The sequence below is a fragment of the Anolis sagrei genome, chromosome 6 (assembly GCF_037176765.1).
Source record: "Anolis sagrei isolate rAnoSag1 chromosome 6, rAnoSag1.mat, whole genome shotgun sequence".
NCBI classification, from domain to species: Eukaryota; Metazoa; Chordata; class Lepidosauria; order Squamata; family Dactyloidae; genus Anolis; species Anolis sagrei.
The window spans coordinates 62,394,187-62,466,275 of NC_090026.1; the positions used below are offsets into that span (position 1 = coordinate 62,394,187).

Here is a 72,089-nt window from a genome sequence, read left to right on the forward strand (position 1 = left end):
TGGCCCTCAGATAAGAGAGGAATTCCAGTTGAAGCAATAGACAGAAGGGACAGATGGAAGGGACATTGATAGATGGAACAGAAGGTAGATGGATAGAACATAGGTTGGTAGGTAGTAGTTGGAGTATGTAGATGGAGTGATTGATGGATTGAAGGATGGATGGACATACAGACAGACAAAGGGGGTTGGACTGGATGGCCTCTGGGACTTCCAACTGGTTGACCATCTGTCTGGAGGGCTTTGATGGTGTCTTCCTTTACTGCAAAATAAGGTTGGACTGGATGGCCTTTGGGGCCCCTTCCTATACCTCAAAGGGTTTCCCGCGCCCGTCCTTCTGTGCGTGGCATCAAAGGGCCCCTTCCTTCCCCAGCGATCCCTCTCCCTCCCCGGCCTCCCTCCTAGCCACTCGTTGCTGTGGCATAGCTTGGTGATATGGAAAATATTTGAAAAGTAAACAACTAAATACTTTTTAAATTAAAATACTAACAGTAAATTATTTTAAAGTTAATTAAGTATTTTTAGATTTAAATTTTGTAAAGGTAAACAATTTAATATTTTAAAATTAAAACATTAAAGTTAAATAATTTAAAATTAAATGATTATTTTAAAAACAAATTAAGTAATTACATATTTCATAATTAAACCAAATAAAATACATTAAAATAAAGTATTATGAAATGTAAATATTAAATATGTATAAATTATAATATTAAAATTAAAGGAATAATATTAAAATTAAACAACTTTATATTTTAAATTTGAAATATTAAAATAAAATAATGTAATGTAAATAATAATTTTTGAAATCAAAATATGTAAATGAAATATTTTAGTACTAAAGAATTAAATATTTTATAATGAAAATATTAAAATATGTTTAAATTAAACAAATATTTTAAACTTAAAATATCTAAATGAAGTATTCAAAAGTTAAATATTTTTAAATGAAAATAATTAAATATTTTAAAATTAAGTAAGTATTTTATAATTAACATTTTATCAAAAATATTTTGAAAGGGTTATATAAATTTATAGATATATATTGCCAATTATTACATAGCTGTATGGATTCGTTGGGCCAGTTCAATTTTTTGTAGTTCTTTGGGATAGATTTTTAGGTGTCATATCATTGACTTAAAGCCTATTAGAGTTGATATATTTATTATTTTGGATTATTATTATTATTATTATGCTATTTGCTTGGGGTGCTATATTTGTAGAATGAATGGTGTCTTCCTGTCTGGCAGAATGGGGTTGGAATTGGATGGCCATCTGTTGGGAGGGCTTGAATGGGGTCTTCCTGCCTGACATGAATAGGGGGGTTTGTATTCTGAGCCTGGGTTATCAATGGATCTGCTCTGAACTTGATTGCTTTTGCTTCCGCAGAGTTTCCTTTCTCCCAAATCCATCCCATCGGCAGTAGATTAGTCGAGTCTGGAGAGATATTTTAAAGCAGGCCTGCGGGGATGAGGGCTTTTCCTCCAGCTCCTGAACAGAGAGCCTCCTGGGAGCCTGCTGGCCATGCACGTGCACTCCTTGCCTCCCCCCCCCCCCCGCCCGCCCTGAGGCTTAAGTTGGACATCTTTCTGAGGGAGGAGGGAGGGGAAGTGTTTTTTGGTTTTTTTGTGAGTGGAGAACATAGCTTTCTTGAGATAGTGTCTAGTGTCCAAATTTGGTGTCAATTCCCCCAGTGGTTTTTAAGTTCTGATGGTATCACAAACGAACATTACATACATATACACACACACACACACACACACACACACATATAAACATTTATTAGGGCTCCACAAGAACTCTACAGCCGAAAAAGTTTGAGAACTCCTGCTTTAGAGTGTTGAAATTATATTTGTTAGCTCCCTATACATCTCTCTGTCTCATAGGAGAGAGGGCTGTAGGATTATCAGTTGCAAAAGAAGACAGAGCTTCAGCACCACAGTGCATAAAGTCTCTGAATAAGTTCATGGATAAGATTAGATTTGAACCACACACTTCATAGTTCATATCTCATGCTCTGGGACCAGTTATTGCAACACGTCTAACAGTGTGTGGTGCAAGCACTTATGATGAAAGTTCACAGGAATTTTTTTCTTTAACCCTTTTTTGTTCCTAAATAGTTACAGCTATCTTTAGAATCATAGAGATGGAAGAGACCATATGTGCAATCCAGTCCAACCCCCTGCCATACAGAAAAAGCACAATCAAAGCACCCCCAACAGATAGAATCATAGAATCAAAGAGTTGGAAGAGACCTCATGGGTCATCCAGTCCAACCCCCTGCCAAGAAGCAGGAATATTGCATTCAAATCACCCCTGACAGATGGCCATCCAGCCTCTGTTTAAAAACCTTCAAAGAGGGAACCTTCAGCACAGTTCTAGGCAGAGAGTTCCACCGCTGAACAGCTCTCATAGTCTTCCTAATGTTCAGGTGAAATATCCTTTGGTGTAATTTGAACCCATCACTCTGAGTCCTAGTTCCAGGTCAGCAGAAAACAAGCCTGCTCCCGCTTCCTTAAGTCATCCATTCAAATATTTAAACATGGTTATTGTGTCTCCACTCGACCTGCTCTTCTGCAGGCTAAACGTACCCTTCTCTTTAAATTGCGCCTCATAGGGCACAGTCTCCAGACCTTTGATCATTTAAGTTGCCTTCCTCTGGACACCTTTCAAGTGATCAATATCACTTTTGAACAGTGGGAAATATTAATAAATACTCCCAAATACAAATGTTGGTCTTGTCTACCCTTGCTAATGGTGTAACATTAGAAAATCTCGATCATTTCCTCTACCTTGGCAGCCACCTCTCCACCAAAGTCAACAACGACACCAAAATACAACACCGCCTGAGCTCTGCGAGCGCAGCATTTTTCCAAATGAAGCAGAGTGTGTTTGAGGGCCGGGACATCCGTAGGGATACCAAGGTGCTTGTTTATAGAGCTATTGTCCTCCCAACCCTGCTCTATGCCTGTGAGATGTGGACTGTCTACAGACGTCACATGCAACTCCTGGAACGATTCCATCAGCGCTGCCTCCAGAAAATCCTGCAAATCTCTTGGGAAGACAGGCAGACAAACGTCAGCGTGCTGGAAGAAGCAAAGACCACCAGCATTGAAGCGATGGTCCTCCGCCATCAACTCCTCTGGACTGGCCACGTTGTCCGGATGCTCGACCACCGTCTCCCAAAGCAGTTGCTCTACTCCAAACTCAAGAATGGAAAACGAAATGTTGGTGGACAGAAAAAGAGATTTAAAGATGGGCTCAAAGCCAACCTCAAAAACTCTGGCGTAGACACTGAGTACTGGGAAGCCCTGGCCCTTAACTGCTCCAGCTGGAGGTCAGCTGTGACCAGCAGTGCTGCAGAATTTGAAGAGGCACGAATGGAGGGTGAAAGGGAGAAGCGTGCCAAGAGGAAGGGGTGTCAAGCCAACCCCGACCGAGACCGCCTTCCACCTGGAAACCAATGCCCTCACTGCGGAAGAAGATGCAGATCAAGAATAGGGCTCCACAGCCACATACGGACCCACAAGAACACTGGAAGACAATCCTCCTCGGAAAACGAGGGATCGCCTAAGTAAGTAAGTAATTAAGATAATTCCATATTTCTATTTTTTTTTTGTTTCTATTATGTATGCATTTTTAAAAAATATATATATTTGAGAATAATTTTGCCTTTCTCATCTAGGGCATTAGAACCTGGAAAAGATGAGTAGTAAAGGATCTATTAAAACATCATTGCAAAAAAGATCTGAATTTTTGCAGATTTTTCTAGGCTACTGCTGTATTCACAATTCACAGCATTTAGATTTCTTGGATTTTAAACTATTATTTAATGTAAGCTCTGGAATTTTCAGCCAATGACATCAAATAGTTAAGAAAAAGTGAGTTAATAGTGTTCAACACAAGTAATCATGTTAAATAGTAAAATTATATTTCTTAAAAACTTAAATCCCCGTATCTTTTGGAATGTATTGTATTGCAAGATGTTGGAGTAAATTAAATTCTCCCCTACACTCTAAAGCATCAATTTCCTTATGGTAATTATCTGCTAGATTGGATCTGTCAGTAGCAGGGAAGCATGCCTGACATTATACCCTTTTTACAGAAATGATTACAAAAATTAAGACGAATGAGTAAAATTAAGGCAGGGGCTGGTAGGTCTAGAGAAAGCTCTCATAGATCACTTTATATAAGCTACCATTGTCCTGGGGATTTCAGCTTTAATAACTAGTTATATAATGAGGTGAAGGCCATTAAAGTACTGTAAAGGTAACTGATCAGAATGATAACAGCCCAAGAAATGATTTTCACTTATCTAGAACCAATTTATTATATAGAAAAATACCGCTCTAAGTGGCATGCCTGGATAGATGAGAAAGTTTTGACGGATTTTCTCCTTGGGAAAGTTTCTATAAATATGATGGGATTCTAGTTTGTCTCGTTTCATCTTCCCTTCCTGTTTAGACACTCGTTTCACAAAAGACAACAAAAGAAAGTTCATCAATAACAGCATTCAACTTCATTACTTCACTAGATAGATACGTTTTATTGATTGGCCTATTGGCCGTATCAAAACATTTAACACATAACACAATTAACACATAGTCATACATAGTCATACATACATAACTTCACTAGAAAATAATTTAGAAGCTAGGATTTCACATCATAAAAAATATGTATTTGTATATTTATTTATTTATTTCTCGTGTCAGGGCAGCCAGTCAGTTATATTACATTTCTAACAGAACAAACCAAACAAACAGTCAGAATACAAAATTTGTGAATTTGGTAGTTGATTAAATGTCCTTTGACCAGTATCTGGCCACTTGGAGTGCTTCTGGTGTTGCCGCAAGAAGGTCCTCCATTGTGCATGTGGCAGGGCTCAGGGTGCATTGCAGCAGGTGGTCAGTGGTTTGCTCTTCTCCACACTCGCATGTCATGGATTCCACTTTGTGGCCCCATTTCTCGAGGTTGGCTCTGCATCTCGTGGTGCCAGAGCGCAGTCTGTTCAGTGCCTTCCAAGTCGCCCAGTCCTCTGTGTGCCCAGGAGGGAGTCTCTCATTTGGTATCAGCCATTGGTTGAGGTTCTGGGTTTGAGCCTGCCACTTTTGGACTCTCGCTTGCTGGTGGGGTGTTCCAGCGAGTATATCGGTAGATCTTAGAAAACTATTTCTAGATTTAAGTCGTTGACGTGCTGGCTGATACCCAAACAGGGGATGAGCTGGAGATGTCTCTGCCTTGGTCCTTTCACTATTGGCTGCTTCTTCCCGGCGGATGTCAGGTGGTGCAATACTGGCTAAGCAGTGTAATTTCTCCAGTGGTGTAGGTTGCAGACACCCCGTGATAATGCGGCATGTCTCATTAAGAGCCACATCCACTGCTTTAGTGTGGTGAGATGTGTTCTACACTGGGCATGCATACTCAGCAGCAGAGTAATGTATTTGTATGAAAGACAGTCTATTTTCTAGGCAGTGTTCATTAATTAAGCCCCCCCCCCCCCTATTTAGCACCTGCAATTGCCCTGGGGGAAAATCCAGTGAAGTATATGGGCACATTGAAAAAGGTTGGGGGAAGTAAAGGAAGTAGGTGGGTCCAGCAGATTGGAGGAGGGCCAATGTGGTCCCAATCTTCAAGAAGGGAAAAAAGGATGACCCAAACAATTACTGTCCGGTCAGCCTCACGTCGATACCAGGCAAGATTCTGGAAAGGATTGTTAAGGAAGTGGTCTGCAAACACTTAGAAACAAATGCGGTCATCGATAATAGTCAACATGGATTTATCAAAAACAAGCCATGCCAGACCAATCTGATCTCTTTTTTCGATAGAGTTACAATCTGGGTAGATTTGGGGAATGCCGTGGATGTAGCGTACCTGGATTTCAGTAAGGCCTTCGACAAGGTCCCCCATGACCTTCTGGCAAGGAAAGTAGTCCAATGTGGGCTAGGCAAAACTACGGTGAGGGTAGATCAGTAATTGGTTAAATGGACGAACCCAGAGGGTCCTCACCAATGCTTCCTCTTCCTCCTGGAAAGAAGTGACAAGTGGAGTGCCACAGGGTTCCGTCCTGGGCCCGGTCCTGTTCAACATCTTTAATAATGACTTAGATGAAGGGCTAGAAGGCATGATCATCAAGTTTGTAGATGACACCAAATTGGGAGGGATAGCCAATACTCCAGAGGACAGGAGCAGGATTCAAAACGATCTTGACAGATTAGAGAGATGGGCCAAAAATAACAAAATGAAGTTCAACAGTGGCAAATGCAAGATACTCCACTTTGGCAGGAAAAACAAAATGCAAAGATACAGAATGGGGGATGCCTGGCTCTAGAGCAGTACGTGTGAAAAAGATCTCGGAGTCCTCGTGGACAACAAATTAAATATGAGCCAACAATGTGATGTGGCGGCAAAAAAAGCCAATGGGATTTTGGCCTGCATCAATAGGAGCATAGTGTCTAGATCTAAGGAAGTAATGCTACCCCTCTATTCCGCTTTGGTTAGACCACACCTGGAATATTGTGTCCAATTCTGGGCACCACAATTGAAGAGAGATATTGACAAGCTGGAATGTGTCCAGAGGAGGCCGACTAAAATGATCAAGGGTCTGGGGAACATGCCCTATGAGGAGCGGCTTAAGCAGCTGGGCATGTTTAGCCTGAAGAAGAGAAGGCTGAGAGGAGATATGATAGCCATGTATAAATATGTGAGAGGAAGCCACAGGGAGGAGGGAGCAAGCTTGTTTTCTGCTTCCCTGGAGACTAGGACGCGAAACAATGGCTTCAAACTACAAGAGAGGAGATTCCATCTGAACATGAGGAAGAACTTCCTGACTGTGAGAGCTGTCCAGCAGTGGAACTCTCTGCCCTGGAGTGTGGTGGAGGCTCCTTCTTTGGAAGCTTTTAAACAGAGGCTGGATGGCCATCTGTCAAGGGTGATTTGAATGCAATATTCCTGCTTCTTGGCAGCGAGTTGGACTGGATGGTCCATGAGGTCTCTTCCAACTCTTTGATTCTATGATTCCAGTGGAGCTCCTTGAAAAGTTGGGGGAAGTATAGGAAGTAGGTGGGTCTACACAGGGTATAAGTTTTAATGTTTGTTTTCTACTACTTTCCACTTTCCTTTCACATTTCAAATTTTATTTCTGGTATATCTCTTACTTCATTTTATTACTATTATTTTATATTTTTGCTATAGTTTCATTTTTTTTAAAATTCCCATTCCCTTTCATAGAAAAATCGCTGCAAACTCCCATTTCCCATTTTATTGTGATTTTATTGTGTTATTCTGCATAGTTTATTTTATTTTGTTGCATTATGTATTTTGCTGTGTTTAATTTTCTATTGTTTTGTATTGTGTTTGGGCTCGGCCTCATGCTAGCCACCCCGAGTCCCCATTGGCGGGGTATAAATAAAGTTTATTATTTGAAACACAACAAGATGAGTCCACAGCAAACAAGATCACGCTGCTAGCTGTTGTATTGGATCACACGTCGGACACTTCCCAAGTGTCTAGGACTGTGTGATGTATCGGCGAATAATGCGTGCAGATCCCAGTAAGGTGGCCTTCTGCAACTGGCAGATGGTAATTTTGTCAGCGCCGATTGTGCTTAAGTGCAGGCCAAGGTCTTTAGGCACTGCACCAAGTGTGCCGGTCACCACTGGGAACACCTTGACTGTCTTGGGCCAGAGTCTTTGCAGTTCGATCTTTAAATCCTCATATCGTGTCAGCTTTTCCAATTGTTTCTCTTCAGTCCTGCTGTCACCTGGGATTGCAACATTGACAATCCATACTTCGTTTTTTAACACGATTGTGAGGTCAGGAGAATTATGCTCCAAAACTCTGTCTGTCTGAATCCGAAAGAATCCGAAAGTTGGCGTGTTCATTCTCTGTAACTTTTTTCCGGTTTGTGATCCCACCAGTTTGTCGCAGGCAGATGGTGTTTGTGGCACAAGTTCCAATGAATCATCTGAGCAACGGTGTTATGCTTCTGCTTGTAGTCTGTCTGCGTGATATTCTTGCACCAGCTGAGGATGTGATCTATTATTATTATTATTATTATTATTATTATTATTATTATTATATTTCCTTTGTCACAGCAAGTTGTACCTCCTGAGGAGGTTTTGGAAGTTGCTTCCTGTCCAGACATGGTTCCTGCCTTTGATATTTCAGAACCAGGGGCAGCTCAACTCATTACACAAACTAAGCATTTGCAGTATAGTTTATTTTGCCCAGGAACACACTTGAGGCACTCTTGGGGGAAAATAGACCTTGGCATATGCAAGTTGTAGTTATTGGGATGTATAGTTCACCTACAATCAAAGAGCATTCTGAACTCCACCAATGATGGAATTGAACCAAATATGGCACACAGAACTCCCAAATATGGCACACAGAAAATATATATCAGGGATTGGTTGGGGGGGGGGGTGCCAAAAGTTGGGGGGGCCAAAATACTGTTTGCTTACCATTGAAAATTACCTAGGGCCGCCTCTGTTCAGAACCCATACTCCCCAACATGTTCACAACATCTTCTCGGTTCAGGATGGAAAGAATATTCAAAGCGGTGTATAGGAGCTCTGTGCACAAAGTAAGAGGAACAAGGGGGTTGTCATTGTGGTCTCTTCAAATTGCAAGAGAAAGATTCCACCTAAATATTAAGAAGAACTAACTAATGGGAAGAACTGTTTGGTAGTGGAATATGCTGCCTCGGAGTGTGGTGGAGTCTCCTCTGCAGGTTTTTAAGAAGTTGGATGAATAGAGGCAAAAGTGGCTGCTGTTCTCCTTGTGCAGTTGCCTTCACCTCCCTCCTGTAGCCACTGCACTAGCTTTGCGAAAAGAGAGGTGCGACAGCGTTGTGTGATCCCACTGCTTACCTTCTTCGGACACTGGCTGATTCTCAACATGTGGCTGCCACCTACTGGCCATGCAGAGGGAAGGAGAGATAGGGGTAGACTTGCCTTTACTGTCTCTGGGCAGTTCTACACAGGAAAAAAAATGCAGGTCCCAAACATGTATGTTTTATAAGTATGGGGTGCAGCCCTGTTAACCAGCTTTCCCTGATTAAATTGGATTAGCTGCAGGCTGATCCATTCACACACCAACCTCAATGGCCAGTCTAGATGGGGATTGCTACTGCCTCTGTCAGATCCCTCAATGGTTGTGCAAGGCAAGCAGGTGCCCTTATGTGGGGTCCAAACTTTCTCCTCCTTGTCCCTCAGAAAGATGTCTTTGAACATAGTGCAGCCATCAAAGATGCTAAGCATATTATACAAAATTGTGCCTGCAGAAGGAGGAAAATTGATTAACTCAGGGATCCCATGGCTGGGTCGACCGGGCAGTGGGGATATCCAGTAGGCCTGGGTAACAACGCAAAAATTTGTTTCTAAAATCGATTTGTAATTGGGGTTTTTTTTTTGTTTCGATATTTAAAATAATTACAAAATTTTCCCTTAAAAAAGTTCGGTATTTACGAAATTTCGTAAATATTTACAAAACATTTTGTAAAGATGGCGCCCTTTTTTTTCTTAAATCTTAAAATGCCACTCATGTAACTTCTGTGTATATTTAGCACTGATGGTGCCCTATAAAGAAAATGACTTTCTTCTCATGCCTAACTGGGCTTACATAATAAATTACAGTAATCCAACCTACATGGTCTTTGGATTTTCCTGACCATGCACTCCATTTCATTCACTACTGCTAGCAGCGATGGAGAAATGAGGTATGCTGAGTTCCGCTGCATATCAGAGTTTTGAAAAGTTACTGTTTGGACTAACCCTCTCGCTCGCCCCTCTCGCTCGCCGCTCGCTCGCCGCTCGCTCGCCCCTCTCGCTCGCCCTCTCGCTCGCTTGCTCAGCCGGCGCCGAGAGAGGCGAGCTCCCAGCAAGCATCGGCAGGCGGCCATCTTATGTATTTCCGAAATGGACGGAAATACAAAATTTTTTGGCGCCTGCCGGTTCGATATTTAAAAACACTTCCGGGTTCAAAAAAAAGTTTTGTAATCGTTTTGTAATTGCTAAAATTAACGAATATTTAACGAATTACAAAATTAACGAACGAAACCGCCCAGGCCTAATATCCAGCTGCCTACCCTGGATGGCGAGGCGCTACGCCCGTCGTCATTGGTAAAGAGTCTGGGAGTCCTTTTGGACCCTCTGCTGACGATGGATGCTCAGGTCTCCGCCGTTAGCAGAACCGCCTTTTTTCATCTGCGGCAGGCTAGACGGCTGGCCCCCTACTTGTCCAGGGACCAGGCCCGTAGCCAGGATTTCGTTTTCGGGGGGGGGGCTGAGTTTTGGGGGGGGCTGAGTCTGAGTGAAAGAGGGTCTACCCTAGCAAACCTTTTGTATCATTACCCCAATACCCCCTGCATATGGGATATATTGAGTATGGTGATCACATCATGATATGAATAAACATAACAGTTTAAATAATGCACCAGTAAGGCCTTTTAGCAAACCACCATGAGAATTTCGGGGGGGGGGGGGGCGCTGAAGCCCCTCAAGCTCCCCCCCCCTCCGGCTACATGCCTGCCAGGGACGACCTAGCTATGGTGATCCAGACCACAGTAATCTCAAGACTGGACTATTGTAACTCCCTCTACATTGGCCTTCCTCTCTCGGAGATCCGGAAGCTCAAGTTGGTGCAAAATGCAGCTGCTCAGCTTCTTGCGAGAGCTCCGATGAGATGCCACATAACACCAATCTTACTGCAGCTGCATTGGTTACCAATTGAGCACCGGATCACTTTCAAAGTGATGGTACTTACCTTTAAGGCCTTATATGGTCTTGGGGCCGATGTACCTGAGGGACCGCCTCACCCCCTACCAACCCCAGAGATCCCTTCGTTCTGAGGACCAAGATTTATTGGAAGTTCCCAGTTTTTAGATCTTGCCTCTAACAGCAACCAGACGCAGATCCAGGCATGTAGTCGGGGGGGGGGGAGCTTGAGGGGCTTCGCCCCCCCCCCCCCGAAATTCTCATGGTGGTTTGCAAAAAGGCCTTACTGGTGCATTATTTAAACTGTTATGTTTATTCATATCATGATCTGATCACCATACTCAATATATCCCATATGCATGGGGATATTGGGGTAATGATACAAAAGGTTTGCTAGGCTAGACCCTCTTTCACTCAGACTCAGCCCCCCCCCCCCGAAACTCACCCCCCCCCCCCCGAACCCCCCCTGAAAAAAATTCAGCCCCCCCCCCCCCCGAAACGAAATCCTGGCTACGGGCCTGCGCAGAGCCTTTACAGCAGTGGCACCATTACTCTGGAACACTCTGCCACCTGAAGTCCGTGCCTTGCAGGGCATGTAAGACATATCTGTTTCAACGGGCTTTTGATCTTTGATATTGCTGTTTTTTAAACATTGTTTTAGATTTTAGTCTGTTCTTGTAAGCCGCTCCGAGCCCAAGGGGAGTGGTGGCATATAAGTTTGAATAATAAATAAATGAAATGAATAAATGTATTATCGAAGGCTTTCATGGCTGGAATCACTAGGTTCTTGTAGGTTTTTTCGGGCTATAGGGCCATGTTCTAGAAGCATTTCTCCTGACGTTTTGCCTGCATCTATGGCAAGCATCCTCAGAGGTAGTGAGGTCTGTTGGAAATAGGAAAATGGATTTATATATCTGTGGAATGACCAGGGTGGGACAAAGAGCTCTCTGCTGAAGCTAGGTGTGAATGTTTCAGCTGACCACCTTCATTAGCATTTGAAGGCCTGGCTGAGCCTGGGAAAATGTTCTGTTGGGAGGTGTTAAGATGTGCCTGGTTGTTTCCTCTCTGCTGTTTTGCTGTAGTAATTTTAGAGTTTTTTTAATACTGATAGCCAGATTTTGTTCATTTTCATGGTCTCTTCCTTTCTGCTGAAATTGTCCACATGCTTGTGGATTTCAATGGCTTCTCTGTGTAGTCTGACATGGTGGTCATGGCCCTATAGCCTGAAAAAACCTACAAGAACCTAAAATGAATAAAGTTTGTCAGATTGCATGAATTCAGCAGTATGAATGCACTCTTAGTCCTCCTCTTCTCAGCTTTCCATTTCCTCATGTTCTTTCACAAACTAAAGAAAAGGACCATGGCCATGATGCTGTAGGTTAGTGGTTCTCAACCTGGGTCTCCAGAAGTTTTTGGCCTACAACTCCCAGGAAATCCCAGCCAGTTTACCAGCTGTTAGGATTTCTAGAAGTTGAAGGCCAAAAACATCTGGGGACCCCAGGTTGAGAACCACTGCTGTAGGTGAAACTGTTTTGTGTTTTGAAGTATTTCCACACCTCTCAATTTATATGTGTGTGTTTTACCTTTGTGTTTATGTTTTGGTCTTTGTAGTAGGTAGTTAGAATGTAGATTAGTAATTTTTACATGCACGCGCACACACACACAAATATTTTATGATTGCTGCATTTTTTTTCTCTTTCAATAAAAAATTCTTTAAAAAAGATTTACACCCTGCAGAGAATATAGCTATGTTTGTGTTGTGTAAATATCAGCTCATTTACCGTGTCAAACTATATGTAGCTAATACAATTATATGCTTTTTCACTAAAATCTAATCTGCTAATTAGCTGGAAAAATGCTTTGCTTGGGGTGACTGCTTAGTCAAATTATTTAATACTCCCTCAAGGCTAGGCTGTCAGCAAAAAAGATGAGACTAACTGCTCACGAGTTTTTTAAAATTGAAATTAAAGAAAACACTGTTGTAATTATGATGTAGTTTAGGAGTGTTTGAATATTAAAAAAACTGGAAACCTAATGTGATAAAGAAGCAAGCTGGACACAATATTTTGTTTAAAATTGAATTTGTAGGATAGTTAAAATATTAATAAAAATACAGTAGACTGTACAGATCATTATTTATTTATTTACTATATTTATATACTGCCCTTCTCAGCCCAGAGGCGACTTAGAGCGGTTCACAAATTGGCAACAATGTGATGCCTCAACAATTATAACAAGTTAAAACAATCAAGAAATTCTGTTAAAAACAATAGCATATGATTGGGTTGTTGTAGGGTTTTTTGGGCTATATGGCCATGGTCTAGAGGCATTCTCTCCTGACGTTTCACCTGCATCTATGGCAAGCATTCTCAGAGGTAGAGAGGTCTGTTGGAACTAGGAAAAAGGGTTTATATACCTGTGGAATGACCAGGGTGAGACAAAGGACTCTTGTCTGCTGGAGCTAGGTGTGAATGTTTCAACTGATCACCTTGATTAGCATATAATGGCCTGACTGTGCCTGGAGCCAACTTTTGTTGAGAGGTGATGAGATGTCCTTGTTTGTTTCCTGTCTGTTGTTGTGCTGTTGCAATTTTAGAGTTTTTTAATACTGGTAGCCAGATCAGTTGAAATATTCACACCTAGCTCCAGCGGACAAGAGTCCTTTGTCTCACCCTGGTCATGGAATCATTCCAGGAGTTGCATGTGACGTCCGTAGACAGTCCATGTCTCTCAGGCATATAGCAGGGTTGGGAGGACAAGCACCTTGGTATCCCTACGGATGTCCCGGTCCTCAAACACTCTCTGCTTCATTCGGAAAAATGCTGCGCTCGCGGAGCTCAGGTGGTGTTGTATTTCGGTGTCGATGTTGACTTTGGTGGTGAGGTAGCTGCCAAGGTAGCGGAAATGATCAACATTTTCTAATGTTACACCATTAAGCTGTATCACTGGCATTGGAGAGTAATCTTAAGCAGGCACTGGTTTCCCCTTCAAAACACCCATGCAAAACATTCCAGTTGATGGGTTGTTGTAGGTTTTTTCGGGCTATATGGCCATGGTCTAGAGCAGGGGTCCTCACACTAAGGCCCGGGGCCCGAATACGGCCCTCCAAGGCCATTTACCCGGCCCTCACTTAGGGTCAACCTAAGTCTGTAATGACTTGAAAGTACAAAACAACAACAACAATCCTATCTCATCAGCCAAAAACAGGCCCACACTTCCTACTGAAATACTAATAAATTTATATTTCCTAAATTTGTTCTTCATTTTAATTATTGTCTTGTTTTTAAGTGGTTTTTGCACTACAAATAAGATATGTGCAGTGTGCATAGGAATTCATTCATGTTTTTTTTTCAAATTATAATCCGGCCCTCCAACAGTTTGAGGGACTGTGACCTGGTCCTCTGTTTAAAAAGTTTGTGGACCCCTGGTCTAGAGGCATTCTCTCCTGACGTTTTGCCTGCATCTATGGCAAGCATCCTCAGAGGTAGTGAGGACCTCACTACCTCTGAGGATGCTTGCCATAGATGCAGGCGAAACGTCAGGAGAGAATGCCTCTAGACCATGGCCATATAGCCCAAAAAAACCTACAACAACCCAGTGATTCCGGCCATGAAAGCCTTCAACAATACATATTCCAGTTGATCCTGCTTTTTCAGTGAGCTCCAGGGACTGGGGCTGCAGCTATATAGCAAAGTAGTGGCTGCTAACTACTCCCCTAATGCACCAAGAATAACGGTAACCCTGTTGTTGTTGTTCATTCGTTCAGTCGTCTCCGACTCTTCATGACCTCATGGACCAGCCCACACCAGAGCTCCCTGTCGGCCGTCACCACCCCCAGCTCCTTCAAGGTCAGTCCAGTCACTTCAAGGATGCCATCCATCCATCTTGCCCTTGGTCGGCCCCTCTTCCTTTTGCCTTCCACTTTCCCCAGCATAATTGTCTTCTCTAGGCTTTGCTGTCTCCTCATGATGTGGCCAAAGTACTTCAACTTTGTCTCTAGTATCCTTCCCTCCAACGAGCAGTTGGGCTTTATTTCCTGGAGGATGGACTGGTTGGATCTTCTCGCAGTCCAAGGCACTCTCAGAACTTTCCTCCAACACCACAGATCAGCAATAATAATGCTGTGGTATTTTTTGTGAGGTGGGAGGGGGAGGTTGTGTTGCTTGACTGATATCGAGGTGAGGGTACCTCTCAATATTCTCTAGTTAAATGATAACTTCCTAGCAGTTCCTGGATTACTCACCATGACCTCATCCTCAGATGGACTGCTTCATTTGAAGTTGTAAAAACTTTCCCTAATAGCTTTGTTTATATTTTTTTCCCAGAAAAGTCTTCAGGCTCAGAATAAATAAATTCAAAATCATTGAATTGCATCCTCTCACCTCTTCTGTAAATTTAGCATTTTTCAAAATTCATTTTCACAGTGCCAGAACCAGAGACACCAACTCCTCCTTTACCCCTTCTTATTTTCAACTACCCATTTGTTTCTCTGTGTTGTTTATCTTCGAGACATTTCTCTTTCACTTGGTGTATTCATTATGAAATAATTCTCTGAGAAGATACAGGCCACTGATTTTTTGCAATTTGCATCATTGCATTCTTAAGTTATGTTGAAAGCTAGGCTTTTTGGTCCTCTTGCTTCAGAGTTACATTAATATTTTGTGACCTTTACAGAGTGGCAGATGAGAAACACTAAGAATGAAATAACAAACCCAGAGACACAGAGCTCATGAAATTGCGCGTTTGTGATCATAAGCCAATAGAAATCACGAGGAAAAATAATCTGCTCATTACATACTTTTAAACAAAGTTTAAACACATTACAGGCTTAACATTACAGTAACATGGTAGCTAACTATGCAGGCTTAAGGATACTGGAAGTTGAATGTCCAAAATGTAACATTTCCAAACTTTGTCAGCAATTCTTGAATGCATTAACAGTAGTCCTATTGAACTTGCAGGATTTGTTTCAGAGTAAACACGTACTGGATCTTAATGTCTAACTTGTAAAAAAAAAGTATGAATTTTCCCAGACTTTCCTAAAAGTCTATTGTAATATGAATATGTGCTATTTTTCTTTGTCGTGTCAGGAGTGACTGCAAGTCACTCCTGGTGTGAGAGAATTGGCCGTCTGCAAGGACGTTGCCCAGGGGACGCCTGGATGATTTGATGTTTTTATCATACTTGTGGGAGGCTTCTCTCATGTCCCCGCATGAGGAGCTGGAGCTGATAGAGGGAGCTCATCCGCCTCTCCCCAGATTCGAACCTGCGACCTGTCGGTCTGCAGTCCTGCCGGCACAGGGGTTTAACCCACTGCACCATCGGGGGCTCCAAATATGTGCTATGTACTGATAGTATTGGCCACATCATGAGGAGACAGCAAAGCTTAGAGAAGACAATTATGCTGGGGAAAGTGGAAGGTAAAAGGAAGAGGGGCCGACCAAGGGCAAGATGGACGGATGACATCCTTGAAGTGACTGGACTGACCTTGAAGGAGCTGGGGGTGGTGACAGCCGACAGGGAGCTCTGGCATGGGCTGGTCCATGAGGTCACAAAGAGTCGGAGACGACTGAACGAATGAACAACAACTGATAGTATTATGCTTTATGTTTCTATTAATCTGTCTAAAAACACTACACAGTATACCCAGTCTTAAAACCTTTCTTCTGTAAATAATAATAATAATAATAATAATAATCCTTTATATATACCCCACTAACATCTCCCGAAGGATTCGGGGCGGCTTACAAGAGGCCGAGGCCCAACATAACAAAAAACAACAGCATAACAATTACAACAATAAATAACTCATAAAACAAGCAGTAAACATTAAAACAATAGCAATTAACATTAGACGATAACACCGTGACACATTTAAAACTAAGGCCGGGCCAATGTAATAATTTAAAAAATTGAAAATGCTGGGCATGACAAGTGAAATGGATAGCTTTTGGAGATAGGTGCAATGTGCAGACAGATCTTAAATCTCTAATAAAGTGCAATTGGGACATGATGCTTGGAGTTTCCTATTCTGGGAAGGCACACTGGAACAACCACGTCTTCAAGCTCTTCCTAAAGACTGCCAATGTTGGGGCTTGTCTGATGTCCTTGGGGAGAGAGTTCCAGAGTCGGGGGGCCTCCACAGAGAAGGAGGGTTGACCTCTCTTAGGAGAGTGGGGAGGGGGCCATTCTGTAGTGTCACCACCAATCTTGCTTGCGATGGGGTGGTGGATTTGAGAAAAGGACCTCCCCTGAGGACCTCAAGGCCCAGGCAGGTTCGTATAGGGGGAGGCTGGTACAGACAGGAATAATAGCTCAATCATAATTGGTTCTCATTACAGGAAAGGAAATTCCACCTTAACATTAGGAAAAAAAATGAGAGCTGTTCAACAGTGGAACTCTCTGCCTTGAAGTATGGTGGAAGCTCCTTCTTTAGAGGCATTTAAACAGAGCGGGGTGGCCATCTGTTGGAGATGCTTTCATTATGCTTTTCCTATGTGGCAAGGGCTTGGACTAGATGACCCGTGTGGTCTCTTTCAATTATATGATTCTGATGTTTTACTCTAGAAATGATAAGCATAGAAGAAATGGGGTGCCATTAATAATGAGGAAATATGTAGCAAAAGCTGTCGGGCAATGCAATTATTATTATTATTATTTAGAACTATTATATACCGGTCTTCTCGACCTCCGCAGAGGGACTCAGTCTGGTTCACAACAAAAGATTCATAAACAGTAGTTTAAAACATCACATCCCATGATACACTAACACATTAAAATAGAGTCATATAATTACATAAGACCAAGTCGTCAGAATGAAATCACAATTCATCGCCATCCATCCGTGTGGTCAGGAGTTATTGACTCACTCATCAAATGCTAAATTTCAGAGCCAAGTTTTCACCAGTTTTCTAAAAGTCAGGAGAGAAGGGGCAGTTCTAATCTCCAGTGGGAGAGAGTTCCAGAGCCGAGGGGCCATCACCAAGAAGGCCCTGTCCCTCGTCCCCACCAGATGCAATTGCGAGGGTGGTGGGACCGAGAGCAGGGCCCCTCCAGAAGATCTTAACAACCTTGATGGTTCATAGTTGAGAATCCATTTGGACAGGTAAACTGGGCCAGAGTCGTTTAGGGATTTATAGGACAACACCGGCACTTTGAATTGTGCTTGGAAGCTAATTGGCAGCCAGTGGAGCTGGCGCAACAGAGGAGTAGTATGCTCCCTGTACCCCGCTCCTGTTAATTCCTCGCCTGTGGAATTCACTTCCTGGGGAAATTAGGTCATTGACATCCCTCCTCTCTTTCAGAAGGATACTAAAAACGTTGAACATTAGATTGATTTTATTGATTGTGATATATAACTTGATTGTTTTAATTGTTTTATAATTGTTATTGATACATGTTTTATTTTATTGTTTGTTGTTGGCATCTATTTGTGCCTTTTGTAAGCCGCCCTGAGTCCCCCCTCGGGGGTTGAGAAGGGCGGGGTAGAAATGTGCGAAATAAATAAATAAATAAATAGTAATCTGGCTGCTGCTCGTTGGACTAATTGCAGCTTCCGGGCAGTCTTCAGAGGCAACCCCACGGAGAGAGCGTTGCAGTAGTCTATACGGGATGTAACCAGAGCGTGGACCACCATGGCCAAGTCAGACTTCCCAAGGTACGGGCGCAGCTGGTGCACAAGTTTTAATTGTGCAAAAGCTCCCCTGACCACCGCCGAGACCTGGGGTTCCAGGTTCAGTGGCCAAGCACCGGTTCAGGACTTGAACAGCCTCCTTAGTAGCAGGTGGAAAGGAGTAACAGAGTTGGACATAATCTGTGTACAGATGACACCGAACCCCGAAACTCCGGATGATCTCTCCCAACGGCTTCATGTATATGTTAAACAACATAGGGGACAGTACTGAACCCTGCGGGACTCCACAGTACAATGGCCGTGGGGTCGAGCAGGAGTTCCCTAGCAACACCTTCTGGGAACGACCCTTGAGGAAGGACTGGAGCCACTGCAAGGCAGTACCCCCGGGCCCATTCCCGCGAGGCGTTCCAGAAGAATATCGTGATCGACGGTATCAAAGGCCGATGAGAGGTCCAGCAGAACCAACAGGTGTTGGTCCAGTTCCGGCAGTTCCCGGCAAAGATCATCCACTAAGGCAACCAAGGCTGTCTCAGTACCATGTCCCGGCCTAAAGCCAGACTGCGTCAGATCCAGATAATCCGTGTCTAACAAGAAATCCTGGAGTTGCGAGGCCACCACACGTTCCAGGACTTTGCCCAAATAGGGAAGATTGGAAACTGGCCAATAGTTGACAAATTGGGTGGGGTCCAGTGATGGCTTTTCAACAGCGGTTTTATAACAACTTGTTTTAAGCTGGCTGGAATGTTGCCTTCCCTAAGGGAGGCATTAACCACCACCTTTACCCACCCTGCCAAACCCCCTCTGGCTTCCTTTACCAGCCAGGGTGGGCAGGGGTCTAGGATGCATGTGGTGGGCCTTGCCTCCCCAAGAATCCTGTCAACATCCTCGAATTGAACAGATTGAAACAAATCCATCAAAACTGGACAAGCAGGTGCTTTTAGTTGCTGGGATTTACAGTTCACCTACAATCAAAGAGCATTCAGAACCCCACCAATGTTAGAATTAGGCCAAGCTTCCCACACAGAACCCCCATGACCACCAGAAAATACTGTATTTTCCGTGGTCTTTGGTGACCCCTCTGACATCCCCTCATGACCCCTCCAGGGGTCCCGACCCCCAGGTTGAGAAACACTGTCTTGGAGGATTCTCAGATTCCCATTGGGCTCAGCTGCCAAAGGACACCTACAAAAAAGGATATTTGATCTAAATCTCACTTTCCTGCATGTATTTCGAAGGTGTACTCTTGAACTGAAATAACCAAATCTGGTCAGTAGTGAAATTAAAACATCTATGATTTTCTCTTTTGGAGAAGAATAAGAATGGAACATGATACAGATAAGTTTTCAGCAATCACACAGTGGGCACAAGGTTAATAACATCTAAGAGAAATATCAGCAAAAGACTAAAAGCAGAAGACTTACATCTAGTGTTAAAAAGGTGCCTTTTACAATGAGGCTGGGGGATAGCAAGCTCTGTGACAATGGGGGGGGGGGTGTGCTTATAAGAAAGAAGCAGTTAAGAAGCAGTTAAGATTCATCGCTGAGCCTGGAACCCCAGGTCTCAGCGGTGGCCGGGAGACCTTTTGCACAGTTTAAACTCGTGCGCCAGCTGCGCCCGTACCTTGAGAAGTCGGATCTGGCTACAGTGGTCCACGCTCTTGTCGCACCCCGAATAGATTACTGCAACACGCTCTACGTGAGGTTGCCTTTGAAGACTGTTCGGAAATTGCAATTAGTCCAACGGGCGGAAGCTAGATTACTCACCGGAGCGTCATACAGGGAGCATACCACCCCCCTGCTGTGCCAACTCCACTGGCTGCCAATCCAATTCCGAGCACAATTTAAAGTGCTGGTCTTGACCTATAAAACCCTATACGGCTCTGGTCCAGCATACCCGTCCGAACGTACCTCCTTCTACATCCCACCTCGGAGTTTAGGATCGTCTGGGGAGGCCCTGCTCTCAGCCCCGCCTTTGTGTCAAACACGCTTGGCGGGGATGAGAGACGGGGCCTTCTCGGTGGTGGCCCCCCACCTGTGGAATTTGCTCCCCGGGGAAATTAGGTCATCATCATCCCTCCTCACCTTTAGAAAAAAAGGTTAAAATGTGGCTGTGGGACCAGGCCTTTGGGCAATCAGGTTAAAAGACAATTGATAATGTTGACTATGGCATGGAAGAGGATTTGGATAAGTTAAGTGGAGTAATCATTAGTAGATGGCTAGGTAAACAGCCACCAGAGGGGCAATAGCTAATCAGAGTGTAAGTATGCTGTTTTAATCTTTATTTATTAATGTTCATGTTTAATTGTTATATTTGTTAGTCTGTATTTTATGATGCGGCATTGAATTATTGCCAATTGTAAGCCGCCCTGAGTCCCCCCAGGGGTTGAGAAGGGCGGGGTAAAAATGTTCGAAATAAATAAATAAATAAATAAATAAGAAAAGGTGATTTTGCAACTATGGAATCTGTGAAGGGTCTATATAGTGTTAACCGAGTGAAGTGGCAATTGACATTTTTATGGTGTAAGACTCACATCTAGTGGACAGGAGAAGAGCCAACACCTTTTACCTTCCAACACATTTTCCCTTTTTCTTTCCCATTGAAAGGAATGATAAATCTATAACAAGAACGTAATCAGCATAAGGGATTAAATGTTTTACCACTTTTTAGTTTGGGTATCAATTAAAAAGCCCTTCTCGTTTTCATTGTATTTTTTTATTTTAACAAGTATTCCTATTATTGGAATGCACAATTAATGGAAAGATTTAAAATGGATAAAAAGATGTATTTATTTATTTATTTACTGTATTTGTATACCGCCTTTCTCGGCCCGAAGGCAACTCAAGGTGGTCAACAGGGCAAAAATCAATGCTAAAATGTCTTAAATACAATTAAAAACATAACATATAATTAAAAACCAAACAAATCAATCTATATAAATGAAAATGTAATGTTTGTTTGTGGGATTAACATAACTGAAAAACCACTGGACGAAATGCCGCCAAATTTGGCCACAAGACACCTACTAACCCAAGGAGTGACCATCACTCAAAAAAAATTGATTTTGTCATTTGGGAGTTGTAGTTGCTGGGATTTATAGTTAATCTAACATCAAAGAGCATTCTGAACTCCACCAATGATGGAATTGAACCACACATGGCACACAGGACTCCCATGACCAACAGAAAACAGTAGAAGGGTTTGGTGGGCATTGATGTTGGGTTTGGGAGTTGTAATACACCTACATCCAGAGAGCACTGTGGACTCAAACAATGATGGATCTGCACCAAACTTGGCAGGAATATTCCATATGCCCAAATATGAACACAGATGGAGTTTGGGGAAAATAGACCTTGGCATTTGGGAGTTGTAGATACTGGGATTTATAGATCATTCTGAACCCCACGAACGATAGAATTGGGGCAAACTTCCCACACAGAACCCCCATAACCAACAGAAAATACTTAAGGCCTTCCAGTCCAACTCTTTTCACCAGGGCAAGAAAACATAATCAAAGCCCTCCTGATCAAGAGCCATCCAGCCATAGATATAGATAGATAGATATGATTCACACACAGAGAGATATAGTATCATAGATTTGAAAGGGACCCCTAAAGAATTATATGTTGCATATTCCAGAGTAGGCAAACCAGGCAATCTCTACAACAAAACTGACAAAGAAACAACTAAAAATACTGTTTACCCACAAGCATAAAGACATTACATATATTAGAAAGCAACACTTTCTCATTAATTTATTTTCCAGATCATCAGACTGGGCCACAGCAACGCATGGCAGTGGACAGCTAGTAAAATACAAATTCATAGTGTCTCCTTGTTAAAAACATTGTCCGGACTCATTGTATAGTCGTTCCATTTTCCTAAGTCAGTTACTCTGCATTTGCAAATACTTGTTCAAAAAGCCACGTCTTGACTTTTTTCCAGAATGTTAAAAGGGAGGTGGCCGATCTAATATCTATAGGGAGGGTGTTCCACAGCTGAGGGGCCACCACCGAGAAGGCCCTGTCTCTCGTCTCCACCAAACGTACTTGTGACAAAGGTGGTAATGAGAGCAGGGCCTCCCCAGACGATCTTAAGGTCCTCTGTTTCTGCAACCTATCGTGCACAGATCTTCCAATAGCCAAGCAAAGCAATAATGTGACCCACACGTTCTTCTGAAATGCCGATTATGCTTGAAAATTCTCTCTGAGTGATATGAATCAATCTGTCAGCCTTTTGCTTGTGAAACTCGGTGGTTGCTGTCACAGGACGTTGAACACTTTGGTTGTCATGCAAGTGAGATGTTCCCATCTTAACATCTTTAAACTTACCCAATGACGCACAGTACTTACATCAACACAATCACCATAAACAGCTTGCATTCTCTGATGAATCTCCTTTGGGGTGATACCTTCTGCTGTCAAGAATTCAACGACTGCATGTTGTTTAAGTCGCATTGACTGTCTGTGCAGAGTTCCATACTTTGCACTTTAACAACATAACCGTTTAATGCTAAGGCTTCCCGCCAAAATGAAACTGTAGAGGAGAGTCTACTGAACAATCCAGTACCTGCCGCATACCAGTACTGCCATCTGTTGAGGAGTTACGAAGGTGGAGGCATTACTTTTCATTCAACCCTCATATTCTTGCCAGAGGAAGTTAATAGCTATAATTGCAGCAAGTGGAAGTTAGTGGCCCTCTTGTAAGAGAAGGTCCAGCACCTTGTGGGCCAGGTAACTACACTACAAGGGAAGAAGACTTTGTCCTGGATGCAGCAGAGCAGGAGAATCACAAAGAGGATCCCTCTGCAGAGGAGATCATGCCCCAAACAGTAGACACTGGAGTCATGTTACACATAGGAGTAGAGGCACCAGGAATCACTCTGTTTGGAACTACAGAATTGATTCAAAGTTTGCTCCAGAATAAGTGATGGTGCAGAACTAGAAGTGCAACAAAGGGCTCTTCCACACAGCCATATAACCCAGAATATCAAGGCAGAAAATTCCACAATATCTGCTTTGAAATGGATTATCTGAGTTCACACTGCAATATAATTCCAGTTCAAAGCAGAAAATGTGGGATTTTATTCAGCTGTGTGGAAGAGGCCAAAGCCGGTCTGAAGCACAAGAGATGGCTCTGCCAATCCTCCAAAAAGATGAGTGGTGGTGGTAGGGGAGTCCCTGCTGAGCGGTATGGAAGAAGTGGTTCGTTGACATGACAGAATGCCTGGAGGAGTTTACTGTCTCCCTGGAGCAAAAATCCCAGATGCAGCAGAAATGCTGACAAGCCCAATGATACTGCAAGGGATAGCTGTTAGGAGATCACATGTGATTCTGAAGCTATAGACAGGAAGTCAAAGGGCCTTGATGTCCAAGTCATAATTTTATTTCTCCTTTCAGTTCAAGAGTGCAGCTTATGAGGCTCATGACTGGACTGTAGTAAAAGAGGAATATAACCTATTTCTGAAAAAACAGGCCAAACAAGAAAGGATAGCGAGTCGCATTGCATATCAAACTGTTCAGCAGTTGAATGTGCTGCCTCAGAGTGTGATAATGTCTTCTTCTCTAATGGATTTTAAGCAGAGGCTGAATGGCCATCTGTCAGGGGTGCTTTGATTGTGTATTCCTGCATTGGCAGGGGATTGAACTGGATTACCATTCTGATCTCTTCCATGATTCTATGATGTATGAAGCAAAAAGATGTATTTCCCAATTTTTAAAATAAAGCATTTATTTATGATTTTTTCTTGTTTCTCATTATCTGTTAAACACTGCAGTTGGGCCACCACAGGACAGGATTTTTTTTTCAAATTGTAATTCTCTCTTTTTGCTTGTTATTAAAAGAATTTTGAGGTTGAATTGGTGTAATGATCTGCGAGAGCGGCCCAAGATGTGGAAATTCGGTTGGTTGCCCATGCGTAGCTAGAATCCTGGAATTAGAAGAAAAGAAAATTATCTTTTTTATGTGGATATGAATTTCAGGCTCCAGAGTATCATTACTACTTATGATATCTTGAAAGAAACCTGTGCCATGGTTCTGATAAAAATGGGTAACACCTTCAAAGCTGCAATTTTGATAAGGAATCTCTCTTTGACAGAGAGTTACTTGGGGATTCATCTTGGAAATCATCTATCGGACAGATGGCAAGCTATTCAACCTCAGCAGACTGAAAGCCAAAACCAAGGTTACAACAACATCTGTTATAGAACTCCAGTATGCTGATGACAATGTCGTCTGTGCGCATTCAGAAGAAGATCTACAAGCCACTCTAAACACCTTTGCAGAAGCATACGAGAAGCTCGGCTTGTCATTGAACATTGAAAAAACCAAGGTGCTTTTCCAGCAGGCACCAGCCAACCCCTCTCCAATGCCAGTGATACGGCTTAATGGTGTAACATTAGAAAATGTTGATCATTTCCGCTACCTTGGCAGCCACCTCTCCACCAAAATCAACATCGACACCGAAATACAACACCGCCTGAGCTCTGCAAGCGCAGCATTTGTCCGAATGAAGCAGAGAGTGTTTGAGGACCGGGACATCCGTAGGGATACCAAGGTGCTTGTTTATAAAGCTATTGTCCTCCCAACCCTGCTATATGCCTGCGAAACGTGGACTGTCTACAGACATCACATGCAACTCCTGGAACGATTCCATCAGCGCTGCCTCTGGAAAATCCTGCAAATCTCTTGGGAAGACAAGCAGACAAACGTCAGCGTGCTGGAAGAAGCAAAGACCACCAGCATTGAAGCGATGGTCCTCCGCCACCAACTCCGCTGGACCGGCCATGTTGTCCGGATGCCCGACCACCGTCTCCCAAAGCAGCTGCTCTACTCCGAACTCAAGAACGGAAAACAGAATGTTGGAGGACAGGAAAAGAGATTTAAAGATGGGCTCAAAGCCGACCTTAAAAACTCTGGCATAGACACTGAGAACTGGGAAGCCCTGGCCCTTGACCGCTCCAGCTGGAGGTCAGCTGTGACCAGCAGTGCTGCAGAATTTGAGGAGGCACGAGTGGAGGGTGAAAAAGAGAAACGTGCCAAGAGGAAGGCGCGTCAGGCCAACCCCGGCCAAGACCGCCTTCCACCTGGAAACCAATGCCCTCACTGCGGAAGAAGAGGCAGAGCAAGAATAGGGCTCCACAGCCACATACGGACCCACAAGAATATTGGAAGACAATCATCCTCGGAAAGCGAGGGATCGCCTAAGTAAGTAAGTACTTGGGGATTTCGACATGTGAGGAAAGATTCATTCCCCTCTCCAAATGCCATGGCCTCGCCCTGATCAATTCCATGGAGGGAATAAAAGAGTGGTACACATGATATTAAACAAATGTAAAAGGATTTGAGATAGAATTAAAATTTCAAAGGCAAATACAAAGTAAAACCACAAACAAGTAGTAGTATCAAAAATCATGAAAATATAAACAGTATGTGGTGGTTTAATCCCCATTTTTAATGAAGCAAGGAAAAAATTATGCTTAATAGTTACATTATAGTTACATTGCTTAATTTGCTGCAATACCTTTGAAGAAAAATCCAAATTATGATTATTTCTTTAAGGAATAATTAAGTAATGTGTCTCACACTTACCCATACATTCGTGAAACTGCTGATGGTGATGTTGGTGGAAGATTAGAATTTGCTGGTTGGGTGGCTAACCAATGAACCTTGCCAGCATATCCAAAGGTGTTTGGATTGCTAAGGGGAAAAGTTGGAAGAAGAAGGGGAATTGATTAAATGGGCTCGGGTTTAAAATAATGTGTTCTCGAGAGCTGTAATTAAAGAGAAAAAAAACCCCGCTGCCTTATTTTTGCTCACAGGCAGTGGGTATATGGAGTGGTAAGTAAAAGATTTAGGCTAGAGATGTACTGAATGTGTGCAGCCCAAAATCATTGGATTATTTTCTTAGTGCAAATCAAAACAATTCTATAATTTGCAGGGAACTCTGGCTATCGGGTTTTTTTGTTTTTTGTGGGGGGGGGGGTTTGTTTGTTTTTTTGCTTCCTTGACTTTTTTAATTTCATTTTCTTACATATTCACTACAAATTAAAAGTAAAAAACAAACACAGACACTAAAATAAGAAATAAAGCAAAAAGATTTGATAAATAACAGCCCCCAGATATTCCCACCTGTGCCGTCGCACCTGGGGCTATAGAGAAAGAGGCATGGACGAGACTGCTTTCCCCAGGGGATTGCTTCTTGCCCTCCTTTAGGGAAACTGGAACTCCCAAGGACCAGAACACAGCAAGTGACTCGAAATGGTGTTTATTGTTAACAGTTCTCTTTCTTTCTTAGGCACAAACTTGATGTTTCAAAAGGGAAAACCACTTTATAAACTTTAAAGCCCAGGGTCCTAGGAGTAATAAGCTGAGAAGCTTTTCCTGTTCCCTCTCTCTCAATGGCTATGGATGCCGGAGCAAACCACAACCCCAGTTCAGTGGCCTAAATTGAAGGACAAGACCTTCCTATGGTGCCAAAGAACTGGAATGAAGGCGCCTGAGGTCTTCACAATTTCATTCAGGAGGTCTGAACATAAAGAATAAGACTCAGGGGTCAAAACCTAAGAACTGGTAGTAAAAAATGCCTGGACCAGGGGCTTTGGGCCAAGCTTTTGGACACATCCATTCAATGAGTCTTTTTCTGAGGTAAAAAAGGTGAGGGAGAAACCTTCCCTTTTTCCCTTGGAAGGGGCGGAGCCTAAACAACTGAACTGGGGAAACAAACCAATTGGTGCACAACAACAATAAATTGACAGCTATAGTAACCAATGAAATTTAACTATACATGTACAAGGTAGACAGAAATAAAATGGCAGTTTAAAATCCTGCAACTAACAGTTCTAAATATATGTGGCGCCACATGGGCCGTCACACCACCCCTTTGCTTCCCCCACATCCCTACCAACTCAAACTAACATCTAAAACTCTACCCCATTCCTTTGAAAAATAGAAAATTTTAAAAAAAACATTAAAAACACAATTCATTCTTCTCTCCGCAAACAAAGACAAACTTGCTTGACTGAATTGCACTTCAGTGTCTGCTAAATATAAACCAATAGATTTAAAATCAATACATAACCTTGAATAATATTCATATCACAACAATTTTAAAATAGGATTAAAACAAACATGATCGTCGTTTTTGTAATACTTTAAGGCAATCCTCATTGTTCAATTTCTCTACCTTCACTCATTCATAAAGTGGATGGTATACAAAAGAAGCCTAAATATTTTAGGAAGTACATACAGGTTGAGGAAACAAGGTGGGATTTATTTCTTTGTAAATCCTTAGGTTCAGAGGACATCTAGTGGTGTACATCATATATGCACAATAATGATCCTTACTCTTATTCTACAGTAATAATTATTCTTAGTTTTAGTCTTATATTTATTTGCATCCCTCTCTGTTGACTGAGAGGAGCTAACAACATTTTAAAAAGTGCAATTTAAATTTCACAAATAAAAACATTTAATTTTTTTTCAAAATTGTTAAGATAATCAAATACCCCAAAAAGTTCGACAACACTTTAAGAAAAAAAAAAAAAAGGGCAGATGAACTATCAAAAGAGCATAAAAAATAGGAAGCAAGAACACAAAGTTTATTCTGCTTTAGCATATTTTAAACGGATCTCCTATGAGTTGAGGGTACTGTTCCATTTTTCAGGCAGAGGCCACTAGGGGGCACTAGAGAGAGAAGGATATTCCATTTTACAGGAGGGAGTTGAAGAGTGACAACCATTACCCCCATTTTCACTGGCTATTCCTCCTCCCCACTTCCCAAATCATAAAAGAGGATTGTTCCCTGACAGGGAAATGGGTGGGGGGGAATAACAAGAAAACAAGGGGAAATAATTTTATGCCCTCAACCCACCCTCCATGCCTGTAAAATTGACCATCCTTCTCTTTCTAGTGCCACCTTGTGGCCTCTGCCAGGATAATAGTACTTAGATTTTTTTTGTCGTGTCAGGAGCTACTTGAGAAACTGCAAGTCGCTTCTGGTGTGAGAGAATTGGCCGTCTGCAAGGACGTTGCCCAGGGGACGCCCGGATGATTTTGATGTTTTTATCATCCTTGTGGGAGGCTTCTCTCATGTCCCTGCATGAGGAGCTGGAGCTGATAGAGGGAGCTCATCCGCCTCTCCCCGGATTCGAACCTGCGACCTGTCGGTCTTCAGACCTGCTGGCACAGGGCTTTAACCTACTGTGCCACCGAGTTGAGTAATAAAAATACAAACTTATTATCTAAGAACTATTATCCTGGTGGAGGCCACAAGGTGGCACTAGAGAGAGAATGGTGGTCAATTTTACAGGCATGAGGTTGGGTTGAGGGCATAAAATTATTTCCCCTTGTTTTCTTGTTATTCCCCCCACCCATTTCCCTGTCAGGGAACAACCTAAAATGTCCCTTGTTTAACCAATATTTCTATGTCTGGTCTCGTTATTTCATGGTTGATCATGAAAAAAGGAAGACAAATAATATAGATATCCAGGGCCCTGAATTTGCAAAATATGAGTTGCACTTGGATGCCTCTCATTTTTGGGGTCACCTTAAACTGAAGCTGACACCACATAACACTAGGTGTCAGCTTCACTAGGATGCGGAACAATGGCTTCAAACTACAAGAGAGGAGATTCCATCTGAACATGAGGAAGAACTTCCTGACTGTGAGAGCCGTTCAGCAGTGGAACTCTCTGCCCCGGAGTGTGGTGGAGGCTCCTTCTTTGGAATCTTTTAAACAGAGGCTGGATGGCCATCTGTCAGGGGTGATTTGAATGCAATATTCCTCCTTCTTGGCAGGAATGAGATCTCTTCCAACTCTTTGATTCTATGATTCTATGATTCTATGAACACATTCCATTTGTAACCAAAATATAAACATATTTAAAAGTAAACTGAATTAAAATAGTAACATTGTAATTATTGTGAATGGTTCATACTTTTCAGTTTTACTAAATATATTTTCATGTGCAAATTAAATTATCTATAACTGGTTTTATGTTCCTAATAAACTTACACATTCACTCAGCCTCAGAAGAAGGCAAAGATAAACCGCATTTGAATAAATGTTGTCAAAACAACATAAGGATCACCTTATGATTGCTGTAGTTGAGAACCGATGTGATGGCACAATATTTTTTAAAACAAAATAAAATGATTAATACATTTGTAAAGGATACTAAAATTACTATTTCTTTTAGATTTCATGAAAGATAAAAAGCACACACACAACTTTTTCCCTATAGCTTTCTTATGACTTTGGGTATTTTTGGTCACAAGGCAGCATGACTTGTGACCAAAGCTCTATTTGAATGAAGCTCTATTTGACGAAAGCTGAAGTAGCAATCGTTGGATTAAGAAAGAAACAGAAATGTACATACTAGGAAGATTTCACATAACGTGGCTTGGCACATCGAACTCTGCTGTGCATCCTTACTTCTACATATGGGTTGTCTAGGTCTTCTATGTTCTCAGCACCAACACAGCCTCTATTTGGAAGAAAGATGGGGGAAATGTGATCTATAAATAATGTATAACACAGATGCTGAGGCCACTGAAGCAAACTCCAAGTTTTGCATTATTTATTTAAAAGGTGCTCAAGAATATACATAGCTGAGCTGCCCTCAGTGCAGTCACATCCCAAGGTGAACAAAAAGACCAGTCATTGTTTGAAGCATATATAAAAAAACGATGACATCATGAAGTCTGCTAAATTGACAGTCTCGATTTTGCAGTTTGAAGCAGAAAAAAATTATCAAGCCATTGTTGGGTCACAAACTATGCAAAGAGCAAATAAAGTGCAGGTTTCCACACAATTTTTGCTGGCTTTTGTAACCAGTTTTTTAAATCACTGATCCTACATCCAGTCATGTGCTTTGTGATATTCAAAAGGATATTCATAAGTTGCTGCCATGGTTGGCATTCCAATCACTCCTTGCTCAACCAATCAAATTTTAGTTTATACCAATTTTTTACACAGGTTGAAACATGCCGGTACTTCTTGTAGTCTTTTAGGCTTCCCGCCAAATGGAACTGTAGAGGAGAGTCTACTGAACAAGCCAGTACTTGCCACACACCAGTACTGCCATCTGTGGAGGAGTTACGAAGGTGGAGGCATTACTTTTCATTCAACCCTTGCACCTATGTTTTTAACCAACATTTATTTTGAACAGTTTTTAACCGTTGTAAATTTTACCCATTTTTGTGTTTAATCAACCGGATGTTGTTAATCTCATTAACATGCATACCTTGTACACCTATGGTGCAATAAGGGTCTTTGGACCATAATAAAACATTGTTGCTGTTGTCTATACCAGCAGTATAAAAAAGATAATAAAATGCTTTTTTAAATGGAACTTTAACCATGAAACAGGATAGGCTACACTTCCAAATGAAGGAATGAGGTAGCTTATGGTGGCGGTATAGAGGAGCTGACTAGCACTTCGTTGCCATGGACCGACCACTACCTGATCAGATTTAGACTCACTGCACCCACTAACCTCTGCAGGGGTGGAAGACCCATTAAGATGGTCCACCCCAGGAGGCTTATGGATCTGGAGGGTTTCCTGACGGCTCTTGGGGAGTTTCCCGCCACCTCGGTAAGTGATTCTGTCGATGCTCTGATCACTCTCTGGAATGGGGGGATGGCCAGGACAATAGATACGATTGCTCCAGAATGTCCCCTCTCAAGTAGCTGAGCTAAACCATCTCCTTGGTTCAATGAAGAGGGAACTAGAGAGCGTGTGGCATTGGGATCTGAGCAAGCCAAATCGAACACGGTTTTTGGCCTTTCCAAGGGGTATATGCCGCGGCAATAAAGGCCACAAAGAAATCTTTCTTTGTGGCCAATATTGCATCCGCTAAGAACCGTCCGGCAGAGTTGTTTTGAGTTATACACAAGCTTGATTGGATGTACAAGCAGCGGCACAAAACTTAGCAATATTAGATTTTTTACACTTAAATCAGAAAAAGAAAAGGAAGCGAAAAGAAAAGGAGGAGCTTGGAAAATTAACTAAAGCAGCTTCGATCAAGATTTTCCTAATATCATGGTAAAAAAGACAGTGAAGAAAAAGAACATGAGTCACTATTTGACTTCCCAGAACCACAAGTGTATGTGAGATCAGAAACAGGAGTTTTCCAGGAGCTTACCTTCTGTACAGGTGAGATCTCACTGAAACACATCAACTTAAATCTCTGTAAGTACTTATAGATACTAGACCTCTTCACACAGTCTCTGGCCCTGTTCTGTTTCGCTGGCAGGTGCCAGCAGAATGGTAGATGCCCTGCCTCCTTCCCCCATCACATGGTGGGGCAGGACAAGGCGCGTTGGTACCCTGTTCCTGTCCCCATCAGATGGAGGAAAGGGCAAAAAAAAATTACAGGTAGCTCTGTCAGAGCTACCCCAAACACACTTACTTTTCCATAGTTGCCGAGGAAGCATCTTGTAATGCTTCCTCAGCACTTGGAGGCTAAATGGAGAGGGCCTGGCCAGCGTCATGTGATGGTGCTCGGCAGGACCTGTCCCCAAAGTGCTTCAAAGAGGCAAAATGCCTCAATGTGATAAGAAAGTGAGAACGGTTCTTCACAGGATCCATTTATAATACCATATAATGTAGTCTGCAGTTAAACTGCATTATAAGAGTCTACTCTGAGCATATAATGAAGTTTCAAAGACCTCAAAATTGGTTCAAGACTGGGATGATAGCCACAGTATCCACCAACTGTGGATTGGAACTGGACCAAGGAACTGCAGCATCCGTAGCTAGACAGCTTACAGAAAAAGTGTTTTCTTTTTTTTAATCAGTCTGCTGAGACGTGTAACAGTAAGTCACAACAGGATCAAGTATGTGTGTGTGTGTTAAAGAAAACCTTATGCTGTTAATCATTATGTGCAGCTGCTAATGTAGGTCAATTAGTAAGTTTGGACCACATCCGGTGGGGTATAGTTGTATGGTTTTTAGAATACAATTCAGTTTTTGCTCTGAGGAACCTTTGCTCAGGCATTTTGCTCAATCATTTCTACTGCTCTCTCATTTGGATGAAGATGAAAAATAAGTATTGCTTACAAAGATTATGTAAGTTTGTTGCACCATTTGTAACATTGCAAGTTTGTGTTTTAACTCTGCTGATAAGAGTAAAGTTTTTCTGTTCTTTTTCCTCTTGCCTGGGTGCAATGTTATTATGTCTTCTGCATTGGACTTGACTGAAATACGCTTAGCGCAACAACATGCACTGGTGCACTGCAGACAATCAGAATATATCCCAGTTTTTAGTCTAGCATTGATTAATAATGGATTATTAATTTGCCCAAGATCATGTTAATATTTGACATCTAAGATACTTATGAGTTGCTCTAGCTGTCTCAAAATGCAATAAGATAAGACACTCAGAAGAAAATAGATTGTACTGTAACTTTTAAAGGATTCATGTTGATGTCTATCCTGGTGTACAGAAATGTAGCAAGACTTTCATTATTTCTATCTATCAAGAAATTGACCCATTTTTTTCTCAGCAGAAACACAGCTGGGCTTCAGTTGCATCTGTCCCTTCAGAAAAGAAACAGAAGTGACTAGGCTGTGTTTCTGTCCAAGAAATAAAACAGAAGTCTATGTTCTTTCTGGGTGAACAGAAACAACTGAAGCCTGAGTGCGATTTTGTCCACCAGGAAAGGACACTAAGTGCTTTCTCTAGGGAAGGAAACACAGCTGGACTTCCATTGTTTCCCTCCACAGAGGAAAGAGATGGCTTCCCACCAAACTTGGCATCCAGGAATGGGTTGCAGGGAGTTTAGAACAGTCAGCCTGGCCCTCATCTGTCCTCTCCTTCACCCATGGAGAAGAGCTTCAGTATAACTGAAATCAAATAACACCATCCTGTGGCCTACCATGATTAAGTCTGTGAGCAAATTATGCTGGAACTCTTCCTCAAAGCAAAGATGACTAAAATGAGATTGTTTTACTTTGGGCATGTTAAGAAAAGAAATGACTCATTAGAAAAGATAACAATGCTTGGTAAGCAGAAGGTAATAGGAAAGGAGGAAGTTGGCATTACAGATAGATAGTCCCAGTGATGGCTCTGAGTTTGCAAGGTCGGAAAAGGAAATTGCTGACCAGGGATCTTGGAGGTATCATTTGCAGGTAGTCATAAGTAAAAATTGACTTAATTGCAATGAATAACAACATTCATTTGCACATTTTTAAAGTCCAAAGAAATGTTATTCCGGTAGCATTTTGGCATGATGAATTTGCCCTCAATATTGTATTGAAATGGCAGGGAGAAGGTTTGAGGAAAAGAGACAAAAGAAAGTTCCTGAGGTCTGTAAAAACATGGTTTATTCTCGGTTGGCACCAACCAGAAAGGGACCCTGTTGGTATTCCAGAAATCGGGGTGATGAACAAAGGAATTGCCTTGGTTTATAAACCCTTTAAAATAATATGCATGCATCATACAAGTATCACAATGTGTATCACAAAATTCCACTTTTACATTGTCTTCAATAGCATATTTTAACTTCAACACCTTTAATCTCCCATTAAGCACCTTTATCTAAAGAGCTGCTATTATTTATTTATTTATTTATTTATTTACTTTGCTTGTATACCGCAGTTTCTCAGCCCGTAGGCGACTCAACGCGGTTCACAACAAGAGCAAAAGACATCCAACAACATACAATATTAAAACCATTAACAGTATAAAATACAAACTAATGTATAACAACACATTAACGTCTCGTAACTAAAATCGTGATCCAATTCGTCATTCATAATTCCGTTTCCTATATTCATCGTGTTCATTGCACTATTTATCCGAACGCCTGTTCAAACAGCTAGGTTTTTAGTTTTCTTCGAAACACCATTAGCAAAGGGGCTGATCTAATGTCCATGGGAAGGGCGCTCCACAGCCAAGGGGCCACCACAGAGAAGGCCCTGTCCCTCGTCCCCGCCAGCCGTGCCTGTGATGCAGGCGGGATCGAGAGCAGGGCCTCCCCAGAAGATCTTAGAGTCCTGGTGGGTTCATAGGCAGAGATACGTTCGGATAGGTAACTTGGGCCCATCCTGTAACCCATAGTGCCAGAGTGTCTACTGGCAGCAAGAGATTCCATCCATCTTGAGATAAGTCCTCCCTGATACCAAGAAGCCTCTTGATGACCAGGCTTCATCATTAATCTTATGATAAGCCCTGCTTGGTACGAAATGGAAGAGTCTCTGATATTTGCCAGAAGCCTTAAACATTCTGTTCCTAGACCCTGGCCTCTTTCTGGCTTCTTTGTGGCATCTAATTTGCAGCTTTTAAGAGGAGAATATTTTCCCAGGTGAAGTGAAGTTCATGCATACATATGCCTTTGTGATTTCATATATATTTTCTAATTCCTATTTCCAATATGGTTACATCCAATATTATGTATTTTCATCATGCCTTCATCAGTATTTGCATGGTGGATGAACTTTCTATATTTTCTGTTTCCAATTAAGCACTGAATTAGATTTCTATATTGGCCATCTGTTTATAGTAGGCTTCTGCAATCCAGGTAATCTGCGATCTGTTTTGGTGTCCCGGATTTCGGTGGGGGTCTTGACCCGTTTTTCAGAAGCCTCCTGAATTGAGGAGGACAGAAACCCATTTCGGTCCAAGAAGCCAAAACATTCATTTTCTGTCCAGCCCATTGGGGGGGGGGGGGGCTTCCCAGGCTTCCTTTCCAGTCATTTTAGACATTGTTTGTCCTTATATCCTTCATTAAGACCTGGATTAAAAGCATCAGAGTTAGGATACCACTCTTTCTGCAATCCTTTCCCTTCTGTCTGTAGAGGAGACTAGGTTTAATACTTAGTTAAAGCTGTTTCTAGTCTAGAGGAGACAGGTGTTGCAGGATCGTACACCGCACTCTCTCTCTCTCTGCAGCACACAGCTTCCGAAGCCATTTTAAGGAGGCTTCCCCTCTTCCCAGGGAAGAAAGAGTGATCAACCTAGAGCTATTCTTCCATGGGCTTCCTTTAAAAAGCCCTCTCCTTTATCTGGATTTACAGGTTGCTGACTGCTGAAGACCCCTCGCACTTTTCCTTCTAGCACCTGCTTCCCTCCCGCACTCCACTTGTAACCAAAGGCAGTTGGTTTTCAACAGCCACTGTTCTGTTGTGTCCAAAAAAAACATGGATACTGAGACCTTGCCATTAAGGCCATCCGGACAAGCCAGACCACCCAGATTAGTAAAAGGAAACTGGGCAAATAGAATCCGTGCACAAGCCTAATCTATAGTCATCTGATCTATTGCCTGAAGAATGTGGTGTGTAATGAAAAAACAGCTGGCCATATCAAATTCAGTAAGTCACTCTCCTGCTTTGTGTCTGTACATTTCCCTGTACAATCTGCTTCTGTACATTTTCCTGTTTATATTACATTACACAAATTGTAGTAGAAAAATAACCTTTTCAATGTATTGTTGAAGACTTTCATGGGTGGAATCAATAGGTTGTTGTAGGTTTTTCAGGCTATATGGCCATGTTCTAGAAGCATTCTCTCCTGATGTTTCACCTGCATCTATGGCACGCATCCTCAGAGATTGTGAGGTCTCACAACCTCTGAGGATGCTTGCCATAGAAGCAGGCGAAACGTCAGGAGATAATGCTTCTAGAACATGGCCATATAGCCCGAAAAACCTACAGCAACCAAACCTTTTCAAGCTTTGTACAGCCTGAAAAACCCATAACAACCTAATAATTCCACCCATGAAAGCCTTCAAAAATACCTTGAAAAGGTTAATTTTCTACTACAATTTGCGAAATGTAATATAAACAGGAAATGAAATTTCCTACTTAACATAAGATATATATTTTTTTTCTTACTTACGTGTATAAAGGAAGTTGCTGAGTTCGAGAACTTGGGCTAACACTGTTAAAATAAATTAAATACACAATTAATTAACTTGCAAGATAAATAAACCAAATGAAATAAATCAAAAGTCAAATAAATGAACTATTTTTATGAAAATAAAATCTCTATGTCATGTTAGGAAAATTCAGAGGGCACAACTTTACATTACCAAGCACATATATTTATTTTAGGGTAAATAGTGATCATGGGCCTTCCAATCCAATTTGGTACCTTGGTGGCAACAGAAGGGTGTCAGGACTCGGTTTCCTGGCCTTGGAGATTGGCGCAAAAAACCGGATTCCTGACATGGAGAATTGATAAGGGTTTGCAGCTGGTGGCCTTGGGAGGGGCAGTTGGCGGTTTTGGCGGGGAATATTGAGCGGGATCCTTGGTCGGCGGGAAGAGAGGATTCGAATGTGGGGGAGGGTATATAAGGGTTGACTTGCGTCTGTATGCCAATCCTGGCTTTCATTGTGTATATGCATCCAGTAGTAAAAGTTTCCTGATTGATTACGGATTGGCGTCCTGTGTCCTTTCTGGGAGCGGCTGCTGTGAGCTTACATTAAGCCAGGATTCTTCGGTGCCATCCCACGGCTGTGGTGAGGTACCCCTATGCAACAGGAGGAAGATCCAACGGAGGGGGGAGAACCAGCCTCCCCTTTCGAGAATGCGGAAGAGGAGCTGGAGAGAGTGAATGCCTTGGCTTCATCGACTGCGTACGCCCAGCCCAACGGAGTCACACAGAGGCGAGTGAAGGGGGCAGGGGCAGCAACGAGAGAAAGCAGCGGGCTAGAGTTTCCCTCCCCGCAGAGGTTGGATTCCCTGGAGGAAAAGATGGCATCAATGGAGACCACCCTCGCGATGATGTCAAAGGTGATGGAGCGGCTGGCCCCCCTGTTAGAGGAACCACCACCCCGAGGGGAATCGATGTGGAGCGCGGGGGAGAGGAGTGACCGGGGACCCGGGGCACGTCCTAAAGCGCAGACGAGTTGGAGGGCTGCTGCGGAGAGCGATGAGGAGGAGGAACGACCCCGGGGACTGGCGTCCCAGCAGACGTTCCTGGTGCCCCCGGCCGGAGCCGGGCGCGGCACAGGGCGTCAGGAATTGCCCCCGGAGCAGCGAGGGCTCCAGGGAGGGCCACCGCGAGCGGAGAACCGGGAGAGGCAGCCCCTTCTATACCAACCTAGGAGGGAGGAGCTGAGGATCGAGTTCGGAGGAGAAGCCGGGAACCTCGCATACTTCCTGACTATGGTGAGGGGATATCTAGAAGATAACGCCCTTACCTTCGGGTCAGAGGCAAGCAGGGTGCGAGCAGTGGGCGCAGCACTGAGAGGGGGAGCAGCGGAGTGGTACGTCCAGCTCCACGCCAGGCACGACCCATGTTTGGGATCTACAAGGCGATTCCTGGCTGCGATGGAGGCGTGCTTCAGGGATCCGCTCGAGAGGGTCCGGGCGAGGGAAAAGCTGCAGACGATAACCCAAGGACATCGCTCCGTGTCCGAGTACGTGGAGGAATTCCGGTTGAGGGCAGAGAAGGTGCCAGAGTGGTCCAATACCACCAAGGTCCAGATATTCAAAGAGGGCCTGCGGAAAGAAATCTTGACCTGGGCACTCCATCGTGACGATCCGGAGGAGATAGGTGGATGGATTGAGCTGGCCGGCCGCATCGAGACAACCTTGGCACAGGTCAAGAGGCATCAAGGAGCGGCGCCGCAGCAGACGAGAGCAAAGGAGGAGAGGCGGAGGACGGAGAGAGGCACGGTCGGGAAAGCCCCAACCGGAGGACCCAAGGAGCAGAGGGGCTGCTGTTATGTATGCGGTCGCCTTGGCCATCGGGCTGCCGAATGTCGGCAAAGGAAAGGGGGAGAGTCCCATTTCCCAAAGTTCAAACCGGCTGCAGGGAAGAGAGCGGAGGAGAGCCCCCCTTCTAAGGCCCCAGTGGGAGATCTGGTGAGTCACAGTCCAGGAATGCTGGTGTTCCCGATCAGGCTAGAAGGGGAGGGGAAGTGGGCCAGCTGCAAAGCCCTCATGGATTGCGGCTGCTCCAGAAACATTATGACCCCAGAATTAGCGGACGAACTGAAATGTGAGAAAACCCCCTTGCAGAGCCCCATAGCATTCTCGCAGCTAGATGGATCAGTGGCGGCTGGAGCCCCAGCGCGATTTGAAGTGGGGGAAGTGAGATGTAAGGTGGGGAGCTGGGAAGGCAGCATAACCTTTGTAGTATCCCCTATGGCTACTTACAATGTAATACTGGGGATGCCATGGTTAAAGGAAGCCAACCCACAAATCAATTGGAGGGAAGGCAGCATGACATTCCAGAGCGAAGAAGGGGGGAAGTTTTGCAAGGGGATAGAAGGCACGGCAGGCAGAGTGCAGGAAATTCCCCCTGAGTACAGAGACTTCGAGGATGTCTTTGACGAAAAGGAAGCAGATCAGCTTCCCCCTCCTAGGAGGGTCGAAGTAAAGATTGAACTCAATGAGGATGCTAAGTTGCCCAGGAGTAGATTGTACCCCATGTCGGTCAAGGAGTTGGAGGAACTGAGGAAATATATTGATAAAAACTTGGCCCGAGGGTTTATAAGGCCCTCCGAATCACCCTTGGGAGCCCCAGTGCTGTTTAGGTACAAAAAGGACGGCTCGTTGAGACTGTGCGTGGACTATAGGGGGCTGAATGCAGTGAGCACCACCAACAACTACCCCATGCCACTGACTAAGGACTTACTATCGAGACTGTCAGAAGCAAGGGTGTTCACGAAAATTGACTTGATCGAAGCTTATCATAAGCTGCGCATAAGGCCCGAGGACAGTTGGAAAACGGCGTTCACCTGCGCGCTCGGCCATTTTGAATTCTCCGTTTGTCCCTTCGGTTTAAAGGGCTCTGGATCAGCATTTATGCAAATGATTAATGAGGTGTTACACCCACTATTGTATCGTGGGGTGTTTTGCTTTGTGGATGATGTAATTGTGTTTACCCGTGATAGACGATCTCATGTCAAATTGGTGAGAGAGGTGCTCCAGAAATTGAGGGAGGCAAAACTGTTTGCAAAGCTGCCAAAATGTGAGTTCAATAAAGAACAGATAGACTTCCTAGGATACCGAATCTCCAAGGGAGGGATAGCAATGGATCCAGCAAAGGTGGAGGATGTCAGGGGGTGGAGCCCTCCCCAAACGCGCAAACAGTTGCAATCATTCCTCGGGTTTGCAAATTTCTACCGGGGTTTCATAAAGGACTTTGCTCAAGTAACATTGCCCCTAACTGAACTGCTAAAAACAAAGGGAAAGGGGGAAACGGTGAAGGTACGATCCCCGGGAGCAAAGCTAAATTGGTCAACAGAGTGCCAAGGGGCTTTTGAAGAACTGAAACGCAGATTCACTGAGGAACCAGTATTGATCCACCCCGATTTGACCAACCCGTTCGTAATCCATTGTGACGCATCGGATTGGGCTTACGGGGCGGCTCTGATGCAAAGGGACCCAGAAGGGAGGTTGAGACCCTGCGGGTTCATTTCAAAAAAGTTCAGCGAAACTGAACGGAACTGGCCAGTGTGGGAGAAGGAGGCTCTGTCAGTGGTGAAGGCTCTAGAAACGTGGAGGCACCTATTAGAGGGAAGCGGCATCCCCTTTGAGGTGTGGACCGACCATAAAAACTTACAATACCTCACTTCACCCAGGCAGTTGTCAGCAAAGCAAATAAGATGGGCCCAGTATTTCAGCAGATTTGATTTTAAGCTGCGGTTCCAAAAGGGAAAACAAAATGTAATCGCAGACACATTGTCAAGAATACCGGAGGATGGAGGGAGGGGGCGAGGCCCAAAGGGGAGCATATTCTCAGAACAGCAGTGGGGCATGGCAGTGCAAACCCGAGCACAAACGGAGCGCAGCCAAAGACTGGTGGGGGTTGAGAGCAAGGACGGGGGATGGGAGGAGGAGATAAGGCAAGCATGCAGGGAGGATAAGTGGCTGGAAAGGAATAAGGAAAAGGTGGAATGGAAGGATGGATTGGGATTTGTGCACAGGAAGTTATACATCCCAGGCAACCTGAGGGAAAAAATGATGGTCAGGTGCCATGGCAACAAGGGAGCGGGGCACTGGGGAGTAACAAAAACCTTGAAAATGTTGGCACGTCAGTGTTGGTGGCCCGGCATGAGGGGTGACACCAAAATGTATGTATCCCAATGTAGTGCGTGTGCACAAAATAAGGCAACCACACAAAAGCCGACGGGGTTGTTGCAAAAGGTGGCAGAACCCTCAAAACCATGGAGGGTGATTGCTATGGACTTTGTGGGCGAACTCCCAATTAGCCGAGGTCAACGTTACATATGGACGGTGATGGATCTGTTCTCAAAGCAAGCGCATTTCATAGCGCTGCCTAAATTGCCATCTGCAGAGAAATTGGCTGAGTTGTTTATCAAACATATCTACCGGTTACATGGTTGCCCGGACCAGGTGATTAGTGATCGAGGGGTGCAATTCACGGCCCGGTTCTGGGAAGGATTCATGCAGTTGATGGGGGTGGAAAGGACCCTGAGTTCGGCGTCCCATCCCATGACCAATGGGGGGGTCGAGCGCACACAACAGACCTTGGGAATGTTCCTAAGAACATACACAAACCAATGCCAAACCGATTGGGCCGATCTACTTCCGTTTGCAGAAATTGCGTACAATGGAGCCTGTCACGCGTCCACAGGGAAATCCCTCTTTGAGGTAGTATACGGCATGGAAGTAACCCCTTTACCCAAACTGCCGAGTTGGGGGGAAGAACTGGAGGGAAAGGAAGGATGTCCAGACAGAATGAAAGCGAACTGGGAGGGAGTGGCAAAATCACTACGAGAGGCCCAACAAAAATATAAGTTGTTTGCAGATTGAAAAAGGAGGGAAGGTGACAAATTGGAAGAAGGGGATTTAGTGTGGCTGAGCACAAAAAACCTTAAGCTAAATACCCCCTCCCGGAAGTTGTCTCCCAAATACATCGGTCCTTTTAGGATTTCTGACAAAATAAATGAAGTGACATATACCTTGAAACTACCTAAGGTATTGGGGAAAATACACCCAACGTTTCATTGTAGTTTGTTGAAAAAATACCAAGGTCCGCTAGACAAAGAAGGAACATGATGGTGATGTATGTTTCCCTTCCAGGAAGAAGAAGAGGTGGAGGGGGACGTTATGTCAGGACTCGGTTTCCTGGCCTTGGAGATTGGCGCAAAAAACCGGATTCCTGACATGGAGAATTGATAAGGGTTTGCAGCTGGTGGCCTTGGGAGGGGCAGTTGGCGGTTTTGGCGGGGAATATTGAGCGGGATCCTTGGTCGGCGGGAAGAGAGGATTCGAATGTGGGGGAGGGTATATAAGGGTTGACTTGCGTCTGTATGCCAATCCTGGCTTTCATTGTGTATATGCATCCAGTAGTAAAAGTTTCCTGATTGATTACGGATTGGCGTCCTGTGTCCTTTCTGGGAGCGGCTGCTGTGAGCTTACAGAAGGGTCTTTGGCCCTTTTTCTTCTCCTGCAGAGATCCAAATCAAGGACTGTGCAGTTACTGTATGCATTTGAGGAAAGATCTTAATGGTTCCTGATCTAACCTAGCACAGTTGAAATCTCATTTCTCATAAGAGGACAAGTTGCACCCTTTGCTGAAGGTGGAAGAATACAGCAAGGACTGATGAGAAGACAGCTCATTAATTATTCTCTTGGAAGTTAACTACACTACGTCTATGTGTTGAGATGCTTCAATTTATCAGAGAACACGAGATTTCCCCCAACAGAACAGAGGGGAAATTGATCTTACAGAACAAGGAGGAAGAACTTGTCAAGGAAAATGAAGAAGTCCGAAGAGTCATATACAGAAGGGATTCAGAATTGTTACAATTAAGCATCAGTGAAGATTTTCAAGCAAGAAACTAGCAACAAGAAATACTACATGCCAGGAAAGGAGTCAATATAACTGCAAACTGCAACAAGAAGTTACAATAAGAAGGGCTGGTTGCTAGGGGGCTGATTGCTCTGGGATGTAGAAGCACCTATGTGCCAGTTTGAGAAGATGACTTGAGAAGTGCATCCAGGATGTCATCGACAACTTGCCAAAAATCAATTTAATTAGATTTTTATTTGAGAAGAGAAAATACAGTTATATAGACATATACTATACATTTCCTTCTCTTTTATTTACATTCACCCCTGTGCTCCCCTTCTTAAAGTCCCACCAAAAAATCAGTTCTTCATTTGGAGGTAAATTCCCATCTTCTTTTTCCAATAATTTTTCTATAAATTTTCTCCAGATACTTTCAAAGTCATTTTTTTTACATAATCCCTTCTTTACTTTTAAGTTTGATGTTAGCTTATCGTTCAGTGCCATTTTCCAGACTTCTTTATACCATTCATTAATCTGTATTTTTATTGCCCCTTTCCAATATTTTGCAATTAATAGTCGAGCTGCTGTTAAAAGTTAAAACCTGGCTTTTTGAGCAAGCTTTCCCAAATGCAGTGTAGCACACAAACTCTGATCCTCAGAATGACTGAACAATGCGATTGGATAATGATTTTAGTAATAAGATGTGGAGGATCTATATTTTTACTGTTTTATTATTTATTGAATTTTACTTATGTTAAATGTTTTAATTTTTATTATGTTATTGCAGGTATCGAATTGTGCCATTTGTAAACCGCCCTGAGTTGCCTTTGGGCGTCTTCAGGAGGAGTGTAACCCCATCCAACATAGGCTGTAACCCTATGCCCTGTTTGGCCTTACGACTGACCAGGAGTACCTCTGTCTTGTCTGGATTCAATTTCAATTTGTTAGCCCTCATCCAGATCTTTACAGCAGCCAAGCACCGATCCCTACTATCTACCCAGTGATGGTGATCAAATCTCAATATCTATGTTTCATTTTCCATCCGATATCACAGATAGATCTAAATGGGAACAAAGAGATACCACAGTTCAGAGGTTCTCTAAATGAAGACTGGTAACAAAACTAAAAGCAGTATTAAGTAGCCTGGTTGAAAGTTGGAAGAAATGACTGAAATGTGGCATGAAAAAAGGAAGCAAGGGGGGAACAGTAGAAAACAATAGGTACTGAAAAAGTTAAATTAAATTTAAGCAAACGTTATTCTTCAAATAATAATAAAGGATGTATTTTCTAGAAATACGCTTATGGGAACCCACATGCTCAGAAAATATAAAACAAAACTTGTTATTTTTCACAATTGTTTCACTAAGAGAAGCTTGAAATCTGCTAAACCATCTCCTATGAGGAACAGCTTGGGGAGCAGGATGGCCGAGTTTAGATATTTGAAAGGATGTCACATTGAAGAGGGAGCAGGCATGATTTCTGTTACTCCAAAGTCTTAAACATTAGAAAGAAATTCTAATGACGGATGACAGAAAAGAGGAGGACTAGCCCTACCAGATTTCCAAAACTATTACGATGCGGCTGCCCTATGCTGGTTAAGGGATTGGACTACTCTAGAGAAAAGGAAATTACTGGCTCTGGAAGGATTCGATTTAGTCCAGGTGTGGCATGGATATCTCTGGAGAGGAAAGGCAAAAAAGGAAAGAAACTTTAGAAAATCACTATATAAGAGTTGTGCTAAGTCAAACTTGGGACAGATATAAAGAAAGATTATATGAAAAGGCACCATTATGGTTTTCACCCAACAAGGCTAATCATCTAAGAGAACTACCTCGGGAAAATGGTTATCATATAAACAATTCATAAAGGTAAATACACAAGGAGTGACGCTTAAATCGCAGGAAGAACTAAAATCACTGGACCCAACGATTTCTTGGTTTCAATACCACCAGATTAGAGAGAATTTTAATATAGATAATAAATTAGGCTTTGAAACAAAAGAAAGATTCTGGGATAAGATAATAAAGGTTGATACAAAGTTAATAAGTAGACTTTACAAACAATTACTAATATGGTACACGGAACCAGAACAGGTAAAGGAAAATATGATAGAGTGGTCTAGAGATATAAATCGATCAATATCCATGTCAGAGTGGGAAGACATATGGTATAAGAAACTGAAATATACCTACGCAGTGGAATTGAAGGAAAATTGGTACAAATTATTTTATAGATGGTACCTAACACCAGAAATACTATCAAAGATCCATAGGGGTAAAGTTAAAGGGAAATGTTGGAAATGTGAGAAAGATATGGGTAACTTTATCCAAATGTGGTGGAAATGTAAGAAGGTTAAGAATTTTTGGTACCAAATATGTAAAAAGATGGAGGTAATTCTACAGATAAAAATTGAATTAAAGCTGGAGGTCTTCTTGTTAGGAATCATGGACTTTAAAATGGATATAAATATAGATAAGCTTTTTTTCTACATGACAACTGCAGCAAGGATTGATTATCTTAGCCAGAGTATGGAAGACCAAGGAAATTCCCACAATGGAACAGTGGACACTGAAATTCTGGATGTTTTGAACATGGATAGACTTACCCAAAGAATCACACAAAACAATGGAGGTTACCAAAAAACGGATTGGACAAATTTTTTGGACTTTATTAAAAAAAAGAAAACAAAGAGATTTATATTAGTAAATTATAAAAAAAACTCAAAGGAAATACCAATAAGAAACCAGAGACAAAAATATAATAATAACTAAAACATATTGAAATGAGAAGATTTTCAACTTGGGATGACCTGGAAGTTTATTCACTTTCCTTGCTCGTTTTTTGTTTCTGTTTTTGTTTTTTGTTTGTTTGTTGTTTTTTGTTTCTTTGTGTCCACCCCCCCCCCCTCTTGTGTATTCTTCTCTACGTGTCTTTTTCTTCTATTGACTTTCTGACTTTCCTTAATGGATTGTTCCCACTCTTTATGTAAACCAACGGGGGGGAAAAATAGGCCATGTATCAGTTCTTTGTTTTAAGCTCCAACTCTTGAGGAGCAATCTGTTATTCTCATATATATATATATATATATATATATATATATATATGAAAGCAATTCCTGATAGTAAGATATATTCAGCATATACTTTGTCTCATGGTGTGGTGGAATACGCTTCTTTGAAGGTTTTTAAACATAGACTGGATGACCATCTATTGGAAGTGCTCTGATTGTGTATTCATGTATAGCAAGAGGTTGGTCTCTTCCAGTTCTACAATTCTATGATTTATTATGTGAACCATGAAAAGAAAATAAATATTTTGAAATTATAAAATTATAAAAATCAACGCAACTTACAAATCAATTGGTCGGTGTGGTACTATGAAGGGTCTTCTTTGAAATCTGCCCCAGAGGTCTCCAACAACCTAAAACAACAATTATATTGAGAGAGAATAATCAATTTTATATATGGGATTAATAATAACACCAATAAAATATGGATACTGGGTGACCAGAGTATAGGGAATATGGCCCAGCTTGGTCCAGAAATGATTTCTGAAATAATGGTAATAATAATTACTTCCATAGTTCTTCCAATATAAAAACTTTTTTTTTCATATTGTTTTTCTTTTATAGAAGCCCTAAGCAAGTCCAAAAACAGGAAACTGATCAAGATTCTACACACAATTATGTTAGTGGAATGTGTTTGGGTCAAAATATGTGTAATCCATGAGAAAATTGAAGCATTACAATATTCATTTTTAATACAAATTCAAACATACGAACAAAGAAAAAACATCACAACACAAAATGAAATTAAACCTACCACAAAAACATTTCTCATTATAGGCAAAAGTAACATACCTTTAACTATAACCTACAACAGGGGTCCACAACTTTTTAAACAGAAGGCCAGGTCACAGTCCCTCAAACTGTTGGAGGACCGGATTATAATTTGAAAAAAACATGAATGAATTCCTATGCACACTGCACATATCTTATTTGTAGTACAAAAAACACTTTAAAACAATACAATAATTAAAATGAAGAACAATTTTAACAAATATAAACTTATTAGTATTTCAATGGGAAGTGTGGGCCTGCTTTTGGCTGATGAGATAGGATTGTTGTTGTTGTGTACTTTCAAGTCGTTTCAGACTTAGGTTGACCCTGAGTGAGGGCTGGGTAAATGACCTTGGAGGGCCGTATTTGGCCCCCGGGCTTTGGTTTGAGGACCCCTTACCTACAACCAATATATATATTGGCCAAATACAGCCCTCCAAGGTCATTTACCCGGCCCTTGCTCAGGGCCGGGTATATATATTCACATACATACATACATACATATTCTAAACAAACACCAACTAAATGAATCTATTAGCTAAATGAATCTATTATCACTCATTACCTGCTGATTTTGACTTCTTATTTTTTGATCCCTTCAAGCATCACTTTATTTCTACCTTTCTATTTTTAATAACACTCTTCTATATCAGAAAAACAATGGTTGAAAATTGTCCCCATCTTTGCTATATAAAACTAATAAATATGTCCCAGTCTTTCTTGAATTTAGTTAAGGATCCATCCTTAATCAACATTGTCAATTCATCCATCTCTGCTAGTTCACGTATTTTCAACAGGCAATATTTTTGCATTGGTGTATCTCAGGGGTCCTCAAACTTTTTAAACAGGGGCCAGGTCACAGTCTCTCAAACTGTTGGAGGGACGGATTATAATTTGAAAAAAATATTTGTAGTGCAAAAAACACTTAAAAACAACATCCTCATCCTGAATTAGGCTGTTCATCTGGACTAGTATTATGTATTCTGTGTATTAGCAGAAATGGTTTGAAGTCTCTAGTAGACATTATGCCAGGTCTTTTTCATGAAAGATGCAGGGAATTAATTCTGGTGTTTTCCTGCATACAAAGTTTGTGTTCTTCACTGTGACAATGTATTAACAATTGCCTTCACACAGGGACTGTGGTGCAGCTGGCTGGGAGTCAGCTGCATTAAGATCACTACTGACCGAAAGGTCATGAGTTCGAAGCCAGCCCAGGTCAGAGTGAGCATCCGACCAATTTGTGTAGCTTGCTGTCAACCTTTGCAGCCCGAAAGACAGTTGCACCTGTCAAGTAGGAAATTTAGGTACTGCTTATGCGGGGAGGCAAATTTAACTAATTTACGAGGCCATAAAAATCTCCAGCAAGCATGCAAAGAATGAGGAAGTACTTCATCAGTGTCACAAATGGTTGGTGAAGGGACAGCTCCCCTCGTGGCCAGAATACCCTCAAAAAAAGCTGGAATGTTAAATTGCCTCTGTGTCTGTCTATATGTGTTGTGTGTCTATGGCACTGAATGTTTGCCATGTATATGTACATTGTAATCCGTCCTGAGTCCCCTGTGGGGTGAGAAGGGTGGAATATAAATTCTGTAAATAAATAAAATAAAACAATTGTAATAAAGTCAGCTTACTTGGCTTATTTCTTCAGTTGGTTCATACCGTTTCAGTGCAGCATTCTGGGAGACACCATCATCCTTTAATTCTTGTACTGAACCTGGAGGCTTGATTTTTGGCAGTAATATTATGTCCCAGGGAATGTCCTCATATCCTCTTTGAAGTAGGAATAAGAAATTGAAAAGCAATTACTGCAGCTGATTATTATAGCCAATTGCAGTTAAATAATTTACACAGCTTTCTTCCAGAGATTTACAGAAGAGAACTTGTAATGCCAGCTCATATGTGTTTGAGTACTCATACAAGAGGGGGGAAAGGGAAAGGTTTTTGTATCTTTATTTTCAAGAAAAGAAAAAGAAATATGTGTAATACAAGTCACCATTTATGCAAATAAATAAACAAGAGTTATTTTCATGTATTGCAAAGGAAGAGAAATATCAAATATTTGTGACAGTGAACATCGGCAGGAATAGAAGCAGGACATGGAAGCTGGCTTTATTTATCAGAAATAGAAGCTAACCTTTGAGTTGTTGAGGTATACATATACTTCCGAGCTTTCTCATCTCTGCAGGTTTCAGAAGAAGGATCTTTTAACTTAATTAAATACAATACAATATTAACAGCATGCAAGATAATGCAGAAGATTGTTTTCTAAACTATAGTTTCTCAAGTACACATTTAGGTACTGTTCCCTTTTCCAGGCAGACTCCAAAGGGGGGCCTAGACAGAGAAGAATAGTCCATTTTATGGGGGGGGGGAGTTAAAGAAGGAAACAATTTTCCTCATTTTAACTGATTATTCCTTTCCCCTTTCTCCCCCATATCATAAACTAAGGTTGTTTTGACGATGGTAACATGGGTGTGTGGGGGGAATAACAAGAACAGGGGGAAATTGTTTAACTCCTTCAACCCCCTTCCCCCCATAACATTGTGTCGCACTTTATCTCACAATTCAGCAGCAGATCAGTTGCACAACTTCAGCGCTTTCCAGTAGCTTCTTCCTGCACAATATTTTCAGTCAACTGCTCCCACAAACTGCAATCACTCTGGAACTCTTTACAGGCACTTGAGCACATGCCCAGCCATTGTCAGTTTTACTATTGTTTTCCCCTCCAATCTAGATGACACTACAAACTTACCACAGCACACGGTTATATCTTGTCTTAGCAGACAGGTTCCTTTAATAAATTACACAGAGCCTTCGGCAAACAGCATCACCGCACAAGGAGAGGAATATACACTGTACATGACTTCCTTATATACAATTCTGTACATTTACATATAGCAATCACTGATTGGTTCCCAACTCATTAACTTAACTCAGACCCAGGATTACATCATTCACAATCACCTGGACCAGGCCAGAACACATTCCCCAAATGATTCCCTATATACAGTTAATGCATGACTCGGCATTTCCAATATAAGCCTATTAGCAGTGCATGACTCAGCTATATTACATTACAATACATTGTAAAACCTGACACATTGACTATCCTGCTCTGTCTAGCACTCTCTTGTGACCTCCACCCGGATAATAGAACAGTACCCACATTTACCAGGTAAACTTTCCCATGATGTTCAGATTATTGAGTGGGTTGAGAACATTAGATAAATCTTCTTGTTCTCTGGATTCTAGTAACTCTACAATAGGGCTTGCTTCACAAGATTTAGTCAAGAGGTTTGACATGGCTTTCCTCTATAGCTGAGAAAAAGTGCTTTCTTGACAAGAACACATTAAGGAGGGGCTATTGTAATTAATAATATGTTAAAGTAATCTTAGCAATTAAAGGGGAGGGGAAGTAACTGGAATGCAGACTTCACATGATGACAAAGAGATAGGGAGTGGAAAATCTACTTCCATTTACAAGGTCTCTAATTCCATTTAAATGGAACTTACATGAACACAAAATAAAAACACTTGCAAAAGAAAATGGATAGAAAATTAAAGGTATTATCTGTAAATACAAACAGCTTATCCTCGATTTTAAAGAGATATATGAGGGGTATTTTTTAAGTAAGATCCGTTTTGTTGTAGACACTAGTAGTTCGCGCGCATACCGCAACGAGTGCATGCGTCGTGTACCGGCATGCCTCGGGAACAACTGTGCTCAGTTTCCGCTCTGTAGCTAACCTGTACGGTTCTGTTCTGTGCTTTAAAAATGTTTAAGACTATCAACTCACCAGCCGCATGTGAGGTTTGCTCAGTGATACGGTTTTTGTCAGCAAGGACCTGCCTGTTGCAGAAATTCATCGACAGATTTGTGAAGTGTACGGTGATACTGTTATGAGTGAAAGCAAAGTGCGTAAGTGGGTATGACAATTAAAAGATGGCCGTGACAACGTCCATAATGAGGACCGTTCTGGTCACCCTTCTTTGATTACAGACGATTTGGTGGCTTCAGCAGGCAGCAAGTTTTTATGAAGAGGGTATTTTAAAATTGGTTCAGAGGTATGATAAGTGTTTGAACAAACTTGGCAACTATGTCGAAAAATAGAGTGAAGTATGTACTTTCTGAAAATAAATTTACTTTTTTGAAGTAAACTTTCGTTGTGTACTTATGTTCCAACGGACCTTACTTAAAAAATATCCCTTGTACAATACAAATTACAGTAAAATAAACGTCACAACTAAGCATATAAATACAATAAGCAATCTACACAAAGCATAAGAAGAAGAAGAAGAAGAAGAAGAAGAAGAAGAAGAAGAAAGTAATAAACAACATAATGACAGTGAGCGGGCCACATGTACAATAAAATGGTTTAAAAACTCAGGGTGAGATAAAAGGAGCAGATTATTTGCATGGGGGAACTCATAGAGAAACAGTGTAATAAACATACCTTCGTACAAGGCGGCGGGAGGGGGTACTCCTAGGTCAAAATGTTGAGGGGGGCAATAGCTAAAGCTTGTGTGGCTGCTCTCCAAAAGCGCAGAGGCATAGCAAGGTCTTGAGATTCTTTTTAAAGGTTTCTAAGGTAAGGGCTTTCCTAATCTCACAGGGTAATGAGTTCCAGAGTCGGAGAGCCACAGAGGAGAAGGCTCTCTCGCTTGGCGAGCCTGAGAAACTGGCAAGGGCGAAAGGAGGGCCTCTCCCGAAGATCGAAGAGCTTGGGCTGGTTCATGGAGAGAGATATGGTCACGAAGGTAGGCGGGTCCCAAAGCGTTTTTGAGTACAAAAGATAAGAAATAGCTGCCTGCACTCATTCTTTTAATTAACCAGTCCCACTTAGGGACCTTCCACACAGTCATATAACCCCGAATATCAAGGCACAATATCTGCTTTGAACTGGATGATCTTAGTCCACACTGCCATATAATCCAATTCAATGTGGATTTTATACAGTTGTGTGAAAGGGACCATAGCTTCATTAAGTTGTATTTAATGAGGGTTCCAACAGCATTAGACTACCTTTTTACTGCCAGCAAAAAAGAAAGAATTGGAGACTGATCCTGGGAAGTACATATGATTTACAGGCAGAAGAAGAAATGGATCTTCTTTTATAGAGTATCAGTTATGTCGTATTTTATTATTTTATGATTATCCTGATTTTTTAGAAAGCAACAAACATAGCAACTATTATACAGGCTTCCAAAGTTGAGGGACATAGACACTTAAAAATGTATGTAGGAATTCAGCATTCTAAATCCAATAATGACCTCTGATTTGCTCTACTGCATACAGCTTTTTCACAACTTCCTTTGACTTTTAATGTTGTAATATTTCACTGAATAAAGTAGGAATTGAAATTACTAATGAAATTTATGAAAGAACATATGTGAGGTATGACATTTGATTGCATTTTTAAAATTCAGCATCCAAAAATACATTCAAATATTTATAATATTGAAAAATATTTTAAATACTTCTAGGTTACCTTTTTCAGCATTAACTTTAAATATTATTTCACTAACTCTTGACTTGCATTTACAACATCGTTTAATTATTTTAAAGTCAATTATTGGTCTGACAACCAGACATTTACAGTAACACCACTTTCTAAATACATTCAAGGTTTATATAAACAGCAGAATCAATATCAGTAAACAATATCAGTAAAATTACCTTAACATCCGGGTCTACACAAAAGGCAAATCTATGACTTGAGAAACTGTCTTTTGTTTTAGGCTGAACAGGTATAGCTTTTCCTGGACTTGTACTTCCTGAAAGAAAGTGTTGAACGTTTTGTGATGTATATATTGCAGCACTCAGATTTTAAATAAATTTACAGCTCTATATGTTATGTACAAGTGAAAGAATTGTATAACTATGATAATAAGTAAGCCTTTGAAAGCAGTAGGGATTCCTCCTAACTTACACAAAGTGCTTTTAGTAATATTGCTAGTCATTCATCAGATTTGTAGTTTTGTGAATCTACATGAAGTATTCTGTTCTAAAATCTGTTTGAAGCTTGAAATTTCCTAATCATATAAAAATAATATCTGGTATCAATGTATTGTCAAAGGCTTTCATGGCTGGAATCACTGGGTTGCTGTAGATTTGTTTCGGGCTATATGGCCATGCTCTAGAGGCATTCTCTCCTGACATTTTGCCTGCATCTATGGCAAGCATCCTCAGAGGTTGTGAGGTCTGTTGGAACTAGGAAAATTGGATTTATATATCTGGGGAATGACCAGGATGGGACAAAGAACTCTTGTCTGTTGGAGCTAGGTGTGAATGTTTCAACTGACCACCTTGATTAGGATTTGGTGGCCTAGCAGTAAAAACTGTGAATCCTATGAACAGAAAGATGGAGTAGCCATGGGGAGCCCTCTCAGCCCAGTCATAGCAAATTTCTACATGGAACACTTTCAAAAACAAGCCCTGGAAACAGCAACAAAAAAGTCCACGATATGGTTCAGTTATGTGGATGACACTTTCACCATTTGGAGCCATGGAGAAGAAGAACTAAACAGGTTCCTGGACCATCTTAACAGCATCCACCCTAACATCCAATTCACCATGGAAAAAGAAAATGAAGGAAAACTGCCTATTTCTAGATGTCCTAGTCATCCACAAACCAGATCAACAATTGGGTCACACAGTTTACAGAAAACCCACACACAGAGACAGATATCTACATAAAAACTCCAACCATCACCCAAGTAAAAAAGGAAGCACCATTAAAGCCTTGGCAGATCATGCATGGTGTTGGAGGAAAGTTCTGAGAGTGCCTTGGACCACAAGAAGATCCAACCAGTTCATCCTCCAGGAAATAAACCCCGACTGCTCATTGGAGGGAAGGATACTACAGACAAAGTTGAAGTACTTTGTCCACATCATGAGGAGACAGCAAAACCTAGAGAAGACAATTATGCTGGGGAAAGTGGAAGGTAAAAGGAAGAGGGGTCGACCAAGGGCAAGATGGATGGATGGCATCCTTGAAGTGACTGGACTGACCTTGAAGGAGCTGGGGGTGGTGACGGCCGACAGGGATCTCTGGCGTGGGCTGGTCCATGAGGTCACGAAGAGTTGGAGACGACTGAACGAATGAACAACAACAGACCATGCAAAAAGAATCTGCGATCCCCACCTCCTCCAAGATGAACTGAACCACCTAAACTGGGCTCTACAGGCCAATGGATATTCCACCTCAGACATCAGAAGAGCTGCAAGACCGAGAACAAGCCACGAATTCAAGGGAAAGGGACTTCAGAACCTTTCTCAAAGCAAATGAATACGTTCTCCTGTTGTTTTCTCTGAACTCACTCCGATTTGTCTATATTATTCTTAAAATAAGGTACACAGAAATGTGTGCGGGGTGGGGAGTGGGGGGGGGTAGTTCAGTTTACTGGGATTCATTTGGGGGAGTTTTCCTTTTACTAAGGATTTATTTAGTGAGTGACTTGACCAAGGTGCTGAAATTGAAAAAAAATCCTAAAAATCAGTAGATGTGCGAATCTTTCTGAAATTTTGGAGGAATTATGCCCTCGTTATGTCATGTAATTGTAGATAAATTCAAGGGAATAGCCCTTGTAGGGTTTTTTTTTTAAAAAAAGTTATTAATAAAATTTCCCAAAAAGCAGTGGATGAGTGAAACGGTCTGAAACTTGGGGAGCTACATGTGTCTTATAAGTGTAGCAAGCTTCATTCTGATAGCCATAAAAATGATGGAGAAACAAGCCCTGGAAGTGTTCCCATTAGCACAAATGGGCAAATTAATTAAACAAAATATTAACAAAGTTTGGTGTTTTTAATTTGAAACTAAATGGGCCTCTCAAGGTAATTTAGAAACACTTCTGAAACAAAACAGGGGGCTTACTAAATTAATATTCTGAAACAAAACAGAGTTTTTGGCATTTTGCACACCTCCACTAATTATATAGTGTCGATATATCCATTGAGTCATCTTTTTTCTTTGTGGTTTTCATGATTTGGGAAGAGCCAGTCAGCATGTGGTGTGTATGTGCGTGGCTCTTTCTAGTACCCAGAATTGAAATGTACCACTCTTTGGTTTGCCATATTTAGGCATGGTTTACAAGGCATTCTGGGTTTACCTGTCTTCCCTCTTGCTTGTCTTGGTTGGGGATTTAGAATTGATTATTGATGCATGCTCATAGAATTGTAATTACTTTGGAATGTGTTGTACTCCAGAGCTGGAAACAGGGCCCTCTTGTCATTAATACAACACACCTTGGTTTAGGAAAAATACAATCCTTTTTATTGAATGATGACTATAAGATAGATTGAAGTCCAAAGGTAAAAAAGCCAAAATGAAACAGCAAACAGCAATGTCCAGAAAGCTTGCAGAAAATCCAAAGCAGTAAAGTCCAAACAACTCTCAGTAGAAATCCATGAACAGATTAGCCCCAGCTAATTTTCACTTAAAGCCAGAAATTCCCTTAGAGACCAGATCACTGGAAACTGGAAAATCCAGGAGGTTTGTACTTGATACTAAATGATGCTTGGTCTGAGGGAATCCCCCTCACAGGCACTCTTAAATCCCAAAAACCGATTCTGGCTAACTCTAATCTTTGGTTTCAGTTGTTGGATTCTCTCAGACCTACATAAACACTGAGCCTCCCTGTGGTTCTGGCTTATCTCCAAGCTGCAACTGTTATCATTGACCCGACCAGGTGTCAAGTTATCTTGCAAGATCGGGCCAGGAGGAAAAGGGAGTGAATTTTCTTCTCTCGGTCTGACAGAAACTTTCTCATGAGAACTTGGCTTTTCCCTTGAAGCCTCTAAATCAAAGCCTGTAGGACTTTTACTGCTCAAAGTGTCTCCATCTTGAGCCTCATCCTCACTGATCACTTCAGCCACACTATCCAAACTTGGCCCAACAACATTAGCATCAACATTGGCATCAGCATTAGGCAATACAATCAGAGATTCAGGCTCAGGTTCACACACAGGCTGAGTCCCAACAGCATGTACCATTGTCAGGACTTTGGGCAATATGGCATTGGTGCAAAATTCAGCCTTGGAGAAACTGGGCACTGAACCCATCATTCCTAGAGGGAGGGGCCTTAGGGAATTTTCCACGATGACATCCACTTGGGGAAAGACCTGCTTTCACTCCCTGGTGGCAGAAAACTACACAATCTCTGTGCTCCCAGGGGAATTATTTGTTGTCATCTCTGTTGCTGCCTCCTGCTTTGGGTCAGGAGGCAAGTGCATCAAACACTTGACTGCTGTTTTTGGACTCAATGGATGTTTCTGTCATGCCAAGCCAACTTACAGAGCTCTAAGTATATTAAAATTTGGGTTTGTTTTCTTTCAACTGTTCAGGGCCAATCTCAATAAGAGCTACATTGACCTTGCCACCACTAGACCTGCAATCCAGCTTACATGCCAGAAATATGGTTGAACAGAAACATCTTTGCTCACTCGTAATGGAATTGCAGTTACACAATATTTTGCAAAAGATGTAGTTTATCCTTTTAAAACAAATCTTATTTAAGTATGGCACTTGTATTGAAATTTCATTTTTAGTTATTCCACTGGAAAATATAGCAGTAACAACCATAATGCAATTTACCTCCAATTTTGGCCCTTAAAGAAATATCTGGGACTGCTCTGCTGTTCCATCGTTGATTCTGACTTATGTTTTCTAATAGAAATGATGTTCTTCTCTTAGTAATCCGGTCTCTCTGGTGGGGGATACATGTCTCCTGAGGTGGTTGCACATCTTTGCCACTACTCTGTAGTTCAATGTATTTTCTAGATGGGATTTGTTGATCTGCTTCAGCTTCAGCTGCTGGGCTTAAAAGTCCTGAGAAAGAGCTAATTACTGGCTCATCTTCCCGGTGTGGAGCTAAGATGTAGCTTTCATCTTCAGGTGGTATAAAAGGATTGGATTTAAGAAAAGAACTGCTGCACTTCTCAGTAAAACTGGGAAACAAATGTCTGTCTTCAGGACCCCTCACAAAAGGCATATACATTTTCTGTAGCAGACGTTCATACTGATGTTGGGGCATTTTGTGAAGTGAATCAGAGTGAAGATTTGAGTGGTTAAAAGGACTGAAGTGCCTTGTAGTGACATGAGAAGCCATCACTATAGTTGTTTCCAATTAGAAGTAAAGCCTTTAGTTATTTTCTGATAGTATCCAGCAGCTCTCGTTAAAACAGATTTTTCCGTGAAAAGCACCAGAACACAACTTCATGAACGTTTAAAAACAATAACTGCAAGAAAATAGCAAACCACGAGTATAATGAAGTTGCTAAAAGAGCAAAGAGTTTCTTTGTTGCTTAGTGACAACAGAACATGAGCACACAATGAAACTTTTCGTACTTCATAGTGACCTGGATCTAGGAGATCTGTTTGATCTGTGAATGAAATAATCCTTTTATCTACTTGTCACATAAATCAAGTATTTTTCAATCTTTTCTAGTACAGTATTTAATTTAACTTACATTTAAAACGATAGTTTAAAATAAATAATCTTTATATACCATTGTTTTGCCTTTCCAATTTTTGCTTCAGTGTGTCGTAGAGGCTCCTTCTTTGGAGGCTTTTAAGCAGAGGCTAGGTAAAGGTAGTCCCCTGACATTAAGTCCAGTCATGTCTGACTTTGGGGTGTGGTGCTCATCTCCATTTCTAAGCCGAAGAGCCAGCGTTGTCCGTAGACACCTCCAAGGTCATGTGGCCGGCATGACTGCATGGAGCACCGTTACCTTCCCACCAGAGCGGTACCTATTGATCTACTGCCATTTGCATGTTTTCAAACTGCTAGGTTGGCAGAAGCTAGGGCTGATAGCGGAAGCTCACGCCGCTCCCCGGAATCGAACCTGCGACCTTTCGATCAACAAGCTCAGCAGCTCAGTGCTTTAACCCACTGCGCCCCCGGGGGCTCTCGACCATCTATTAGGGGTGCTTTAATTGTGCTTTGCATGTATGGTGGAGGGTTGGACTGGATGACCCATGTGGCCTCTTCCAATTTAAGGATTCTGTTATTCCAATTCTAGGATTCCTCAACTGCAGAAAGAAGAAACAAAAGGTGCTGGTGTTAGGATTTCACTTCTCAGGGGTGTAGAGAGGAATGTCAGCTGGATAAGAACAAATAATAAAAAGTATGTGGTCTTCCTTGTGTCCGTATCCAGGATTTTACTGACACATTGCTGAAGCTCACCAGGAACGCAGAGCAGTACTTCTTTCTTCTGATTCATATGGGCACCAACGACAGTATTTTCCAATTTCCTTGTCTCCTGTGCTATACTAATAATATAATATACTAGCTGTGCCCTGCCACGCGTTGCTGTGGCCTATAGTAAAACTTATCAAAGTTGAGGTAGATATCTGGACTATTATGAAAGAGAAGTACCTACCTATTCCTTCCCCCTTTTCCTCCCCCTTTCTCTCCTTTCTTCTCTACCTCTTTCTTTCTTTCCTTCTTTCACTACTTGGTTTCATCCTTCTCTCTTTCCTTCATTCCCTCCCCCTTTCTTCCTTTGCCTTTCTTCCCTCCCTGTTTGCTTCCTTCTTTCTCTTTTTATTTCCTTTTATTTCACCACCATCATAACAATAACAACAATGCAATGCATTGCCTCTGGGACCTGACACCTCTCCCATTCCCCCTAAAAGGGTCTAGTAGGAATAATAGCATAATAATAATAATAATAATAATAATAGAAATAACAACCTTTACCCGCCACGTGTTGCTGTGGCCAACCTTCCCTCTTTCTCTCCTTCTTTCCCTCCTTCCTTCCTTCCTTCCTTCCCTCCCATCTTTCCTTCTCCTCTTCCTTCTCTATCTCTTTCCTTCCTTCCCCCTTTTCCTTTCTCTTCTGGTCTCTTTTCTTCCTTCTCTCTTTCCTTCTTTCCTTCCCTCCCTCTTTTTCTACATCTTCCCCCTTCCTTCACTCCCTCTTTCCTTCCTTCATTTCCTTTTTTCTTTCCTTCTCTCCTTCCTTCCTTCCCCCTTTTTCTTTGTCTTCTGGTCTCTTTTCTTCCTTCTCTCTTTCCTTCTTTCCTTCCCTCCCTCTTTCTCTACATCTTCCCCCTTCCTTCACTCCCTCTTTCCTTCCTTCATTCCCTTTTTTCTTTCCTTCTCTCCTTCCTTCTTTCCCCTTTTTTCTTTCCCTCCCTCTGTCTCTCATTTCTTCCTTCTCTACCTCTTTCCTTCCTTCCCCCTTTTTCTTTCTCTTCTGCTGTCTCTCTTTTCTTTCCTTCCATATTTCCTTTGATTTCCTTTTCTTCTTCCTTCTTTCTCTAACTTTCCTTCCTTACCCCTTTATCTCCCTTTCTCTTTCTTCCTTTTTTCCTTCCTTCCTGTCTTTCCTGGATTTTGACAGGGCGGGAAGGGGCGGGGTGGGGTTTGGAGGTGGCGTGAAGTAAAAGGAGGTAAGATTGGGGCAGGCGAGTGATGGAGTGTGAGGTTGTGTGTGTGTGTGCGGCAGCAGGGGGAGTGATGGAGCGTGGGGTTGCGTGTGTGTGTGCGGCAGCGGGGGGGAGTAGGGTTGCGTGTGTGTGTGTGGCGGTGGGGAGAGTGATGGAGCATGGGGTTGCGTGTGTGTGTGTGGCAGCGGGGAGGAGTGGGGTTGCGCGTGTGTGTGTGGCGGTGGGGGTGATGGAGCGTGGGGTTGCGTGTGTGCGTGCGGCAGGGGGGGTGTGTGCGGGAAGCAGCGCGGCAGGGCTTGGAGTGGGCATGGCTTCCGCAGAGGGAACTGTGTGCGCGCGCCAGGGAACTTGCGGCTGGGCACCAATGCGCATGCTCAGTTGTTTTGCCGTTTTGTGAGTGTGTTGTGTTGTTTTTCATTTTTAGTAGATATGTTTGTACCTTATGGGTTGTGTTATGGGCATGGGAATTTTGGTTAAGTTTCGTTGGGGGGTTTGTGATTTTTGTTGTTTTGCCGTTTTGTGAGTGTGTTGTTGTGTTGTTTTTCATTTTGAGTAGATATGTTTGTACCTTGTGGGTTGTGTTATGGGCATGGCAATTTTGGTTAAGTTTCGTTGGGTTTTTTTTTAGTTTTGTTGTTTTGCCGTTTTGTGAGTGTGTTGTTGTGTTGTTTTTCATTTTGAGTAGATATGTTTGTACCTTGTGGGTTGTGTTATGGGCATGGCAATTTTGGTTAAGTTTCGTTGGGTTTTTTTGAGTTTTGTTGTTTTGCCGTTTTGTGAGTGTGTTGTTGTGTTGTTTTTCATTTTGAGTAGATATGTTTGTACCTTGTGGGTTGTGTTATGGGCATGGCAATTTTGGTTAAGTTTTGTTGGGGTTTTTTGAGTTTTTTGTTTTGCCGTTTTGTGAGTGTGTTGTTGTGTTGTTTTTCATTTTGAGTAGATATGTTTGTACCTTGTGGGTTGTGTTATGGGCATGGCAATTTTGGTACAGTTTCGTTGGGGGGTTGTGGAGTTTTGCTATCCGGTTGAACCAACCTAACAGATTTATATATATAGATTGTATATACATATATTTATAATATTATAATGTAATACAATATAATACTAATAATAATGACATTATAATTATATATTTCATATTACACATAATATTACTAATAATATTACAATATAATGTATTGTCGAAGGCTTTCATGGCGGAATCACTGGGTTGTTTTAGGTTTTTCCAGGCTATATGGCTATGTTCTAGAGGCATTTTTTCCTGACATTTTTCCTGCATCTATGGCAAGCATCCTCAGAGGTAGTGAGGTCTGTTGGAAGTAGGAAAATGGGTTTATATATCTGTGGAATGACCAGGGTGGGACAAAGGACTTTTGTCTGCCGGAGCTAGGTGTGAATGTTTCAACTGACCACCTTGATTTGCACTTAATGCTTGGAAGTGCCTGGGGGGAATCTTTTGTTGAGAGTGATTTGATGTGCCTGATTGTTTACTCTCTGTTGTTTTGCTGTTGTAATTTTTGAGTTTTTTAATACTGGTAGCCAGATTTTGTTCATAGAAGCTATTGAAATCCACAACATGTGGACAATTTCAACAGAAAGGAAGAAACCATGAAAATGAACAAAATCTGGCTACCAGTATTAAAAAAACACCTAGCTCCAGCAGACAAAAGTCCTTTGTCCCACCCTGGTCATTCCACAGATATATAAACCCATTTTCCTACTTCCAACAGACCTCACTACCTCTGAAGATGCTTGCCATAGATGCAGGCAAAACGTCAGGAAAAAAATGCCTCTAGAACATGGCCATATAGCCCAGAAAAACCTACAACAAGTTACAATATAATGGTATAGTACAATATAGTATATAATACTGATATTGTACTATGCTAATAATATAATATATTTTATGTATATATATCTTGTAATCTGCTCTGAGTCCCCTTCGGGGTGAGAAGGGTGACATATAAATGTCATAAATAAATAAACTCTAGGATTCTATTATTGTTTCTTACAGCGGGGGGTGGGACTGAATGGCTCTTGATCTACACTGATCATGTAATGCACTTCAAAACTAGAATCAATCTGTGATGGTCAGAAAACTCCCACAAAAGCGTATGAAGGAAACCTCTTAACATGCATCAGTGGTCTTCCATTCATGTAATCACCACCTGGACCTTGATCTGGTTCAAGAATTTCCTATATAATCATCTGCATAGCAAAACCACTTTCTTCAATACTAGTTTGAAACTCTATTAGATGGTTAGTGTAGATGTACCCTATGTCTATAATATTACACCACTATTTTAAATATTATGAAAGTATGCCTTTCATGGAAGAAATGTTGAGAAACATACTATTTGGCCACTGCACGTGATAATCATAGAATCATAGAATCATAGAGTTGGAAGAGACCTCATGGGACATCCAGTCCAACCCCTGGCCAAGAAGCAGGAAAACTGCATTCAAAGCACCTCCGACAGATGGCCACCCAGCCTCTGTTTAAAAGCTTCCAAAGAAGGAGCCTCCACCATGCTCTGGGGCAGAGAGTTCCACTGCTGAACGGCTCTCACAGTCAGGAAGTTCTTCCTAATGTTCAGATGAAATCTCCTTTCTTGTAGTTTGAAGCCATTGTTCCGTGTCCTAGTCTCCAGGGCAGCAGAAAACAAGTTTGCTCCCTCCTCCCTATGACTTCCTCATATGAACTTCACTGCATGAGCACTTCCTGTAATACATGTATGGTATGTGATGATATTAAGATTTCATGAAGTATCTGCACACAGGTGCTTTAATAAATATCACAATTGAGGGAAAAGATCTGACCGAGTATGGGACACAGAGTGTAAGCATAGAGCATAATATGAATACTGTTTATCAGATATATGTTATATGGGAGTACAGAAGAAGCCTGCTTGCACCTAGAATGAGAAGCTGTTGGGATATTGGGAGGGGAAAGATGCAGAGAAATGGGAGGAAATGTCATTTCCCAGGGAAGAGAGTGAGAACACAGTGATGTAATGTTACATCACAGTAACATTAGGTAAAGGTAAAGGTCCAGTCATGTCTGACTCTGGGGTGTGGTGCTCATCTCCATTTCTAAGACGAAGAGCCAGCGTTGTCCGTAGACACCTCCAAGGTCATGTGGCCGGCATGACTGCATGGAGCGCCGTTACCCTCCCGCCGGAGCAGTACCTATTGATCTACTCACATTTGCATGTTTTCGAACTGCTAGGTTGGCAGAAGCTAGGGCTGACAGCGGAAGCTCACGCCGCTCCCCGGAATCGAACCTGCGACCTTTCGATCAACAAACTCAGCAGCTCAGTGCTTTAACCCACTGCGCCACCGGGGGCTCCCACAGTAACATTACAGGCAGGCAAAAAGTAACAATAACCTAATGTTGGTCAATGAATACCACACACAGAGGCGGCTCAAGGCAATACGCAAATTAAGCTTTTGCGTAGAGCGCGCATCTCGGGGGGCGCTCTTGCGTCGCCCCTGTCCCAAAAAACACCCAGAGGCAGCTCTCTCTCTCTCTCTCCTTTCCTCACAAGTGAGCATGTGCACGCACATTGTCTTCCTCTCCTCTTCTCCTCGCAGGCCAAGGGAGACAATGCTGGTGTGCGTCCCTCTCCCAGCGTTAGGAAGTGCATGGAGAATGAGGAGCGATGCAGGGCGCGCACTTCCTAACGCCCGGAGAGGAACGCGCACTGGAGTTGCCGGGGGCACCAAAATTCTGTTTGCTTACCCCTGAAAATTATCTGGGGCCGTTGCTGACCACACATGTCACTTTTGAAATGTAGTCCCTTTATAAATTAGGTAAATGTGATTAACTGCTCAGTCCTGACAACAACTAACATGTAGTTTACTTTTGCTGTATAGGCCAATAAAGTTATCAATTGCTTGCAGATGAGACTCTGATTTGGAACACAGGCTAGAAAGCACTCCACATGCCACACAGAAGTCACTTCTATGACACGTGAATTCTGTTCTGCACAAAGCACCTATTAATGAATAATGAGAATTAATAAGTACATTGTAACTCCGTGGTGTTCTTTTGTAATTTCACAGTTGTCAGCTCCTGTTCATTATGCATAATTAGGCTATGAAACCACAATGAGCAACTCACTATGAGCCTGATTTACCTCTTAAAAATATTAACCAGCTTCCACAAAAGAAATACCTGTTGTGAAGTCCACTTGATTTTCATCTAGATTAATGCTTTACAAACATTTCATGTTGGTGATACACTTTTTAGACATGCATCACTTCTCAATAGAGTAATTCAGTTTTGCTACCAAACTGGAGGTTAAACAACCCCCTTATAAGAGATAACAGATGCATACATAAATTGTAATAATGAAAGTAGGGATCAGGTGGCATCTTCCAAATAATAATAATAAAAGATAAAAAGGTAGAACACCATGGTGCAGGGGTGGCAGGCAGTGGGCCATAGACTTATTGACGGGCTGCCAGGATGGGCAGTAGTAGATCAGGTGGTCATCGTATATGAAGTGGCCCATTCCGGTCCATTTCAGTTCGCTGACCCCCAGAATGTTTATCTTTAGTCTTGACATCTTACCAATAACAACATCCAGTTTGTCCTGGCTCACAGATCTTACATTCCAAGTTCCTATGGTGTGTTGATCTTTAGAGCATCGGATTCGTCATTCACCTCCAGCACATTTGGCCGCTAGCCTTCCTTTCGCCTTTGAGTTAGATGCGTCATCACATCTGGGGCTAGTTGAACTTATCCTCTGCTCCTGCCCAGTAGCATTTTGGCCATCTTCCGACCTGGGAGTCCCGTCTTCCAATGGTATACCAACATATCTCTAGTTGTACTGGTCAATTTAGTTTTCTTGGCAAGAACACTGGGGTGGTTTGCCATTGCCTTCCCCAAGGATCACGCTTGGTCTGACCTCTCTGCCACAACCGTCTCGTCTTGGGTGGCCCTTCACAGTTTCGCTCATGACATCATTGAGGTGCTCAAGCTCCAGGGCTACGAAAAGGCGGCGATCCTTTGCTGGATGCATGCCATAGGCCAGTAAATATGGAAAACACAAGAATGGCCATCAGACTGGAAAAAATCAACTTATATCCCCATACCAAAAAAGGGAAATGCGAAAGACAGCTCAAACTTTCATACAGTGGCACTTATTTCTCATGCCAGTAAGGCAATGCTCAAGATCCTGCAAGGAAGACTCCAGCAATACATGGAGAGTTGCCAGATGTACCGTACAAGCTGGGTTTAGAAAAGACAGAGGAACGAGAGACCAAATTGTCAATATCCGCTGGATAATGGAGAAAGGCAGGGAATTTCAGAAAAACATCTGTTTCTGTTTTATTGACTATTCTAAAGCCTTTGACTGTGTGGATCATAACAAATTGTGGCAAGTTCTTGGTGGTATGGGGATACCAAATCACCTTATCTCTCTCCTGAGGAATCTGTATAAGGGCCAAGTAGCAACAGTAAGAACTGACCATGGAACAACAGACTGGTTCAAGATTGGGAAAGGCGTATGGCAGGGTTGTATACTCTCACCTAACCTATTCAACTTGTATGCAGAATATATTATGTGATGTGTGGGGCTTGACGAATGCAAGGCTGGGGTGAAAATTGCTGGAAGAAACATTTACAACCTTAAATATGCAGATGACACCACTTTGATGGCCAAAAGCAAGGAGGAGCTGAGGAGCCTTCTAATCAAGGTGAAAGAAGAAAGCGCAAAAGCTGGGTTCCAGCTAAACATAAAAAAAAAATGGCAACAAGAATGATTGACAACCGGGAAATAGAGGGAGAAAAGGTGGAGGCAGTGACAGACTTTGTATTTGTAGGTGCAAAGATTACTGCAGACGCAGAATGCAGCCAGGAAATCAGGAGACGCTTACTTCATGGGAGGAGAGCAATTACCAATCTCGATAAAATAGTGAAGAGTAGAGACATCACACTGGCAACAAAGATCCGCATAGTTAAAGCAATGGTATTCCCCATAGTCACCTATGGATGTGAGAGCTGGACCATAGGGAAGGCTGAGTGAAGGAAGATAAATGCTTTTGAACTGTGGTGTTGGAGGAGGGTTCTGAAAGTGCCTTGGACTGCAGGAAGATCCAAGCAGTCCATACTTTAGGAAATAAAGCCCGACTGCTCATTGGAGGGAAGGAAAGTAGAGACAAAGATGAAGTAGGTTCTTGTGGGTTTTTTCGGGCTATAGAGCCATGTTCTAGAGGCATTTCTCCTGACGTTTCGCCTGCATCTATGGCAAGCATCCTCAGAGGTTGAGAAGACCTTCTCAACCTCTGAGGATGCTTGCCATAGATGCAGGCGAAACGTCAGGAGAAATGCCTCTAGAACATGGCTCTATAGCCCGAAAAAACCCACAAGAACCTAGTGATTCCAGCCATGAAAGCCTTCGACAATACAAAGATGAAGTACTTTGGCCACATCATGAGAAGAAAGGAAAGCTTAGAGAAGACAGTTATGCTGGGGAAAATGGAAGGAAAAAGGAAGAGAGACTGACCAAGGGCAAGATGGATGGATGGCATCCTTGAAGTGATTGGATTGATTTTGAAGGAGCCGGAAGTGTGACGGCCAACAAGGAGCTCTGGCATGGGTTGGTCTATGAGATCACAAAGAGTAGGAAACGACTGAACGAATGAACAACAAACCAGGATGGGCAAAGGTGGGCCAAAAGCTCCTTCTAATTTCCTACATTAAAACTCCCCTGTTTTGAGTCTGGTGTCGATTAGTATGGTGTGTAAACGTGTGCAATTGGTACAGCTTATCTCACACATAATCAAAGGCTTCTCCTTACATTTGCAGGGCAAACAAACACATCGCAGTCAACACACTAAGATCATGACAGTATGGAAAATCGAAAATGTGATGAATAAATGCAATTAAAAGGTAGAAGATTATTAACACACCTCAAACTGAAAAAAGCTACATAATCGCTGACTTGATCAAAGGAACAAGCAGAGGCATCAAGCTTTCAGGCTTGATGAGGAATCTTTGTTCATAGCACTAAATAAAAGGTGGCAAGACAGCAAAATACAGCCATAATTTTCTTCTCTTTGATCATGTGGAAACTATACAAATAAAAATTAGTTAAATTGTTCTTCTATTACACTGATTGTGCCTATTTTTCCCTTTCAGGCTTAAAGCCTGCTTTTATTTTTTCATTTAATATTTCTCTATCAATAATTTTGAACATCAAACTTAATATTTAAATTGCAGGAAGCTATAGATGACAGCATACTTAAATTTTTTTGTAACAATCCTATTCTACTTGAGAGTAAATTTTTAAAAATGGAAAGTCTTGTTTTATTATGCTCAGCCCAAAAGTTGAGGTGACTATGGCCCCTTCCACACAGCTAAATAAAATCCCATATTTTCTGCTTTGAACTGGAATATATGGCAGTGTAGACTCAGGTAACTCAGTTCAAAGCATTGACCTATCTTCCAGAGTTTTAAAATTTTATCTTTGAATTTGGCCCTGCCCAGTGTGATCATTTGTGTTTTAATGTTTGATTTTATATTGTTGTGTTGCTTATTTACATTGGTTTTGTATCTTATGTTATTTTATTTTCTGATTTTTTGTTGTGTTTTTGTGTTATATTGGATTTACTGTATTGATGGGCGTGGCGTCATGTAAGCCACCCCGCGCCCTCTTGGGGAAATGGAGGAGGGGTATAAATAAAGTACTATTATTATTATTATTATTATTATTATTATTATTATTAGATATTGTGGGATTTTCTGTCTTGGTATTCTGGGTTATATGGCTGTGTGGAAGGGCCCTATGAAATAAATTAAAGGTGCTGGTTATATTGCCAAGTTGCTTGCCTAAGGCCTCATCTATACTACCATATAATCCAGTTTCTGAATCCAGTTTACCTTTGAACTGGATTATATGGAAGTAGAGTCAAGCCAAAAAAAACTCTATGGGCCCTTTCCACACAGCCATATAATGCAGGGTTTTCTGAGTCCACGCTGCCATATATTTCAGTTCAAAGCCGAAAATGTGGGATTGTATTTAGCTATGTGGAAGGAGCCTATGAAATGCATGGGTTTGCCTTAAGATGACAGGTGACCTGCACATACCCCTTTGATGGACTGTCACCTTGTCATGGTGAAGGGGCTTGAGTGTTCCAATGAACTGGAGTTGTGTACTCCCAGGAGTGGCCGCGGGGGAGGTTCCAGACCAAGCACAGTCTGAAGACCCAAAGACCTCAACAACGGAGCAGGAGGAGGATAACATGGTACATGTTACAACGGCTGTGAAGGCAGAAGAAGGCTGCAACAGATTGAGAAGCCACGGTCATCTTGTTAAACTATGCCACCCATGGAATCTCACTCTGTGAAGACTGTGTGTTGATCAGTTGTGCACTGACCTCCACACATTAAAAAACTTCATGCACAGGTGTCTTCCAAGAAAAATAAAAACACACCAACCAAAGTCCCATGGCGATCAGCGAGTGGCAACAGGGGCAGGACTGTGAAATCTGGAAGCCCCTAGTCACAGACTGGTACATGGGCGGTGACACAGTGTCTCTGGCATAGACACTGAGAACTGGGAAGCCCGGGCCCTTGAGCACTCCAACTGGAGGTCAGCTGTGACCAGCAGTGCTGTAGAATTTGAAGAGGCATGAATGCAGGGCGAAAGAGAGAAACATGCCAAGAGGAAGGCACGTCATGCCAACCCCGACCGGGGCTGCCTTCCTCACTGCGGGAAAAGATGCAGATCAAGAATAGGGCTCCACAGTCACCTACGGACCCACCGCCAGTTCACTGATCCTGGAAGACTATCCTACTCGGACAACGAGGGATTGCCTGAATAAGTCCGCACAAAATCAACAATATCTGATTTGAACTGGGTTATCCAAGGCCCCTTCCACAGATCTGTATAAAGTCCCAGATTATACAGGGTGAGGAAGCATAACTTCCTTTTTTAAAATGCGCGCCATTCAGTCTGTTGAAGACGTAGCGGAGCGATAGTGGTCTTGTTCAAGAGGCAGGAGTATAAAGTTTTGTCCTGACACAGTTCAGTCGCCATCATGCGTTGGAACAGTGAGGAGTGTGCTTTTGCCATTGAGGCCTACTTTTCAAGCGGATTTGGAGTGGCCAGCCCGCTCTTCAGATTTGGCCCCTTGTGATTTTTTTCTATGGTTTTTTTTTTAAATCCCGTGTTTATGTGAACCGTCCAAGGACCCTACAAGATTTGAAGACCAACATCTAGGAAGGAATTGCCAACATAACGCCTGCTATGCTGGCAAGAGTAATGACAAATGCCAGAAATAGGTTTACTCAGTGTATGGAGAATGGGGGACGTCACCTACCTAATTTGATCTTCAAAACTATGTAAAACAAAACTTTAGGTATGCGCCTACATTATATATCTAAAAGAAATTCTGATTCATACAATTGGTTTTATTAAGTTTTGAAAAAAGGAAGTTATGCTGCCTCACCCTGTATTGTTTCCCTGTTACGCCATCTTTACAAAGTTCTGGAGAGACTTATTTTGCATAGAATTATGAAAAAACATAGATTTCACAGCAAGCTGGCTTCAGGAAAGGCAAAAGCTGCACATTGCAAGTGCTGAACCTGACTCAGCACATAGAAGATGGCTTTGAAAGGCAGCAGATCACAGGAGCTGTCCTCATAGACCTGTCAGCAGCTTATGATACAGTAGGCCACCGCCTCCTCCTAAGAAAAATATATAATATCACAAAGGACTGCCATCTCACCCGCCTCATAGGAAACCTGCTACAAAACAGGAGCTTCTTTGTTGAGTTCCGGGGCCAGAGAAGCAGATGGCGGAAACAGAAGAACGGCCTGCCTCAGGGGACCGTGCTCGCTCCATCAATGTTCAACATTTACACAAATGACCAGCCACTGCCAGAAGGGACAGAGAGTTTCATCTATGCTGATGATCGTGCCATTACCGCTCAAGCAGGGAGCTTTGAGATAGTTGAACAGAAGCTCTCCAAAGCTCTAGGTGCTCTTACTGCCTATTACAGGGAAAACCAGCTGATCCCTAACCCATCTAAAACACAGACATGTGCCTTTCACCTTAAGAACAGACAAGCATCCCGAGCTCTGAGGATTACCTGGGAAGGAATCCCACTGGAGCATTGCAGCACATCCAAATACCTGTCACTCTGGACCATGCTCTGACCTACAAGAAGCACTGCCTGAATATCAAGCAAAAAGTGGGTGCTAGAAACAATATCATACGAAAGCTGACTGGCACAACCTGGGGATCACAACCAGACACAGTGAAGACATCTGCCCTTGCACTATGCTACTCTGCTGCTGAGTATGCATGCCCAGTGTGGAACACATCTCACCACACTAAAACAGGGGATGTGGCTCTTAATGAGACATGCCGCATTATCATGGGGTGTCTGTGCCCTACACCACTGGAGAAATTACACTGTCTAGCCGGTATTGCACCACCTGAGATCCGCCAGGAAGTAGCAACCAATAGTGAAAGGACCAAGACAGTGACATCTCCAGCTCCCTTGTTTGGGCATCAGCCAACATGTCAATGACATAAATCAAGAAATAGTTTTCTAAGATCTACAGTGACACTGGCTGGAACACCTCAGCAAGCGAGAGTCCAAAAGTGGCAGTCTCAAACCCAGAACCTCAACCAATGGCTGATACCAAATGAGAGACTCCCCCCTGGGCACACAGAAGACTGGGCAACTTGGAAGGCACTGAACAGACTGTGCTTGGGTACCACAAGATGCAGAGCCAACCTCAAGAAATGGGGCTACAAAGTGGAATCCACGACATGCGAGTGTGGAGAAGAGCAAACCACTGACCACCTGCTGCAATGCAACCTGAGCCCTGCCACATGCACAATGGTGGACCTTCTTGCCGCAATACCAGAAGCACTCCACGTGGCCAGATACTGGTCAAAGGACATTTAATCAACTACCAAGTTTGCAAACTTTGTGGGGTTTTTTAATCTGTTTGTTTGTTTTGTTCTGTTAGAAATGTAATACAATGATCTGGTTGCCCCTGACACGATGAATAAATAAATACCCTGTGTGTAGGTACAGCTGTACCAGGAGCTCCAATTTTGTTTGTTTTGCATTGAATGTTTGTTGTAGTCCTAAGTTTCAGGGACTCTGCAGATAAGTGGCTTCCTTTGGCTGCAATCATAGGGCAAGCCACCTGTCAATTAGGAGCCCCCGTTGGCACAGTGGGTTAAACCCCTGTGCCGGCAGGACTGAAGACCGATAGGTCGCAGGTTCGAATCTGGGGAGAAGAGGATGAGCTCCCTCTATCAGCTCCAGCTCTTCATTCGGGGACATGAGAGAAGCCTCCCACAAGGATGATAAAAACATCAAATCATCCAGGCGTCCCCTCGGCAACTTCCTTGCAGACAGCCAATACTCTCACACCAGAAGTGACTTGCTCCTGACACGACAAAAAAAAAACAACAAAAAAACACCTGTCAATTATAGTTAGGTTCCCTGGTCCCGTCCCCTTTTTGGGTTTTGGAGAGAATAGGAACCAGTTTGGGTTCAGTCCACACAGAGAAGCCTTTCACACAGGACATAAAACCAAGAGCTCCTGTAGAAAGCTTCGTCTTCTACGGCTTGGCCGGGGAGATATACAGCCTACAGCTTGGCCGGGGTTATACAGCCCTGCAGCTCCTTTGCTGAGGGACTTCAGCCAGCCATCACTGAAACCTGAACTCCTTTTCCCTGGAGGTCTACAAAGTTCTGCTTGGTAATGGTCACTCGCGGAAGCCAGAAGCAGTTGGTACCGGGTGTAGGGGCTCCACGCCATCAGAGGCAGACTGCCCAGATTAGAAGTTAAGGATTTCCCCATTAGTTACAGTTATGAAGATAGTGCCTGTTCCCTGTGGACAAGATTGAGAGAGAGCTGTTAAGAAAGCCTTGAAATACCTGTTTGTTTTCATCAATAAAGAACATTGTTGAACCTTTAAGCAATCTAAAGACTCTGTTTTAAGGTAATCCAAGGGCCTTTAGTCTGAGGTAGCCCCGGCGTCCCGTTGGGCACACAGAATTTATGTCCTGTCTACAGTCTTATGCACAGGCCCAGCGTGCGACAGCACACCCTGTATTGTTTTGAACTGGAATATATGGACTCAGATAACCCAGTTCAAAGCAGATTTTGTGGGACTTTCTGCCTTGATATTCTGGGTTATGTGGTTGTGTGGAAGAGCCCTAACTCCACACTGCCATATAATCCAGTGCAATGTGGATTTTGTACAGCTGCATGGAAGGGGCCAAAGATATACATTTGTTGTTGTTGTTGTTCATTCATTCAGTCGTCTCTTACTCTTCGTGACCTCATGGACCAGCCCACGCCAGAGCTCCCTGTCGGCCGTCACCACCCCCAGCTCCTTCAAGGTCAGTCCAGTCACTTCAAGGATGCCATCCATCCATCTTGCCCTTGGTCGGCCCCTCTTCCTTTTACCTTCCACCTTCCCCAGCATAATTGTCTTCTCTAGGCTTTGCTGTCTACTCATGATGTGGCCAAAGTACTTCAACTTTGTCTCTAGTATCCTTCCCTCCAATGAGCAGCCGGAGGATGGACTGGTTGGATCTTCTCGCAGTCCAAGGCACTCTCAGAACTTTCCTCCAACACCGCAGCTCAAAAGCATCGATCTTCCTTCGCTCAGCCTTCCCTAAGGTCCAGCTTTCACATCCGTAGGTTACTACGGGGAATACCATGGCCTTGACTAGGTGGATCTTTGTTGCCAGTCTGATGTCTCTACTCTTTACTATTTTATCGAGACTGGACATTGCTCTCCTCCCAAGAAGTAAGCGTCTTCTGATTTCCTGGCCACAGTCTGCATCTGCAGTAATCTTTGCCCCTAGAAATACAAAGTCTGTCACGGCCTCCACGTTTTCTCCCTCTATTTTCCAGTTGTCAATCATTCTTGTTGCCATAATCTTGGTTTTTTTGATGTTTAGCTGCAACCCAGCTTTTGCGCTTTCTTCTTTCACCTTGATTAGAAGGCTCCTCAGCTCCTCCTCGCTTTTGGCCATCAGAGTGGTGTCATCTGCATATCTGAGGTTGTTAATGTTTCTTCCAGCAGTTTTCACCCCAGCTTTGCATTCATCAAGCCCCGCACATCACATGATGTGTTCTGCATACAAGTTAAAGAGGTTGGGTGAGAGGATGCAGCCTTGCCGGACGCCTTTCCCAATCTTAAACCAATCTGGCACATGACAGCCACCAAATTGAGCCAGAGTTAGTTCTGAAGGGGCATTTGGCCCAGAATGCTCATGAGGGCTCAATACAGATGCGCTCTCCAATTTGTATCTGTAAAAAATAATCCAACAGAAGTGAGTTATGGTCCCAATTCGTCCCGAAAGCTGACACAAGAAGCATCCAGGCAGAAAAGCTATTCTGAGAAAGGGTCGCGCGGCCGAAGTGCTCTGCAATCCTGTTGTCATAGCGACGCGCATTTCCGCTTGAGAGGCCATTCGCTGAAGACGGGACGGCTCTCCACTGCGCATGCGTGCCAGTGGTGCGCTCTGAGGGGAGCGCGAGCGAGGGAGAGGAGAGTCCCTGTGGCAACGTTCTGCTTCGCTTGTTCCGCCATTGTGACGGGGAGCTTGGGCTCGGCGGGGCCTTTGTCCGGGGAACTTGCGGGGAAGCGGGAGGCGAAGGGGGCGGGCGCGGGAGCCGGCCCGGCGGCGTTGGCGGGAGAGTGGGCATGTGGCGCCGGGGCCGTGAAAGGCATGCCGGGTCCTCCCGCGCCCTCTGCGGTCCCGCGCTGCTTCTGGCGCTGGTGCTGAGTCAGGGCCTCCCCTC

The 72,089-nt window shown here is 42.6% G+C and overlaps 2 protein-coding genes across 2 annotated transcripts in view; one reads left to right on the plus strand and one right to left on the minus strand.

Annotated features, from left to right (window-relative positions):
- Positions 1–24,150: 24,150 nt before the first annotated feature.
- On the minus strand, positions 24,151–56,006 carry SPMIP7 (sperm microtubule inner protein 7). Its single transcript, XM_060783325.2, has 9 exons — positions 55,493–56,006; positions 51,577–51,674; positions 48,034–48,107; positions 47,531–47,669; positions 45,414–45,481; positions 36,187–36,228; positions 29,724–29,831; positions 25,936–26,043; positions 24,151–24,274 (listed from the first exon to the last, which is right to left on the minus strand). Exons 1-9 carry the CDS (start codon positions 56,004–56,006, stop codon positions 24,151–24,153), a joined length of 1,275 nt encoding a protein of 424 aa, XP_060639308.2.
- Positions 56,007–71,910: 15,904 nt separating this feature from the next.
- ZPBP (zona pellucida binding protein) overlaps positions 71,911–72,089 on the plus strand; it is a 20,118-nt gene continuing 19,939 nt past the window's right edge. Inside the window, exon 1 of the mRNA XM_060781527.2 lies at positions 71,911–72,089. This exon is cut by the window's right edge and continues 2 nt beyond it. Within this exon, the coding sequence (XP_060637510.2) occupies positions 71,992–72,089 (98 nt within the window). The 5' untranslated portion in view covers positions 71,911–71,991.

What these genes read in the sequence shown, in the direction of transcription:
- SPMIP7 (XM_060783325.2), bottom strand. Translation starts at nt 56,006, where the DNA reads ATGGCTTCTCATGTCACTACAAGGCACTTCAGTCCTTTTAACCACTCA. An exon ending in GTGTAGACCCGGATGTTAAG is followed by an intron (nt 48,108 to 51,576) that starts GTAATTTTACTG and finishes TATTTAATTAAG; the next exon opens with TTAAAAGATCCTTCTTCTGA. An exon ending in GCAGTTTCACGAATGTATGG is followed by an intron (nt 24,275 to 25,935) that starts GTAAGTGTGAGA and finishes TTCTAATTCCAG; the next exon opens with GATTCTAGCTACGCATGGGC.